The sequence below is a fragment of the Mya arenaria genome, chromosome 9 (assembly GCF_026914265.1).
Source record: "Mya arenaria isolate MELC-2E11 chromosome 9, ASM2691426v1".
Lineage (NCBI taxonomy): Eukaryota > Metazoa > Mollusca > Bivalvia > Myida > Myidae > Mya > Mya arenaria.
The window spans coordinates 50,840,982-50,913,070 of NC_069130.1; the positions used below are offsets into that span (position 1 = coordinate 50,840,982).

Genomic DNA, 72,089 nt, shown 5'->3' on the forward strand with positions numbered 1-72,089 from the left:
AGAAACCATAAAAAATCCATTTAATAAAAGTATGTAGGCCGGCCTGTGGAAGAGAACATGGTAACATTAATTTCAATAAGTGTTCCTAAAATAAGATATGAAACACAAACATGTAAATCATATAAATTAAGAAATGGTGCTAATGCTTAAAAAGCGTTATGTGTATTGTGATTTCTTGTGTAGTTTTTAACATCTTAACAGTCTTATTGTCCGGAATTCTTAAGAAATACGCAGTTGTTTATAAAATGTATTAATATTTATATATTCCGTTTTAGTGATTATTACTCTTACAGTTGGAAGAGTGTCAGTGACTTTATTTTTCGGACATTCCTCTAAATGAGGTCAAAACAGTTTGAAAACATGTCTGATTTGCAATTCAGACATACAATGTATGTGCTCAGATTGGTATGTTATGTTTTTGATTAATGAACCAACTTCGTCATTAGTGCTCCTAGACGAGTTGCTCTAAATCGTTGTCTGAATGAAGGAAGTAGACAAAAAAACGGTCGTTAATAATTATAGAGTTGTGACGCTGTAGTCCGCAAGAATGTTTGATGTGAGTAAGGAGTAGAAATCTCCTATTCGCGTTGTGTAATTTCCTCTAAAACAATTTAACTGCAGTAAGAACAACATTTGCAATTGCCATATAAACACAATCGTGTAGAGGACAAGATATGTGTAAATGTCCATATAAATATTTATGTAAAATAAATAACAAACCACTCCATATACTCGCTATCATTGCATACCAATATAGCATAAGTTTAAAGCCTTTTCTATTACTGACATAAGCATTAAAGGGCGTCTATTGTAATAAACAGTTACAAACAGCTTCAATTTTTCAGAACTTATTGTCAACTCAATAATACAATAAAAACTGCAGGGACCAGAAAATGCGATGAAAATTCAGTAGAACAAAACTTTTATGATTACCTTTTTGATGTTTCTCCCATCATTAACATACCATGCAGCTCCATGAAGACATTATCGTTTTCAGTTTTTGTTATTTTAGAAATATTGTTTTCTAATAATAATTATTATATAAAATAAAATATAAAAAAAACAACGAACAATCAGACCTTCAAGCCGTTGTCAAAACATTAAAAAAAAACTTCAAAATTTGCTTGTTATGAAAGGTATGAATGTTACTCGAAATGGATTCCCTCAACTGCCCCATATTTAATAAATATATGTACTGTTCGATCCATAATGACATTTACTATCAGAACAAAATATGCTTTTAAACAGAAAAAAAGACTTTAGAAATTATCTTCATCCATTTATCATTCTAAGATAATAGCCATGTACATAACACAAAATGGATAACAATAACTGCACTCTCCACTCCAGCTTATAAAAAATAACCAAGATGACATGGTTGATGTAAAATTAGGTACCATAATGTCAAGGACAATGCTCAATATGTATAAATATATATTTATATACATATGTGTGTGTGTGTGTGTGTGTGTGTGTGTGTGTGTGTATATGTGTGCGCGCGCGTGTGTGCGTGTGTATGCGCGTGGGTGTGCGTGTGTGTGCGAGTGTGTGTATGTGCGTGTGTGTGTGTGTTAGTTAATTAGATTCCATGTCAAATTCATGCCTCTCCGATACCCGTGTTGGGTATTATTTTCTTAATCTAAATATGTATCTGCCGCCATGCCATGTATGTATATTGTATATTCCTCATTTGTCAAACATTATGGAATGAGTGAATAAACGAATAACCTGACTTGACTTAATTGAACCGTGCCTGCAGAATGGATTTCACTCGATTTCGAGGGTATATAATATCATCCCCAAAACTTGATAACTATGTTGCTGGAATATTGAGTGTTTGTTGAAGCATTTTAAATAAGTTTGTTGATATCAAAACCTACCTTCGAAAGGGCTTTCAAGCTTTAAGGAAGAGTTTATACTAGAAGCTCCATTCGTTTTTTTTTTAAGTTTAACAAGGGCATTCGAAATTAAGATTCTTGCGAATAAGGTGACAATAGCATCTGAAAACTTTCACAGTTGCTAAGCATACTTTTCAAGGATCAAACTTCGTTTTAAGTAAGAACTGAGTGATTTGTAGATTAAGGGTCGAGTTTTTATGATTTAAATAAAACTGATTAGAATTTTATATTTATATGACGGGAACGAAGAAATAGCCTTCATTAAATTAACTGCTACCTTAATAACCGTTAAAAAACACAGGGAAAATTATAGAAATGAACGCGGCAGGGTTATGCTTATATCGCGGGGTATAGTGAAAATTAGATTAAAAAGATAACGTCCTCGGAAAGGCAAAATCTCGGTGACGTTTGAAATTTGTAACAAAACGCGTGGTTGGTAGTTTATTCAAACATTAAAAAAGTTTAAGCCAATCTTAGCCATTTCTATCGTTGTTATACTCAAGACAGCTTAGAATGAAATAATGTTGTACATGTATATGAAACAAGATACCGCAACGGTGACTTTTAATACTGATATTTAAAAAGACAACAAGTCCTGCCTTAGATAATTCTAAAACATGTACCTACATGTATCTGCAATGCCGTTTGAGGATAAGAATCGTGTCTATCTGCGAAGATGTAATTATTGGCGAATACATCTGTAATTGTGTAAATATTTTTACATCAGTATTGTTATAATCACCATTGGAGGAACAACACCATTTAAGGCACATGAGTTTATTTATTAGCATACGTACATCGCACAGCGCCCATTGAATGACTGTATAAATGAAACCGGTATTTGAGAGGCTTTGTCTGTAATAACTCAACAGTATTTAGACAAAAGTTCATAGACATGTATTACAAGTAGCAATTCGGTTTATATATATATATATATATATATATATATATATATATATATATATATATATATATATATTTACATTCACACTTCATTCCTTAACGATGGTTGTTGTTTATCAATTGCACTTTATTTTCGTGCGTTTGTTCGATACTTCTGTCCTGTCATTGGGCGCGATAATACCAAGGGGCGGGGCATATTTACTACGGAACTATTTTTATTAATGAAATCGTAGTACAATTATTGGCAACATGCAAAACTGTAATCTGCAGTAAAGCAGTTAAAACAAAATAAGCAACGATAATTTGATTGATTTTAATGTAGATAATTTCATGATGGATGGAACAGTTGAAGAAACATAAATGTGCTTAAAAATACTGTTAAATGTCACGAAAATGCAAAAACACTTAGTTCAAAATAACCTCTATAACGGGTGCTTGTATGACGTCATGAGTGATGTCATTGAAAAGGTTTTACATTAAGCTGTATTCGGGCCGCAACATAACTCCGCAGCTGCATTTTGTTTCGACGCCATTTTTTGCAGTGTACATTAGTTTTGAAAGTGTTGTTTTTTCGAAAAGTGACTGTATTACTGGGATTATTTACACACAATACCTATTGGGTAATCAATTAATTACCTATTCATACCTACTTTAACCATTATTTGTTTTGATAACTAATTTAAGCCTGAAAATTGTGTAAACATGTTCTTGATAAAATGTACAGCATCTTCAGCATCTGAGAAGAAATATTTGAAATGTCTTTGTTCATTGCATACGACATAGTGGAATCATGTCCATATCAGTCGTATGTTTTGAATAAAATCGACAGAAATAACTAAAAGTCCGGAGGAGTTAGTCGTTTTAGACATAGTTTAGTGCTTTTTATAGCCAAAACAACTGCAAAAAAACCTATTTAGTAAACACATCAGCTTGCCAGAAAAAGATAACTCAGCAGAAAATATGTAAGTTATATGACTTTTGTGGTTTATTTTACGCCCTGAAAGCGCATATGTAAAACAAAAAACCGGGCATTAACGGCACGTGAATTTACTGAATAATGCACGTTTTCTACCGACAACGCCCGGGGTTTTGCGTTTTAATACACCACGATAACGGACCGAAACACACATATTGTATGCACTAATACGTATTCATAATATTCTTGACCTTGAAAAGATAGAAAATAAACATATAAATAAAGAACTATTTTATCTGTGCATTCATTGTCGTATAAAATTAGGTTACGATAGCTGTTCTAATTTACCCACCGTTGAGAACAACGAGAGAAAGAAAAGAGAAAATGCTCTTGAATAATCAATTTATTTTAGCAGAAATGTAGAATTAAATGAAGGTAAATATAAGTATTAAAATTCGACATGTTGTATTTTATTGGGGTATGGTATGCAATGGCGCGGACTCATCCCATTTTGAACAGCCCCATTGCATACCATACCCCAATAAAATGCAACATGTCGAATTTTATTCCTTAAACATGTTTATATCTGCAACACTGCCATAGTTACATATTACAACAAACACTTAAAGGGACTGTACACCAGATTGGCACCAAAAACTTTTTTTTTTTCTGTAAGGAATCTCAGGACAGTTATCTTATAGAATGTGTTACGCTTTGATATCATAATTGTAAAAAATGTATCAAAATGTAAAAAAAAATGGTTGCAAACATTGTTCGAAACCGTGTCGTCAAAATTGCAGCCCAGCGTTCTATCCACTGAACTACGAAGGCTTGGGTGACATAGTTAAGCTATAAACCTACCTCGGTAATATCACGTGATAACACCAACTAGCCAATCACTCATACGGAATGAATTCTACCTGGTAGACAAACCCGGTTATCTTTTTTAATGGAAAAATACGAAATAACTGCTAAACTTAAATAAATTGTAAACTATGTGGTACTTCAGCTAGTAAGTTTCAATGCATTGTACTTATCGATGCCAAGTTTATGTCAGTTTTTGACAGTTTTCTTCTTTTTTTCGCTATTTTATCATACGGAGTACAGCCCCTTTAATAACAATATGGATATACACGTTCTAACAATAAACGCACTGAAACTGTAAGCGAAACTATGATATTGAGAATTGCCAAATACTCGAATCTGACTACATAGTAAATATTTAGATCGGATACTGAAACAGCTTTATATAGCGTGAATATAATTTGCATCAGGTGCGTTTGTCCAACAGTCTCTGTGGTCGGCTGAGGTTTCCACATAGTCGTAGTGGCTAACATTTTCGTTCGAACGGACTTCGTTTTCTTCCGTATCCAATTGTAATGGTACATGTTTGTTCTCGATTGTACTTGCAGACACTCCTCTCTACAAATAAAAGCAAACTGTACGTTATCAATAGAATATAAACACTTTTTTGAACTCACTGATCCTCCTTCAATAGTTTATGAAATAACACTATCGTGTACACGATTACATACTTTTTCAAGAAACCTCTTTGAACTAAATGGTTTCAGGCCTCTGAAGGTTTCAACTACGATCAGTGTTACTATCATACCTCGCTCTGTTCAATTCATATTGGAAGTGAGATGTATTTGAATTCGCGTATTTAACAAGAATTAATTGCAAAGTCACGGTTTCAAGCGTTTTTTAATAACGTTATCTTACAATGATAAACTTAAATCCGTAATTCTGAGATGCAACTCTATATGGTTCTAAGTCTAGATGACATTATATTTGATTGTTAAACTTTTAAGAAATCTTACTAGATTGTGAAGGGCAGTTGTATCCTCATTAGCCTGCACAACATTATACACATGTAAACTTTGCCCTCTAACTGCAGTTCTTTTTCGGCGTAGAAGCGTTTCATACACTGTTTCAGAGAATAAATATTTTTTTTTATCATCCATGTAGTTATGTTGTACAGTTTTTTTCTTGGAATTTAAACAAAATAAAATGTTAGTAATTTACAAATGACTCGATGGCATTCTGCCTCTCATCTGAGCGCCATACACTCAAGTGAACGTCAACGATTCATGTATTCTACTTATTTTGTGAACATGGAGAGATAAAAAAAATCAAGTATGGCTGAAGAGTGTATTGCTGATATATCCAAGGATTATTGATAAACATAATCTTTTTGTGTGAGTATTGGTGTGCCATTTGATATTTACTTTGTATTCATGTGCCATTAAATACATGGCAATCGAAACACCTCGGCAATTTTCCGTCAAAAACAACGTCAGATGCATATGGATTAAGCAGTTGAACCTCAAGATTTTCGGAAATTATCTATCTGTGCAATAAAAAAACTTCACTGGGAATCAATTTGAACTAACTTATACAAATTGAACGTTAAAACACTACAATTTATTATGATGATTATTATTATTATTATTATTATTATTATTATTATTATTATTATTATTATTATACCGGCATGAATCCGAGATTTTCGATGTTGTTATTGTTATAACTACTACTATTAGTATTTTTATTATTACTAGTATATACCGGCATACATCCGAGGTTGTTTTCGATGGGAAATGGCAGAAATGTTGATAAGATTTATGTAGCTTCCATTGTGTTATTGATTCGATGACATTAGTTTTGCAATATAGATTTAATAAGTTTCTCTTCCTTCGATCTAGTGTCCTGCTGATTAACATTACAAATGTTGCAAAGCTGGTTGTACTTTCTCAAACCTCAATCATGAATTTTCGAATGCAGGGGGAGGTTGTGCTGTTTTAAGCAGTGTAGTAACACACGATTCATATATACAGATAGACTAACATACTCAAAATAGTAAAGTCCTTAAAATCGACATTCGCCTACCAATGACGCAAGTCATACCACATTTAAAAAACAAGAAATTAGTCTACCTTAGACGGCTGAGTAAAAACAATGTCAACGGGAAGTAGACGATTACTAATAGATCAACTTGAGTTTCGATTAACTAAACTTGATAGTAGTTGTCAATTAATCATTTGATTGTGTACAATGACCGCAGAATATTTTGTTTTGATTTCAAAAGTGTACATTTCAATCTGAACAATTACCACGAGGTTTGCACCGACGACAGAGAAGCACGGTAAACGTGGTTACAAGTAAAACTAGAAGTATTCCAGCTCCGGCGGAAAGGACCAAATGCCACTGTTGGGTTACAAATAGCTCAGGGTTGGTTGTTGCTTCTGGAATTAGATAGCATTTGTTGTACAGGTACTCCAGTTTGGTAATTACCGTTTCATCATTATATGTTTTCGTCCATCTTTCAATGTATTCATTGCATTTCTTATATGCAATGTAAAGGCAACTAACCTGCATTGAAAAGTTTATTTTTAATCATTACAATTAAACAATAAAAAAGCCAACAACAATTAGATTAGGTTAAGATTCATTCAGAGTTGCATATGTAGTTTTGCAGTTTGCTTAAATCATGCTTAATAACCACATTGGAAGCAGATGGCGGATGGCAATGACACGGTAAAACAATATCATTTTTAACAGACATTCAGTTGGAAATTGCCCCGTATTTGGAGTGTATTAATCACAGTAATAAACCACAGATGTTAACTGTGTGGATTTTATGAATGTTTTCAAAAAGAATATATCTCTCAAACAAACTGAATTTTAAGAATATTCAAGCAGTTGAAAGGAGTGACTAAAAATAAGGGATGCAATGTACAAATATCATTTCATTCATAGTACCATTTATGCCTGTTTATTATCTATTATTAACTTTTTATCAATATTTAAATTGTTAATTACAAACCATCTGTCCTTGAGCTTGTAACTGTCAAGGAATTTCTCAGAAGCTCCTTTGATTTCCAGGTGTTGCAAATGTACCTCTTATCACCATCTTCTGTATAATTCAATGTTAACAGGCATTCCTCTGCTTTGATACAGGTATTTATTACAGATTTATTTGCATCTTCCCACCAAAGAGTCCATTGCCCTTTATTATTCACGTCATGCACGAAACATTTGACGGTAACTGTAATATTTGGATGTAAAGCAACAGGTGATGTCATGTTCAAATACAGAGTCGGAACTCCTGAAATGTAGTGTACAAATTATCGAGAAAGTAACACACGAATACACTAAACAAAAATAACAGTTGTAATACATTTGAAGATATATTTTTATTTTTTATTTTTTTAAACAACTTGAAAAAAAGATCTGGCAAAAATTATGAATACCTTTGGAAATAATACTACATGAAAATATTAGTCGCTGCTGAGTTGAGAGTCCAAACGAAAGTTTAGAAAATGATTAAGTCCGAGAACGTACCAGAAAACGAAACTTTATATTTTTTGTTTAAATGAAATGGCAAATGTTCGCATTTTGTTGCACATTTAATAGTTGTTGTGTCCATGGCTTTTGTAACCTTGAAGAGCACGTTGGAAACAAAACGGTATCTCCCATTTTCACCATTAATCCAATTCTTCCTATGAACGTATCTCAAGTTATCGCTGTCACTTGACCATACAATTAAGCAAGGTGGATTTGATTCATTCGTTTCACAAGACATGTTTAAAAAACAGACCGAAACATTGTTGTTATATTCATGTATTTTGTTTACGGAAATGGAAATGTCCGACGGCAGATCTGAAAACAGAACAAGACATATTTTTAACAGACTCTTTATGATATGCCATGCAGAACAATGGGTTACTATTTCTTTAAAAGTATTATTATAGCCTACTTTAAACATTTAACTTTAAAAAGGAATGATCTTATTGTTATCAGAGTAGTCTTCGCCAAAACTCGCGACTATGCATTTGATATTAAACAATATTTACTATTTCGAATGTAGGTACATATTATACTGTTTCAATGTATATACATTTAAAAATGGGTGCATTTTACCTATTCGAATGGTGGTGCATTTTATATAATGTCTTAGTATTAGCAATTGAGCCATTTTGGTAAATTTGATTATTTAACTGCACGCATTATTTAGTTGTATAAAATGCATCTTCAACAAAAGTAAGACCGACAGAATGCCATAAGTTTTCCCAACATAGATTAAACCTACATTTGAAACTGATGAGTTTGCATACTGAAACATCTTTAAGACCAAAATCATTTGTGCTTTTCCTAACGCAGCACATTTCTTTTCCATTCCAATACTTGTTAATCTTTGTCACAGTTGTTGTGCTAGTAAACATAAGGGAAGATCCATTAAATGAATCGATTTGTTGAACATCCAATAGCAAGGCATTTTCAACGTGTAATTCTATTAACGGAGCTGGGATAGCATCGCGCACTTCACACGTTATCGTCGAGCTTTCTCCATCAATGAAATCAGGAACTGTCAGCACAGGCGGGCTACCTTTTTCTGGAATTGACACACAATAATTAATCAGCATTCAATATTATACAATATATTTTATCTCCTTCAGAAAATAACGAATCATAGCTTGTCATTATGTGTCCACAATTTGCTTACCCACGTTGCATAGAATGCCGTGCACTTCATATAGTGTTTCAATGGCTGCATTAGTAACCTGACATGTCACATTCCGTCTTGAGAGTCCATCCATTTGATGAGAAATGTCATGAATTCGTACCAACACTTTGTTACCTTTGCTTTCAACATGAGCAAATGGTTTCTGTCCAGATAAAAGAAACAGTTGTACGGGATCTGTTCCATTTTCAGTTTTGCAATAAAAGTCGGAATCTGGATAAACATAAATGCATTTCGTTGTGTTGAAGTCAGGATACTTTGGACCGAGGACTGGATAATTCGGTCGCTCTGCAAAACAACATAAATAATGAATTCACATGGATTGACTTTTAAAAATGTCAATGAAAACGAATGATTTATCACGTTGCTGCGCATGCATATTTTTAATTTTTGGAAACGTTAATTGCTCGTCTTGTACTTGTATGACTCCAATTATTCCAAGCTCATTTACCAAAACGTATTCAATATACACCAGTACCTATGCTGCCACCTAAATTACAACTCAAAGTATACATTCCTACATATTTTTCTTTGAAGTTTTATAAACTTGATATGTACACATTACCAGAAACTCTTTTCTCTAGGTAAGAACGTTTTCGTAGCTGCATCTTGTTGTGGGTTTTCTTCCATGTTCGTTTTGTGTATGCTTGGCGCTGTATAAAATAGTGTCCCAGTTCTGTGCTCTGACGTTCGATCAGGACGTGAGGGCTGGCTAAATAATTCAATTCTTTTTATCAAATTGTTATTTCATTGTTTGAAATCTGTTGACTGGTATGAACGTATTGTTTATTCAACGATCAACGTAGTCTTTGCAGTTTAAGTTTATAACGATTAACAATTTACTTTCAAATTCAACGTCCAAAAAATATATATTTCTAAGGTGTTTCATGAAATACGAGCCGAAAACAAATACTAGTACAAAAACAACTATTTGGACACATCCAGTGGCAAAAAAGTCGCATACCAACATAGAGTTAGGAGACTTAAATAATCGCAAACAGGAAATATATGAGAGCACACACTATCAAAATATGTTCAAGTTACCACATTGAAACGGTCAACGATTTTTACCTGTCATATTTAAAGAAACCATTTGTGTTCTAATTGTTGTGTTTGTTGAACATCTGGCGAAGAAGGCAGTTCTGTTGTATTTAATTGAAGCCGTCCATCTTAAAAGGAACGACCCATCTTCCACATATTTTTTCAATATTTGGTCCGTTCATTGTTTGGACTGTTGTTCCACCTTCCATTTTGTATTTCCATTCTACCTCACATCCCCAAGGGTAGAACGGTGACGCTTTCAGTGTTACCACCCTGTTCACAAAAGCTGGCCCGACCACTGATATCGTTCCATATTGCGTTCTGGCAACACAGAAGTAACCAAAAAGAGCTGAAATATCGAATGTTAGCCACAATGTTTCAACGAAGATTTCACACCATGAATGAATATAGTTAAACTTGTTATTTTAATCTTCGCCGAACTAGAATGGAGGGTTTGCAATTTCAATAAAGCACCGAAACGCATGAAATAATACTTTTTCCGCTTTTTACCACATTTTCTAGTATTCGTTGTCCTCTTTAAAAAATACACAAATCCTAATTAAAGTTTGAAGCATTCTACAATTTCATAAGTTCCAGATTGACACAAGCAATAGAATATCAGCTATAAGAAAACCAATGGAATAACTTACCGAAACACGAAAACAAATGATACCGACAATACTTATCCATTACACCTTTGCGTTCATGTACGGTATTTCAATAAATAAAGGCATCATATTTATTTTTCAAAATGTTAGCTTGACATGTGTCACGAACCAGTTGCCATACAATACAATAACCACACTGTTTGGTTTTGTCGCTGGTAGTTGAACATTTACTATAAGCGGACAATGACCGGCAATGATAAGTTTCGAAACACAATGCGTGAGAAAAAATGTAAAGCATTTCATTAATCACGGTTGAGCAAATAGTGCAATTATAGATATGGGAATGGCAGCAGGATTAAACAACAACTACATGTATGACAAAACTGACACTTATCACATGAGATTTACAACGCAAAAAGGCTCTATTTACCATTTAAATCAAATTGCGTATTTAAAATATATGCATATACATAATTAACAACAATTTTGAGTGATAAACCTTTAACTTCATATTAAATAAAGTCTTTATGGAAAATATTAATTACTGACGACCTTATTGTAACCGTGTATTTAATAGCTGAAAACGCACAAATATCAAATGATTGGTGAATGCTTAAAGATTTACTGTTGTCTACTATAGTCACATATGGTCAGTTCTGAAAGATACACAGTGATTAATTATCAACTCATAAGGTAGAAATACCATGTTTTCTGCACATTTCTTTCAAACTAACACTGTATTCGTCATAAGAACCATTGTTTTCAATATTCATTCATCCTTTTCAGTAAATTGATAAGATTGTAATAATCGTGGCGCATCTTCTTTGGGATTAGGACTGCATCTTTTAAATGTCAATATAAATGTGTTGAAACGGTGTTCGTGTTACCGTCTTGGACAGTCAGTGAATCAATATTTCACTTTGGATGTGGTAAAACCAGTAAACATGATCATATATCCAACTTTTGTCCCAGCTATAATGAAATACTTAAATAAAATGTGTCAGTCTAAGTGTATGGAATTGTGAGGTTTTGAATACAGACTAAGGAAGAACTGTCAAACAACTATAAAATTTTAGTTTGTGCACATGTATGCTAAACTGCCTTAATACACGTTGGCTAATTCAAATCTTTATTTTAGTAGGCGCAGCATGTGTGTCTTCTAGTACATGGTATATAAACAACACAATTTTTTTTTTTTACCAGATTGTTTTGTTTTTCAGGAAATTTAAAAACAAAAGGAAATGCACTTGATTCACAAAAGTTTAAAATAAAAGTTATAAAAATGATAAGAGGAGTTCAACACTACCGGTGTCCCGGTATTCCGAGGACAACAACGTTTCCGACTGGTCAACATACTGTTTCGGCAGATCGTTATATCATTACAAAAAACATGTTTATTTCAATCAGAAATTGATTAACGGTCGAAAAAAAATAATTGTGTGTTGATAATTCAGCTTAAGATATTTTAAAAAGCACACTGTTCGTTTCACTAGTCTATTTCCTGTTTCAAATCACATTCAAGTCGATCTGCTTTCTCTTTGCTTGTAATAAATACATATTTGGATAAAAACAGATTTGCATTTAATCAGATTTTAACTTTTAAAGCATGCACATTCATGATGAAATTGCCAAAACATACAAACAATGAAAGCCTGTTGAGTGCTCACTATGTTCCGTAAACATGATTCGTGATCATATTATAAGGGTTCTAAGCCTTTTGTGGGGGGTTTAAATGTTCAAAGCAGCTTAAATAAATCTTTTATATCCGTCAACTATTTTAACCAAAAAAGGTTAAGAAAAAAACATGAAGATAAAGCCTGAACTCACTGGAAACCGAGTATTTCAATGCTTTACAGTTAAAAAAATAATCTCGACGGGAGGAGGGGACACACCTCCCGGGCCCACCACAACCGCGGCCCCAAAGTTAATTTGCTTCCTACGCGCCTGTAAAATTACGTACATTTCTAAAATATTAAACTGAATAGTTTAAGAGCGCTTCTATTACATAAAACGTCATGTAAAATTATTTGAAAAAAACCCACAACAACAACAGGCATATTAAAGCACATACAAACGCATAAAACAAACGCAAATTCATCTGACTTCAAGAAGGGCCACTTGATTTAAGCTGGTGATGTCCCATTGGGATCCCTTGGGAATATAGTAATTGTCGACCCCTAGAGTTAAATAACAATAGTGTTTAAAGATAATTCATGGAAAGTTTTATTTAAATGACATTCAGTGATAAAACATGTTTGGTACTTTTATAGTATGTATTTAATTGAAATTGAGGCCATTCAACAAAAACCAACCTAATTGGGTTTGATGTCGCTTTTCTTCAAACTGCTTCAGTGGTTTGACAGGACGATTTGTTTTTCAGATTAAGAGTTACTTTTACATAAACATCAAATAGCAGGGCAAATAGTTCAGGAGTTGAAGAATACTAATTTTTATGAAGAGGAAATAACTCGGTGGTACACTTGTTGAAGGATAATTTTATTGGTTTCTATTGGTTATAACAGTTGAAGTGATTTCCTATGTACATCTTATATTTTCTTATATAACTTACTTTATAATTGTTCAGTTTCAAATTACAATATATTTTAATTATTCCAATATATTGTATGGACTTTTTCATCATATTAAAAGTAAAACACAACAAGTGTGATCAGTGCGTTTGCGATTGGGCTTCTCTCTGTAGTTTCCATTGGCATTGTATGATACCGCTACCGCGGTTCATGGATATGCAAAATCGCTGCCAAGCGTTCATACTTGATGAACGCACAAAAATAAGAATCAACCTTAAATAGTTTGCACTTAATATGCACTTACTACACTCTCATTTGAAATATTCATAGTTATTTAAAAAGAACTGCAAACAAGACATAAGTTAAATTGCGAGTGTTTCAAATATAAAGGACATATAAACTGAACTATAATGTATTACAAATTATAATTATACTACAAAAGAAATCGATGTATCGATACTAGACAAATACATTTAAGCAATGACAAATGAATATGTTTTGTTTCATTTTTTAACCACAAAACCCCTTAACGTATAACATGAAATAAATCCATTTCCTCAATCCTCACTTCTTCTTCATGCCTCAAATGCAATGGAGAAATGCATCCGTCAACTTCAAACAGATTACTTTTGTGCTGATTGCTTTTATTTTAAGAAAGAAAAAAAACATTTTGCTAAGGGTGAACGGTTTACCCTTGCAAACTATAATTCCTTTAAATTCAAGAAACAAATAAAATCTTTATACTTTCCTTACCAATGTATTTTAAATAGAAGTTACATGTTTGCTAAATAGCTTTGACATGACTTACACAAACAAACAATTATAATTAATTCTTTGCGAATCATTTCACGACTGTATAAGAATATTCATCTTGTTCGTCAGTTAGATCATTATTGCGTGTTTTTATCATTACTCGTTTTATATATATACTCTTGCCTTCCCTATTTTCATGTAAAAACAACAAAGCTCAAGATGGTTGTTACCATGGTTGTTAAAAAGCTTAGTGGGCTTGAGCAAGATTACTCCAAGTCAACTTTATCCTAGAGATACCGAAGAGACAGTGCACAGTTGTAGCTCCATCTTCACAGAATTTGAATACCGATATAGAGTAGAAACTTTTCATGACAATATGGATACGCATTTTGTATATATCTGGCTATATCTAAACAGTCAGAGTCTGTCAAAAAACTTCAAAAATACTCCAGGTAATCAATGTAGGATTTGGGAGATTTTGGATACCTGGCGACGCCATAATATTTTGATATCGTTTACAAGAGTAGAGAAAGAAATGTTACGATCTTTGTGTTACTGGTTACGTATACCAGTTATCAACTTATCAGTACACAATGCCCTTAAAAATGGTAGCAACAATATATTGGGTCATGTGGCATTAAAATTAACCATTGTTATCATTGACTCGTTAAAACGACACGCCAATTTCCACATCGGATACATGAATAGTGGCTTGAAATGAAAAACTGATGTAATTTGTTTCTTTGTTTTTCCATGTATTCTGTCATGCTTAACAACGAAATATGGTGTTTTATCAGTGAAATAAAAAATGGGAATTTTTCACTGCAAACTAGGAAGTGAAAATACCAACTTTAAGAACTACTTTTAAAATCAATTATGCTTGCTTCCCATTGATCAAAGCTAGACTCTTCACATTTTAACCAGTAAATTTAGCCAAATAGTAAAAATAGTTTGCATATGTTTAAATAAGACTGTTTATGAAAATAAACGGTTATTTAGAAAAATGGATGTCCTGTTTTTTTCAAGCGTTTTTTGAACATTGAAGATGAATGTTCAAACAAAGGTTTTCTTACAAAACAAATTGCAAGCGAAAACAACTGCTCGAACATAAATTCGAATTAAAACATTAATTAAATATCTTTTAAAAATGTTTTTCTTTGTAAAATGAACTTCCCTTAAATTCACAAAACAAATGAATGACTGGGTTTACTATAATGAGCCTTAAATTTGTTAAAAATCAAGTGTGATCTTTCAAGGAAAACGCACCGTCTTCAAGTGAATCAAATTGATCTCAGACAGTGAGAGGTGATTGAATACTCATGTATTCTAAAACAAATTTTTAAACTGGTTTTGAAATGTTTTAAATCCAAGGTTAACTCACATTTGTTATGCTACATGTTCGACTTTCAAATGTTCATTCAGAAAATGGTGACCAATAAAATATGATCATTTATTCATGGCAGTTCAATTTCAATTTAAAACAAACAATCTTGCATTTACTGTTTTTATTTAGAACACAGATGCATTTAAAATGTTCATTGATGGATGTTCATAAAATGTTTGCTCTGAAACAGGAGTAAATAATAAACTTTAAAACATTCTTGATAATCTTTCCCACAAGCCGACGTAGACATCACAGCTACACCATCAGCAATCAAAACTAAATAAATAAAAATACCAATACAACTTCGAAAATCAGTATAAAACGAACGAACAAACGAAAACAATGAAAGGCTTCCATCCCATAATACATCTTACAATGCAAATAAAATATAACACAAAAATAAATGACACCAAATAAGAGTTATGTCTCTTGGTTAACAAAGCTAAGAATTATCGATAGCAAACACGAGTTAATGAACATAAAGAGCAGCGGATTTAATATGTTTAACATTTTATGATGCCACAATATAGAAATGAACAATGTCAATATTTGGATGTTATTAAATCTCGAACACTTAAAAATACATGATATTCATCTTCAATAAATACTTAGACCTCAACTTCCAATCCTTAAATGAACTGCCTTTCGGCAATTGCGATTATCAATCGATGAACGCAACTTTTCGGATATGTTCGGATCGCAATCCGTCGCATAACAACATACATGAAAATTATTGATCTTGTTTATGTTTGTATTGTGTCAGCAGGTCCCTAAATTATAAATCATTATTTTAGAAAGTGTTAACTTATTATATTTTAAATGCATTGTTACCATAAGTGTATCAATTTTACGTTTAAAAGTGATTTCAAGTTGTTGATCCTTTCCCGCGTTATTGTGACGTCATTTAAAAGAAATGTTTTCGGTTACAGTCGGGTAGTTTTATTTACAGAATGGGTAAGAAATGATTACTAAAAGGTTTTCTTAAATGAAATGAAGTATCTTCTTAACAATTTTTGAATGAAATAATGCGCTATTGGTGTAAATATAAGTAATGAATTGCGGGTCTGATGTCATTATCGGGGATATGAACGCAATTGGACTGGTCAAAATACGTGTGGAGTCCACACACTTTGACCAGCCCAATTGCGTTCATGCCCCGATAATGACATCAGACCCGCAATTGATGCCTTAAATACATACAAAAAGCGACAAATTTCAATATGGAGTTCATGACAAGAGGTTCTAAATCAAGGCAATGAATTTCGTACAGGAAACAGTAAAATGAACCGAACATTGATTTCAGTCTGAGGTCGTATTTCATTTCAATCGTGATCATTGAAAAACTCGTGGTTTCGATTGCGGTTTGAGCAACTTAATGATTCAACATTATTTGTAAAGAACAGTTTTAGACCTACATTATTTCCCTATTGTGATAAATTATAAGAATAATGAAAATAGCGTATATCTGCAGATGAAACCTTCTTTCCTTTACAATGGTGTAACATTAGTTCAACTCATTGTCAAGTCCAAAGCATGACTTAAGAGTTTCCGATACCCAAGTTAAACAATTGTGGACAGAAACGGCGAACAACACATAACTTCCTTATGGATTTTTTATGAAATGTCTGTTTCTAAAATAATAAGTAACAAGTGTAACACAATTACCAATGAATACGACCAAACAAAATCATTCGCATCAATAAATAAATAAGCGGTGATATGCCACGACAATGGAGGCGTATATGTGCTCAACTTGCCGTACTTGCTTCAGGTATGTTGCAAGTAAAACCCTCTAAATCACATTAATTCCTATATTAAGCAAAACCTACTGCTACTACTACTACTTCTACTACTACTATAACTAGTAGTACTGCTACTAGTGCTACTAGTACTACTGCTACTGCTACTGCTACTGCTACTAGTACTGCTACTGCTACTGCTGCTGCTGCTGCTGCTGCTGCTGCTTCTGCTACTGCTACTGCTACTGCTACTGCTACTGCTACTACTACTACTACTACTACTACTACTATTTTTTATGCTAAAAGAAATAGAAAAACAAATGTAACGTTTATTTCCTTTGTATATTTTATTTTATTTTAGATTCCTACTTTTATGAATGTTCAGATAATTTCTGATGCTTAATTGCTTTAACCTTATAGTGCCAACTTGTTAATTAAGTGTATGATTTTTCATAATATTACTAAATTTTAGTATTTACAGTTTTACCCGTTATTGAGTGTGACATGTGTATTTGTAATTTGTTTGCTACTTCTATATCAGCTTTGGTTGACTACGTCTGTATAGCAGAGAACAAGTATGGAACTATATCAGTGGTAGGACCCGCTTTCGTGAATAGGGAGGTAACACTGAAAGCGACACCGTTCTACCCCTGGGGATGTGAGGTAAAATGAAGGTACAGTCGAAACTCGTTGGCTCGATATCTCATGGCTCGATATCCTCGTTGGCTCGTACCAGATTAAAAAAACCGATTTTTATTTACTCTTTGTTCATATAAAATTCGATCGGATGGCTCGATATCTTGAGGGTCGATATTTCTCCACGCTCGAAGTCGTTTTTGCGGTCCCAAACAAGAACTTCACACTTTGTTTTGTTTGCTTTGGTCGATGTCATTTTCGCGGGTTTAGTTAAGAATCTCACACCTTGGTTTGTTTTCTTGGCTTCATTTAGCACAAGGCGCTAATCGATTAAAATTGCTTGACTGGTATGACAATTATTATCAAAATTAATGTAAATGGTTTAACAGTCTGAATAAACATGCCATCATTTTAAGTTCTGTTTTTAATTGGTATCCATCTATAAATTCCTATGCACTTTGATATAACTTATAAGCTATGTTTGTGTTACCCACTGTTTACAATTGCTTTTTTGTTGTTTTCGCATAAATGAATTTTATCATAAATAAAATATTAAATGATATTTTCTAAGTATCGAATAAGTAATGTTACGAACTTTACGATGCCTAACTATGTCCAATAAATACTCTTCTCTTCTCTTGTGGAGATAGCGTAGCCAATAACAAACGAGGTAAATTATACTTTTTGTAACAAATAAAAAAATAACATTCTGTAAGCAATCCCGCTTGGCTCGATATTCTCGAGGCTCGAAGTATTTTGGCCGGTCCCTAGAATATCGAGCCATCGAGTTTCGACTGTACATAATAGAAGGTGGCACAAATTTACAAACAATAAATGGGCCTAATGTTACAACATATTTGGAGGATGAGTCATTCTTTTTGAAATGGAGAACGTCAATTGAATACAACAGTTCTGAATTCTACGCCGGATGTTAAACAAACAAAACGATTAAAACGCGCATGGTACCTGTGAATATGAAAGGCAAACTCGCGAAAATTGATTTAAGGCGGTGACCCAATTTTTAAATTTAATGATATAAAGTGTCTGTATTTTTGTTTCCTCCTTTGTTTGTCATATGGGGGCGGGGTATTTTTTAAAAGTCTTCTTACACAATTATTGTAGGTTGTTAGCCACTGTGCCTATCCATGTAGTTTCGCCAGTACTCATATTTTTTTCTGGGTCCGTATTCACTAACACCTGTTTTTTTTTTGTTTTCTTTTTATTTATTTCAATGAGACAAACTCGTAAATGATAATAAGCTAAAACTGTGAAAAGTACATGGATCGTTGTCTAATAAATCAGTTCTCACAAATATATTTAAATTTTGTTACAAATAGTTCTGACAATTCGAACGTTTTCAATTTCCACTTTACAGAGTTGTTTGTGGTTATGGGCCCTGGGCAATCACAAATAAAAATAACACTTTTTTCTGACATTTACGTTAATAAATAAGTTATAGTTAACAGATATTGTTGGAACATGCGGAGCTCTCGTGATTCTAAGTCCGGTTGTTCGCGGCGCCGGCGTCGAACTTGGATATTTTCTGTCTGACTATTCTATACACCACCAAACATACACGAAACGGACATGGAATCACAGCTGTCAGAACATAGAGCTTCTAGCAGGGTCTTATGAAGAGAAAAATGTTTCTGAATATCTACACATATTGAATATATTTAGCTTTGGAGAAAGACATAAAGGAACGTATACTTTATATGACAAATCAAAAAGCAACACGAATTCTGTGCAGCTTCATATTCCAGGTACTTTGCTTTTACTTCATCGAATAATCTGACTTTTAAATACTGGTTTTGTTTATGGTACATCAGCTTGGAATAAAAAGGGTTGATATAAGTGCAAGCAGAACCTTTGATGATTGCAGATAATAAAAGCAATGTGATAAACCATCAGTTTTCATTTGCAATTTGAGGAGTTATATAGTATTCCAAGCGATTAAAATGTTGTTGTTTTTTGTTTATGTATTCAGAGCGACCGAGTTACCCAGTTATTGATGGTCCAAATTCCACTGACTTTAACACAGCCGAATGTATTTATGTTTATATATGTTTATATTGGCTCCGATATTTATTGCAAAACTAAGAATGGAACAGAACCCGTACAAGTAGTACTTTTACTGGGCAATGATTCATTTGTTCTTGCTGACAGCGAACTGAAGAAAGACCAGTACCGATTCCATGACGTCCATCAACAAATGGCTGGACTTTCAAGATGGAATGTGACATGTCAGGTTTCTAATGCAAGCTTTGAAAAACCATATGAAGTGCACGGCATTCTATGTACTATGGGTAAGCAAATAGGAGACACATAATGACAACCTATGATTTGTTATTCTAAGGAGGTTTAAGTAATAAGAGCTTGTATAATATTGAATGCTGTAAAAATATTGTGTTTCAAATCCAGAGGAAGATAACCTGTCCATATTTATACTGACTGAAATCTTTGATAGAGAAAGTTTGATAACAATATTTGAAGTGCGCAATGCTATCCAAGCTCCGGCAATAGAAATACACGTTGACAAAGTTTTACCAGCTTTTAAATTATTGTGTTTCAATTCCAGAGAAGGGTTAACCGCCTATCCTAACCGTGCTTGAATTCCTTGAAGGAGAAAGTATGACAACAATATTTAAAGTGAGCAATGCTATCCCCGCTCCGGAAATAGAAATAAACGTTGACAATGTATTTCTAGCTGATGCTCAACAAACCGATTCATTTAATGGATCATCTCATACGTTCACGAGTTTAGCAAAGGAGACAAATTCTAACAAAACGTGGAATGGAAAAGAAACGTGCTGCACCAGGAAAGTTATATATGATATTGGTTTAAACGATAAGACAGTCTGGAAACACATAAATGCGAAATGTAAGTTTAATAGCGTATAACTTGTGTAAAACACGCGTATTGGTAAAGTATAGTAATGTTTAATGAGGAAATGCATAACAAATTAAACTCATTGGTAAATGTTTGTATTATTAGAAGCCTGGAAAGTACATGCTAAATGCAACTATTTCTGAGTGTATATTATTGAAATTATATTTACATCATATAATTGTATTCTCTGAATTGAAAACAGTCACATATATGAAGTAGTTTATCCTGTTCTGTTTTCAGATCCGCCATTGGCCCTTCGATGTCCGTCAACAAAATACATGAATATAACAACAATGTTCATGTCAATTGATTAGACATGTTTTGTGAAACGAATAAATCAAATCCGCCTTGCACGGTTGTTGAATGGGTAAGTGTAACCGGTAACTTGCAATACGTTCGACGAAGCAACTGGACATATGGTGACAGTGGGAGGTACCATTCATTTTCCAACGTGCTTTACAATCTAACTAAACACATGACTGGTACAATAACATATACAACATGTACAATCAATTCCGATCCAATTTAAATAGGAAGTATACAGTATCGTTTCAAGGTATGCACTCAGTCTTATTTATTTGTCGCCTTTCGTTCACACTCTCAATCGAACGAGACTGCTATTTTCATGTCTTTCTTCTTCCGAAGGGATCCGTATTCCGAGTTATATATTAAAATATCTTTCATTTAAGGTGGGTTTTCCACTTGTTACAGGAATACGATAAAAGCAATTTGAAATTGTATAATATGTGATATTTTCTCTAAACTGTGTATTCGTTTTACTCAGTAACTTTCACAACAATTTCTACTCTACCTTTCAGGTGAACCGACTTTGAATTTGAACACGTCATCTGTTGAATTATATCCGACTAGTACAGTGACCGTCAAATGTCTTGTAGATGGCAACGATGCTAAAGGACAATAGACGCTTTGGTGGGAAGATGACAATAGCACTGTAATGAAGACTTGTAACAAAACAGATGGATGCGTGTTAACACTTAATTATGCGAGAAATGACGAAAACATATACACTTGCAACGCGTGGAAATCAAAAGAGTTTCTGAGATATTCCTTGACTGTTAATGAAACGTCTTTGATGTTGCTTTAAGATATAACGATTTTATTCAAAATCATAATATTGTAGGTAGTCAATCCCACAAAAATGACATTCATACATTAGCGCCAACATTCCGATTTCCTGTCAACAATGTACTTATTGGAACAGGTGTTGTCTGTGGACTCTGCATCCTGTTTGTTATCGGAAGTAAGGATGTTATTTCCTGAATACTCTTATTTTCTAAAATACTGAATGCTGTAAAATTCCAGCAGTTTTAAAAGGGTCCATACATGTTTTGTGCGAAAAGTATTTATAATGAGCATAAATCATTATAATACTTTCAAAGTGTACAACTTTCACAAACTATTTCTTTTATCTACATTGTCACTTAAAACAAAACTATTTAAAATTAATGTTGATTATATGTCTCATATGAGCTTATATCTTTTTTAGGATGTCTGTATCTTAAACGGCGTAGGGTCATCGCAATTAACACAGTAGAAAGGCATGTATCAATTGAAATTTTGATAAAGGTGTATAGTGATAGGGAATCTCAGATATCTTGTGAATGTTACAAAGCTGGATACATTTAAATCGTTGATATATAATGAAAGTTATGAAGCAAAGTATTTCCGATAAAACAGAGCTTCTTTGACAATAAGTGAACTTGTCAAAGTCATATTATTATACTATATTTAACTATTAAAAATATATATATAATTGTTGCGTTCTTTTTTCAGTGTTGAAAATCACAGCGGTAAGTTTTTTACCTTAAAGTTTAATAAAGTTTACCTACTAAGTCCTTTAAACGTCCCTTAAAAATTCCTTCATGTACCCAGGTATTTATATGTTTTTCTTTGATTTACTTTAATTTTTGTTAAGGAAGTGATATTTACATTTTTATTTATCCTGTATCTAATACTTTTTTGGACAAACATAAGGTATGAAAACAACAAAATTATGATTTGTTTCAATTAATCATGAATTATAAACATATTAAAATTAATAATCCATTCTTATTTTTTAATTATACCTTCAAATGGTATTTCATTTGATAACATCATCAAAATTTTGTTTTTGTAACCAAACTGAATTAGATAAAGAAAGTGAAAACACTTTAACAATATAACGCTTTCGGTATTATTTGTTTCCTAGTAAGTTTGTATTTGGATCAAGTTAACAATTTTTTATATAGAATCGTTATTAAAAGCAATTTACAATTGCAAAGACAGCCGTTGGGAAACATATCCAGCTTTATTCTATTGGTTCTGGTTCTCTAGACAATAAAAGAATATACTATTTCCCGCCAAATTATCCTTGGCACCCCAGCGTATCATAACCAATAGGATGCTAAAAATGAGCTTTTATAAATAATATCCATTAATGATTACCTGAAAAACAGACACCTCGTCGGACAATGGAGTGCTAAACATAGCAACGGAAGGAGTCCAGTACGCAGTAGTAGTGCAAAGGCAGGCGGCCACACAGAGGATTGAAACTCAGGCAACTCACTTCACTTTGAGAGATAATTAATGCGACGCAAATGACAAAACACTAGTACAAAGTTGTTTGACCAGAAAAGTAAGGCGTGCTGGGTAACCAACTACAATAAGTTTTACTCTAACGGAGAACATCCTAATTGAACACAGTAAGGCAGGTGTGTAATTTTCCGTAAGGTATCGAACATTCATGTCTTCAAATATAACCCAAACATACTGCCTTACTGTATTTTTTTTGGATATTGTATTTCATATGTATCATCTTTTACAAAATCAATAGTACCAATATTGTAAAATTTTGTTAAATTGTTAAGGTCATAATTCAGTGTCTTTGTAATTATACATTTATTCTATATGGTTCACACCTTAATCATACCACTTCTTATAAAAATGTTTTGCTATATGGTAGTTTTTATATGTATGGTGTCTAGACCGAAAACTATATTTTAGAAAACGCATATTATTGGATTCTCAGTTGCTTTAGCAACATGTTGTATGATTTCATTTATCCTTAGTGGTTTCTTTTACATGTAATTTGCTTATGTTTTATAGTTCAGATTTAATTCTGAACAATAAGAATAATTTTGTGTAAATGTGTACGTGTACATCTACGTTTGCCGTTACAAACTTCTACAATGTACATACAACAGGATGAAGTAGTGCACGAAAAATTGGCCGACACGGTCATGTACATCTTCATTTAGTGCTTCGCAACCTTTGTAAAGATTTATAATGTGGTGACTTAAAGGGCCGAGTGATATTGTCAATGTGTTCGAGTCATAGCTATGACATATAACACATTAAATGCGTAATGCACATAATACGTCAATATACAATGACATCGAATTTATGCTAATAAATGTATACTTCTCCAGTAGATTGTACTAGATGGTAACGGACTACGCAGTATGCACGAAGGAAATACTGTAAGAAAAGTATATAACGAAGGGACTTATATCATACTTTTATTTTGCAATGTTTGGACAAGTTGAGGATGTTGAGATCTCGTTATCTGGAGTACCCCCTTTCCTAAGTTAATCTGTTCGCTGTATGTTTTGATGATGAAACCAAAACATATACTTATTAAGATGCTTTGATATTTATATCACCATGGGAAACCATTTTGTATGTATTAGTTGGATTGTTTCTGTAGGTTTTGAAATTTGTACCTTTAAACCAAATAATATTACATTATGTTTGGCCGTTCTGCTTGTCATTGTAGTTTCCATTGTATTGTTTAAAGTGTAAATAGTCGGCTACCCAGATCCGAAATCTTAAATATAAATGTACAGTCTATGGCATGTTCCTTTACAATCATAGACTCCAGATTAATATTAATGTGTGTATTAAAATGGCCAATATTATTAAAATAACAACTAACGCAATGCAATAACGAACATGATATGAGTGTGTATTCCTTTGCTGTTTATATAATAACAAATAATGTAATAACAAACGACCGTAATATTACATGGTTTTAAATGATTTTGTGTCAAACTGGTAATTATAGGGTGTATCAAAATGACTACTCTTATTAAATTACAAATGACAGCAATAACAAACATTATATGAGTGTTTGTTTCTTTGTTGTTTATATAATAACAAATAATATAATAACAGACGAGTGTAACAACAACAGAATTTACTAAAATAATGAATGGAATAACAAACATTCTATAAATGTTTATGTTTTTGTTGTTTATGAATGTTATTTGTAACTTAGACCCCTGAAAGTTAAAACAATGGTTGTACATGATTTTGTGTCAAACTGGTCATTATAGGTCAAAATCAATTGTACCAATTAATACTTCTTGAAAGTGTAAATAGTGTAAAAATGTAACATGAACACTATTATTAAAAATGACAAACAAATGATTAACACACATAATAAGTGTGTTTGTGTCTTTGTTGTTTATAAGATAGCAAATGAATGTAGTAACTAACAGTTATAATAACAAACGAATTTATAAAAAAGAATGTGATAACAATATGCTATAAGTGTTTATTTCCTTGTTGTTTAGGGATGCTATATGTAACTTTGACACGGAAATTATACAACAATGGTTTTACTTGATTTTTATGTTTAGGACATTTAAGGATACCCGTGCAAGCAATGAAATATACAATAACGTTTGTTCTGCATCGTTGGTTATGTAGGAATACAGTTGCCATTGTGAATTGAAGAAATAGCAATGTGAAAATTGCCTACCCCACAACTGTGAAAAATAAAAAGTGTAAAATGTTCTAAATTTTGTCCTCGATGAAACTGAGTCTACTATGTTCGTCTTCAAACGCAGATATTAATAAAATTTAGCATGTGAGTTTGGTAAATGGTCACCAAGCCGGACAAGTGGGTTAACTCCGGGTACTCCGGGTTTTCCCACATCACAAGACCACACTCTCGCACAACATCGTGCCAACGAGAGTGACTTGGTATAAGCTATCATAGCTTTCTTCACAATCGTTGTAAAAATATAAAACGTTTAAACTAATATACTGTAGTATACATGTAATTATAGCAATACCTTTTCCGAAAACTATACATTTTATTACCAAAACGATGTTAAACCATGTTTATTGTACTGATTTGGGCCGAACCATTGATTCGAGCGAGCGGGCGAAATAAATATAAAAATACTACTTTTCCATTTTAGAAAATATAAACAAGGCAAAAAATACCTTTTCGATGAGTGAACGCGGGATATTAATTAACAATTATCAGTAGTTATTTCAATTTATTTTCTAAAATAGATATGTTTGAACATTTAATATAATTAACTGCAATCATCTATCAACATTTATCGACTATCAATAGGTTAAAACAGATCTGGTGATGATTTAAAAAATAAAAAAAGCATACAATAAAAACTATTAAAAACAATTATTGCGAAGTGATGTATTTGGTGATAGCAAAAAGCGAGGTGGTGTACACATATACTTAGTAAATATACAATCGTGCTGCAGTGCTAAAAGCCTAAATAATCCCATCGACAGTTCATATTTATACAAGTCATGTTAAATGCAGACTCCTTATTTTAAATTGCGTTAGGCTGGACATAAGGACGACAAAGGTATGACGCTGAGACTTGAAACCAGACAAACTGACTGTGGATGTTAACTGTTCAAATTTGTTCAAATCAACTATCAATTTCATTAAAGACCAGCGTTTATTTACAATGTGCTTTCTTTGTTCGTAACCAGGCCTCCAAGTAGTCGGTGTTAAATCCCCATCACGTAGTGAGGTCTGCATAATAAAACTGGAAGTGTCAACTGACCTGACACAACGACCGGACTTTGTGGCATTGTGTGGTTTGCTTACGTCTAAGAGGGCAGATAATTGTATTCGATTGTGTGGCTACACGTGTAATTGATAATGATTTTGAAAGAATGGCAGCTTTTGAACTAGTATTGTTTACTGAAAGCGCGAGAATACCAGTTTCCGTATTATAGACCTAGCTTGTGACACATGTCTAACAGCTGCTAGATAGTAATGCACTTTGTACATTGTTCAGCAAAGGTGTGATGGATAGGTGCTGCCAGTATACTTTGATATTTTATCTAGGTAGGTGTTTCCGTTTTAATATCGTTGTGTAAATATTGTAATTTTGTACCCGTCGTGTACTTCAGAAACGTTGATCTGTTTACAACTATGAGTTAAAGAATACTATTAGTAGTTGTAATAGGTAGTATAAGTTAAAAAATAGTTGTTCTTTATAGTAATCTTGAAATCGTTTGTCTTTTTTTCGACAAAATAAAATCGTATTTATATAGAGATACATGTAAAAGAAATTCCATTGATATAAGTTATTTAAATAACGTTCATATTTTAAGTTTTGTTCTTACTTTTTCTCCATGTATCGTTATTATCACACTGTTCATTGCTATAAGATGTGTGGCATTCTCTTTCGTTAAACATCGCATTGAAACACCCTTTAAACCTGAAAACAGTGAGTGTCCATAAATATTATTATACATGTATTTTTCGATAGATTGTCAAATAGCGTTATTGAGGATGAAAAGAGTATTGGTAATTGGTTTACACGCTCAATTTCAGCTGTGTTTGGATACATTTGTGCAGCCTGGTACGAGTATGGAACGATATCAGTGGTCGGGCCAGCTTTTGTGAACAGGGAGGTAACACTGAAAGCGACACCATTTTATCCTTGGGGGTGTGACGTAGAATGGAAGTTCAAAATGGACGGGGGCACAACATTCAAAACAATGCACGGGCAAAATATTAAAAGATATTTGGAAGATGGGTCGTTCTTTTTAAAATGGGCGGCTTCAATAGAATACAACAAATCTGCTTTCTACGCCGGATGTTCAACAAACACAAACATTAGAACATGCATGGTTTCTTTAGATATGACAGGTAAATATCGTTGACCGTTTCAATGCGGTAACTTCTATACTTTTTGATAATGTGTACCGTTATGGATTTCCTGTTTGTGATCATTTTGGGGTACTATAATTTGTTTTGCACTAGCACTTCATGAAACACCTTAGAATATATTTTCTTTCTTCGAAAGTCGAATGACACTAAATTGGTAATGGTTAAAGGTAAACATGCGAATAGTATGTCTTATTAATGAGTCCATACCAACCACTATGTTTTAAACAGTTAAATAACAATTTGATGACTTTTACTGTTTTGGAAATTTAAGCCAGCTCTCACGTCCCAATAAAACGTCACCGCACAAGGCTGGGTCACTATGATATACAGCGCAAAACATACAATACACGAACAGGGAAGAAAAACCATCACACGATACAGCTACGAAAACGTTCTTACGTAGAGGGAAGAGATTCTGGTAATTTGTACATATTAACTATAAATACTATAAATAGATTTAAAGAAAAAGATGTAGGAAGGTATAATTTGAGTTGCAATCTTAGATGGCAACACGGATTCTGTGCACCTTCATATTGCAGGTACCATGCTTTAACATCACCGAGTTTTGGTATATATTGGTTATGTTTTGGTGCGTCAGCTTGGAATAAATGGAGTCATAAACGTGCAAGGGGACAATTAACGTTTCTAGATACAAAGGATGCATGAGCAGCAATTTTGATAATCCTTTCGTTTGCATTGGCATTTTAAAAGTTACATGGCAACCCATGTGAACAAATTTATTTATGTTGTTTTTCAGAGCGACCGAGTTATCCAGAGTTCGGTCCAAAGTATTCTGACTTCAACACAACGAAATGCATTTATGTTTATAAAGGTTCTGACTTTTATTGCAAAACTGAAATCGGAACCGAACCCGTACAGCTGTTTATTTTACTTGGACACAAATCATTTGCTCATGTTGAAAGCAAAGGGAATAAAGGGTTGTACCGAATCCATAACGTTTCTCATCAAATGGCTGGACTGTCAAGGCGGAATGTGACATGTCAGGTGTCTAATGCAGCCGTTCAAATACCCTACGAAGTGAACGGCATTCTATGTAACGTAGGTAAGCAAATTGGAGATACATAATGGCAAGCTAAGATTAGGTATTTTGTGGAGTTTAAAATCGTTAGATCTTGTATACTATTGAATGGTGATTACACATTGTGCTTCAATTCCAGAGGAAGGTAGCCCGCCTGTGCTGACAGTTCCTGAATTCCTTGATGGAGAAAGCTCGACACCATTATGTGAAGTGCGCGGTGCTATCCCAGCTCCGTTAATAGAAATTCATGTTGACAATGCCTTGCTATTGGATATTCAACAAATCGATTCATTTAATGGATCTTCCCATATGTTTACCAGCACAACAACTGTGACAAAGATTAACAAGTTTTGGAATGGAAAAGAAATGTGCTGCGTTAGGAAAAGCAAAGATGATTTTGGTCTTAAAGATACTTCAGTATGCAAAAACATCAGTATCAAATGTAAGCTGAACTGAAAGCGTACCGGAAATATAAACACACGTGCTGGAAAAAAGTTAATAAAGATCAATGACAAAAGGCATAACAACTTAAATATTTATATTTTCGGTAGTGAATAGTTCAATTGTATCATTGTAAAATAAACGTTATATTTTTGTATATTCTGAATTGAAACCGTTTGTTTAAGAGTATGTTTTATTCTATTTTCAGATCCACCGTCGAACCTTTCGATGTCCTTAAACAGAATACATGAAACTAGTAACAATGTGTCTGTCTGTTTCGTAAATTTGTATTGTGAAACGGATGAATCAAATCCGCCTTGCTTAATTGAATGGTCAAGCGAAATCGATAATTTGAGATATGTTGATAAGAACGATGGTGAAAATGGAAGTTACCGTTCTTTTTCCAATGTGCGTTACAGTGTAACTGAAGACATGGCTGGGGGATCTATTAAATGTTCAACAAAATGCGATCATTTCCCATCTGTTTTAGACAAAATCTATAACGTATCGTTCTCTGGTACGTACTTCGCTTTGTTCATTTTCTTGACCTTCGCTTACACTTTCAAGTAAGCAAAGACTGCTATTTTCATGTATTATTATTCTCAAAGGGGTCCGACTTTCGGAATGTACTTATATATAACCAGATCTTTCATTCAAGATGTTTAACAACAATAAAATATAAAATATTTTCAAATGTATAACAGCTGTTGCTTTCACTTAAGAGTGCATTCGTATTTTACTTCCTCGACAATGTGTACACTACTTTTCAGGTGGCCAGACTCTGTATTTGAACATGACATCACCTGTTGCTTTACATCCAAATATTACAGTGATTATTAAATGTTTCGTGGTTGACCTGAACAATTCAGAGCAATGGACTCTTTTGTGGAAAGATGAAAATAACACTGTAATAAAGACTTGCAACAAAACAGAGGAATGCCTGTTAACATTAAATTATACAGGGGATGGTGATAAGAAGTACATTTGTAACACTTGGAAATCAAATGAGCTTCTGAGAAATTCTTTGACAGTTTCAAGCTCAAGGACAGATGGTTTGTAATTAACAATTTATATATTGATTAAGTAAATAATAGTTGAAATGTCTGTGGTGATATAAGATGTAACAATGTAATTGAAAATGAAATATTGCAGGTAGTCAATCCAATGTAAATGACACTCAGACATTTCCTTCAACATTCCGATTTCCTGTCAACGATGTGTTTATTACGACAGGCGTTTTCTGTGGACTCTGCATCATGTTTGTTATCGGAGGTAAGGACTTTGTTTCCTGAATACACATCAACTTAAATACTGAATCTAGTGAAATTCATTTTCTACAAAAAGTAGTATGTGCAGTTTTGAAAGGACCCACTGGCCAAAACATACTACTTATAGTATATTTAGGATTAAAACAAGTAGAAACAGTCTGTATGACTTTTTCGCGGCTCCTGTTTGTTTAAGCTTGATATTTTAAGGAAGGTTTACCGACTTAATGATAAAACAATTAAATATGAGCATAACATGTTACCTATCTTTTCAAATTTTTATATCTATATTTGTTATTAAATTTTATTTATATTATTAAAATTATATTACAACCTATACAGCTGCAAAAAGAAAATGAGATTTATGTATCAATCAATCAATCATCACAAACTAAAAATATTATCTCCGTTTACACATACGTTTCATATGAACACATATCTTTTTAGGATGTGTGTTTCTTAAACGACGAAAGGTCAACGAAATCCACACAATAGAAATGTATGTATTAAATGTAATATAGAGTTAATGATTGAGAATCTCGAGTATTTTTTAATGTTACAAAGTTCGATATATTTAACTCGTTGATGAATTATGGGATTTATTCAGGACGCTTTTTCTGATAAAACAGAACTTCGTCTAATAATAAAAGAGCTTATACAGGTCATACGCGTTTAAGTAATAATAAAGAAATAATAAAAATGCGTTCTTTTTTCAGTGTTGAAAACCACAGCGGTAAGTTTTTATAACTGAGTTTACTAATACGAACATGCGTAAGTCCTTTTCGTACCCTTTTAAAATTCCATCTTGTACACAGGTGAAAATATATGTTTTTGCCATTGATTTATTTTCATTAAACAAAGGTTATGTACAGAATTTACCTGTCCTGTAAACTACTTTACTAGCCCGTCCGAGAAGAAAATAAACATTATTATCATGATATTTTCAAATTAAAAATATCATTACAATCAAATGAACATTATTCTAACACGGAACAGCCAATGTTGTTTTATTTGATATAATATTTAAGTCCAGGTTTGTTTTTGTAACCCAAAAAGAATGGAAAAACGCAAGTAAATGTATCTATAAAATTGTCGATATCATTTTTATCCTGTCGAATTTTGATGAAATTAGTCCATTTTATGATTATCTATTATTTATAAAAAAGTATCAAAGGCCACGTATTTTTTTGCAAAATCCGTCATTTAAAATCATATCAAGTTCTATTTCTTTATCTATATACTAGCATAATAAAGCATTTCCCTCCAACTGAACCTTTATAAATAAAAGCTATAATTGATAATTGAAAAAACAGACACCTCGTCGGACAATGGAGTGCTACACATAACAACGGAAGGAGTCCAGTACGCAGTCGTGCAGAGGCAGGCGGCCACACAGAGGATTGAAACGCAGGTAACTCACTTCACCTTGCGAAGTATTCTTAGAGATAATTAATGTGATGCAAATGTCGCACCAATGGTACAAGGAAGCATGACCAGAAACAGTAAGATGTGCAGGATAGCAAACTTCTTTTAGAAGACTGTGATTGGGAACACCCTAATTGGAAACACTTAGGCATTAGTGTATTAGTGTTATATTTCATAAAAAAATCAAGCATTCAGGTCTTGAAAGATAATGACTTAAACAAGATATTAATTTCAGTAATCACATGATGACGACAGCCTTATGTACGCCGAGTTGGACATCAAGTTCTTAGAGGAATCTAACGCCAGAGTTGCGCCAAGGATAAAGTATACGCCGACAGAATATGCTGACATTGAGTTCTTCCTAACACAGGAATCTGCTGTAAACGATCCTGTGTACCACAATGCATCAGCGTCAGACCAAAACATCTAACCCGAAATACTGCCTTTAACATACAGTTTAACCCCGTTGGCTCGAACTCGCTTGGCTCGAATTCCTCCATGGCTGAAACTGAATGTTAAGGACTTATTTCTTTATATTGAAGATAAACATCCCAGCTTGGCTCGAATTTTCCTGCCCTTTTCGACTGTTATAGTGTGTACAGTTTGTACGTCTTCTTTTAATTTGTATATTGTATATTGAAAATTATTAGTCCCAGATTGAATAGAATATTTTTTAAACAAAGAAAATAAAAAAAAAGATTAGAATATTCAAATTTATTATATACCCATCATAAATCCACACGCAATACATATCACAAAATAGGGTAGTCTGTATTCCATTAGAGTGCAATACGGCCGTATTCCACTCTTCTGACGTCACATCATAACAAGAATCGTTCCCCGATGTTAAAATGACGTCATAAAACGAAAAAGTGCCTCGTTAAAATGACTTTGATTATAAAAACATACGGCTTTTAAGTGATCTAACCAGAAATGTATATAATAAAAGGGTTATTAGTACTGCGTTTTCACATGTATACCATTTAACCATAAAACAAGACAAAATCTGAATCCCTCTCTACCAACTGGTTGGTAGTTGGATATTCGCAAATAACCAACTGGAGGTGGTCAAGTAGCTTAATATCGACATCAACCTATTATTCTATATAGTTGATTATCCGAATCCCCAAATAACAGCCAGCAAGTAGATGGATATTTGAAACTACAACTACCAATTACCAACTACCAGCCGAATTTACCGTCATTGCGTGATGAGTTTATAGCTGATACCTTTTTTCCTCGAAAATATTCTAATGTCAATTTCAAAGGATGTTTACTGTTGTTTTTAATAATCTGAGAATAGCGAATGGTCGTGTCTGTTAGAATATGGTGACTGTGGATAATTAACGTATGTTGATAAGACTTAGTTTATTGTGTATCTCTTTAGAAGATGCATTTCACTTTATTTTCGAATGTGTATCTTTCATAGAACTAAGACAAACTTTTATAAATAGATATTACCGTACCAACGCTAATTTTATAAAGTTCAAAGATTTATTGCAATTAGAAAGTTGTGTTAAAAAAATAGCACATTTTGTTATAAAGCATTTGTTACAAGAAATTTACTGTTTGACATTTAGTAATATATGAGCATTTTTTGAGCACGATAGCTATTGCAAAGTACAAATGGCTACCATTTTGAATGAAAACAAACACCGTATTCTAATAAGGCAAAAGCCGTGCACACATGTGAAACATGTGGATATAGAATCTCCGTTGTTATGTACTGTAACATTAAAAACTGTTGATTATCGGGCCTTAGAAAGTATTGTATTTTACATTTAAGTGCCAATTAATAATGCAAAGAATAAAATCACATATTTTGGCTTTTCGGCTGCGGTAATTTAAGCATCAGGTTAATATAGGATCAAGCGTTAAGCATGCACGCAATAACATATAAAAAAGCAAATTATCCAAGGCCTACATACCTGAAGACATAAAATGCTTATCGCTTATTAAACGATGCCGTATTACAAAATCTAGAACTAGAAATGTTTATATTGATCCGTGATATACATGAAACACTAAATATGTATACACTAAGCGCTAAATGAACTTCATAAAACATTAACTAAATATGTATAATGGATATTCCAGCCTTCATTAGCTCGTACATTTCTGTTTTATTTCAATAGTGTTAGTAATATGTATTTCGGTATTATATAAAGTGCTGTTGGCAGGAAATGTACCAAGTTAATGATGAATATATTACCTGCAATTAATGTATGAAAACAAGCACATATTTTCTATTATTTGTCATTAAGACTTCTTGTAAGTACTCTTTCTTTTCAATATTATCTAATAATTAAGACGTTCAATAAGATTATTAAAAAAAGGCATTTTTTGTTAAGTCATATAAGTATGATGTATAATCTGATCAAGGTCCTACATTAAAGACAATGATTAATTATACTTGATTCTGTTAAAATAATGTCAGTAAATTTGAACTATTAGCAGTTTTGAATCTCGTAGTTCACACTCATTTCTTTATAATGAACTTCTTTCCCCGAGTTATTGTGTTTTAACACCCAGAACATAGCGGTCGGTCCTTCGTAGTCGTTCGTTTACAATTCCTCCATGTATGGGTAGTTATCCAGCAGCTTTTTTCTTTGAATGTTGACAGTTGAACACTGTCCGACGTGTATGACATCTAAAGGTAACGGGATGCTGTTATTTTTTGCAAATGTGTCTTTTTTAACTACCTGAGTTGAAACCCGTTTATTTTTAATATTGACACTTACAACCCGTATGCCTATGGAGGAGCAACATTCCGCCATTCTGATGAGTGCACGCTTGTTTGTTTATTTTAACTGGGTAAAAGGCTACAATGCACCAGTTTAAACAACTCTTTACCGACTTGAAAATCGCAAAGTTTAAAAATCGTCGCACTCCTAAACAAACATTTTTATACTTTTCTTTTTTTGTGGTAAGCGAGCGTACATTTTTCTATTTTTATAAATCCTCGAAAAATGGTGCGCTCACTCCAATGACCAAGAAATCAATTTGATGTAGCCTTAACATCAACAATTATACAATTTTAGCAATCGAGTTCAACTAGAACCAACAAAATCCAGAACAACAAAAAAGACATGTGTCTTATTCTGTTTGTAAGATGTTAATAGTGATTTGTCAACATAAAAAAATACACAAACATTTATGATCTTATAAAAAACTCCTTCAATTATTGTATTTTTCAGAATGTTTTGTAACTGAAATCATTTAACTGAAGTAAGATTACATATATTTAGTGGAATTAATTGTGTGTTGTTTTCAAAATCTCGTGTGAACGCCTCGATTTTGTTTTCAGAAAGACTTTTACTGATAATATTGTATCTGGTATATGCCAAACATAACATGCTATGATTTATTAAGAAAAAAAATCCTAAAGTTTCATGGGTGGGCAAATCTAAACTTTCCAGTCGAAAGTTAATTTGCTTCGATGAATATTTCATTATTAGTCTTATGTTTTATATTCTCCCGCAGTCGCATCGCACCAAGACATTATGGACGGATTTGTTTCCCGGCCAAAATATTGAACTACGTACAGTGTATTTTTATCATGTTTCAAATATTGAACAGATACGCATGCTACTGATCCATTCTGTGTTTGCTCCAATTCAAGATGTATCACAATAAGACAAAATGGTAAAAGATAATACAGCCTTATTTAATGTAGGTAGTAGGAAGGCATGAGTATGCATGAGTTATACGCAATCCGAGTACCTGAAGACAAAGTTTAATAATATATTTTTTCTATGTGGGAAATGCGATACGATTAATGTTTTAAAGTATATAACAAACACTTTTGGAATATTTTTCAATTTTATATTTATTTTAGAATATATAACTATTGATGCCGTTTTTCGCTCTCCTATCCCCAAATCACTTTACTATAAACGATTCTTTAAGAACGTCAAAACTGATGGTTCGACGTGTATAAATTATTCCCGAGGACAGTTTATTAAAACCACTAAGTACCATGACTGTGCTTGAAACAACATCATTGATTACGTTTCATTCACTGTATGTTTTGCAAGCCCAGTCTTTATAAATGGCTCAGTTTTGCATTGCTTTTATCTGGACCAGCAACTTAATTCACTACTTTTCAATTCATGTAAAATTACATATTTTTCGAGTGGCAAAATTGAGATATGGCATAACATGTTGAAGATATGGTTTTTGTTTATACATCGATTGCTTTAATGTCAAAGTTATTTTAGATTAACGTCGCGGGTTACCACTTAACTTCTTACAGAAAATAAAAACATAAATATCATCTATACTCAACTGCGGAAGACTATTTTTGTCGAAGCCAGTAATAAGTTAATAACCAATACGTTTCTTTGAAAGATACAACATAAAGCGCCTGCTCTGTTAGAGTAACAATACAATTTGGCTGACAAAATTCTGTAGGTTTGATGATGGTTTTTATATCTTGATGCAGTACAGACCAATGTCTTTATCTTTTGGAATCTTAAGATATAGGTTAGTATTTCATGCAACTTAAACATGATCAAATCATGTGTTTTTTTGCATTTATAGCGCCATATGCATATTTTCAAACGTTGCTATCTTTCCAATTTGATATTAATTCGATGATAAAGACTGGCTTGAACATTATTCTCTAATTGAAATAAAATAAAATGATAAATAACCAATCACAGCACACGGATAACGATTGTTACATTTTTGTATTTTTATCGAAACAAGGTATCGTCCAATTCTTATTATATACGATCTTTTGAATTTGAGGGATTTGATAAATTTATTTTGGAATTTTGAAAATTGCGACATGATACAATCAATTAAACTTTATATAACAGCACAGAAGTTGGTAAATTAAGTTTCTCTGTGACTTTCATCTCATGAACAATTAACATTACCAAATACCTTCAAATGTATAGTCCGATTTGTAATGCTTTTTTTCTAATAAATGAATACATATGCCAACTGCTTTATCGTAAGCTAGTCAATGACAAAATCGATAGCTTTCTGAAGTCGACGGCATATAGTTCATAGTTATAAAAAGAAAAGGGTTGCGCCATTAGACGTCACTGCAGGGGAATTAATCCGACAATTATTCTTATAGTGCGAAACAGACTGCTTGTTCGCTGCCACAGCCCGGAACATATGTTTTTCCAGACGCAGCGACTAAGCGTAAGGTGAATTATCTGGACCAATACGTAAAACAGTGCACTATGTCTACTTGAAATGCAAAGAAGGTGTTTGTCCAGTTATAATAATAAAGGCGTATGATCATATAATTTGAACGTACATTGGTTTTTATGGTGTTATAATAAGCAAATATAAGCATAATTACATCAGGATTTATGATGCTATCCCTAATGGTACAGTGCGCTATACTTACAACAATAATAGCCTATAACGTGCTATTGTTTCTGGAGCAACACTTCTTATCGATTTCTATGTAGCTATCGTTGGTCTTGCCAGATGAAATGCATCCAGGACATTTTTTCAATTACAAGATAATAATAACTCATTCTCATAAAATGGTTTTCTTCTCGTGATTTGTGATATTCAATTCACACGTTGTTTTTCATGATCTTTTAACCCCCTAATGAGTTATAAAATACCATCACGTCTTATTTCGAAGTCTGTGTCTAACTGTTGTACAGATATACATTCAAACACGTGTGCCTATGTCCCAGATTGACAATAATCCTGTTTGCCTTCGCAAATGAGTTTATCTGATTATAAAATGAGGGAGGGAATGCCAGATACAAATATGCGAGAACATCGTAACATTACTTACTGGTTTGCAAATGGTCTGTTAAAATAATTGTTGAGCGGAAATCTGAAGCATTGTTCCATTTGTTTCTTTATACTTTCTGTGCAACATTTCCTATTATCTTATTAACTTATTTCGAAACCAGATTATCACTAGAAGAGTAGAATTAAGCGGTTTGTGCAAGACCGATTAAAAACAGAGACAATTGAGCAGACACAATAATTTACAATTAGTTTGTATTTGTGATGTACTTTGTTTGCGTTTCAAAACTATTTAGTAGACAAACCAATCACATTAACTATTGGAAGCGAGACGCCGCGTCACTGAGATGGATTCCATAACACACTTGACATACTGGCTTCCTTTGTAGTCTACTCACCTACAAATGAATTATGTTTCATTGTAAACATTATCGTATCCTAACAACTGGAGCAAGTTCCTTCTTTATACTTTAACAACATAATGAGGCATCAGCGTCAGGTGCGTGTAAAATTTAAAATCGCCTCAAGCATAAATATAGTGTATCGGAATCGAAATAAACCATGGGAAATTGTTCTAATCTCAACATCAATGCATATTCGCGGCATGGTACGTGCGAGAGTATTGCTATCGTTAATATAATGTAGTATACATCGACACTGCTTTGTTAGTAAACACCTGATCCAAAAGGGTGTGTATTCCCTTAATTATATAGTGTAGTAGATAAATAAAGCAATGCAATCCAGGGCTATTACGGTATTTTTGAAGTAAAAGGGAAATGAGAAACAATTGCCTCTAATATAATAAGCCTAAGTAAGGGTAACGGTAATAACTTTTCATCTCCTCATCTTACTGCTTGCAAATAAATAAATGTTGATACATACATATAGGTTTGAATTTTTATCACATATAAAACATATTTGTCGAACGTCTCTTTATTTTTTTCGTTATTTCCTTTAAAAGTTGAGTGTCTTCTTCAATCTGCTTACAACATCTGAACTGGAAGTGAATAAACTGTACAGAAGTCATACTCCGTAACCGCAAAAATAGAAAAAAACAACAGATTAAGTGTTGCATTATAATGAAGAAATTAGATCATCAAAAGAATATTAAGTTGAAACTCGTGTAGTCTATTTCTAAATCAGTTTGTTATGTGTATTGCCGTGCTGTAGCACCATTTACCAATACCATAACGATTGCAAATTTAGGAACAATAATTTGTACGAAAAATACAAATCAAGTCCGGGGGATCTTTTTATCATTTACTTCAATTGTATACCATTAAAATAGCACTTAGTCAGATCGTAACATCATACCGTTTTTTATAATTGCTTACTCTGCAATCTCTTTCCGAACGACAAATGAACACTTTTTTCGTTTATATGCCTTACAGTTGTCATGCTGGCGTGGCGCCCTATAGTGTTTCACGGCGTGTTAGACCCCCGCCTTCGAGCGAATAGACGCCACAAAGGCAACATGTACAAATACAAATAAGAATATGTTCAAACGCATTTAAAATCGACAATAAACTTCCCGTTTAATATTATTTATCCCAGGTATTGCGGACGGAGATCTGCGCAGGTGCACTTGGCTACGAATGGTTCGGAATTAGAAACACATTTCATGTTGACCTGATGCAATATTTTAGGAAAAAAGTTAACAGGTAAAAAATCTCATTATATTTACTGGATGTTCAACACACTCAATTACTATGTCAAACGTAAGGACAATTCGATAATAGGCATTACAACTTCATTACTAACTCTATTAGAAAATAATAAATACTAATAACTGAGTAAAATCTTATACTGTTTACATTTTATAAACATCAATAACCACTTCCAAATTTATAAATTATGACACATAAATGACGCATTGAGAATGCGCATCCATTACACACAAGTGTTTCAAAAACACGTTCGTGGAAAAGTTCATGGAATAGAAAACGCGGAATCGTCGCAGTTTTAACAGCAAAATTGCAGCACAAAGATGATGGATCGACGGAAAAAAATGTACGTAAATCGGCCCTTAAAACCTAACTGTTAGAGCACCCGACTTGAATGCGGCAATTAACGTGCCGTTTGGCGATTTGTGGCTCCCATGTCCTTTAAGGTTGTCTTTTTCATTCAAAACAATGTCAGTGTTATTTATTTGCACAATATGTTCAAATTGCCAAATAATCATATTATTAGCTCAATTGTTGTGTTATTTTTCCGTTTAAGAAATTGAAGTCCCCACCATAACAAAATATTTGTAATTAAAACATCTCGTGTTTTATTTTCCGTTAACAGGACATGTTGTATTATCAAACAAAACCGAACATGTTCAATAATAATGCTTGGAATTGGCCTCCGTAATCGTATCAATAACGGTTTCATGTTATACATTTTTTTGCAATTTATCTTGAAAGTTTATTTTCTTTCGTTTGTCAGTTACCTAAGAGAATTGAGGCTGCTGATTTATTTCGTTGGCTTGCGGAATAACTCGATAACGTTGGTGGTTCAATCAAGTCTCGATGCTATTTTGGATGCAACTTTTGTCTACATTTGTTAGTAATTTGAATATTAAGTAATATGATATACGGATTCTTTAAGGAAGACTTGGAAAAAAAAGCATAATCCTGTATCAGTGCAAGTAAGGCAAACACAGGGGTAGTAATCATAGAATGTCAACATCTGATGCAATAATTAGTCACCTGCATATAATCGGTAACTTCTTGAATACCGTCGAAAGGGCCAATTAAATAATAACTTGTTAATGTTGTTTTTTTCTAAGTAACATTGTTTATTTAAATTTTAAATTTATTAACTTGCTTAAACCTAAAAAGTCGCTAATATAATAATAATAAGAAGAAGAATACATTTTCGAATAATTTATGGGCAGAAATGCGATTCGACGTCCATTATTACTTGTTATTTACCGTTGTTTAACGTATTGTTTTTTATAAGGTTAACTTATACAATTGTACCAATATCGATATTGAAATATAGTCTTCTAAAATATAATCAGTGAATCAATGGTCCATTTTTTCAAAAAATTAATGTTTGTATACATCCCCTTCAACCATTACTTGCTAACTTGAAAGAGTGCATGAACTATAGAGGTCAATGAGCTTTGTGAACAGAACCCGTTCAATTTATACACGATTTTCGAACATTTGACACATCTTCAGTCCTTTTATGCAATAACCTTTTCACTGTTTTTGAAGTACGTTCACGGAAGGTTTTAATATAAATGTTCTCAAATGGATAGAATTGCATATAACATTAAAACACATAACATGACACATATTCATATGGCAGTCTAGAGTAAATTGTAAAAGATGCACTTATGCCGTCAGATAAGACAATAAGATTTGCTGCAATAGCATTAAGACCTCAAAACACATATAATCAATATTGCGGAAAAGCAGGAAGAAAAATATCATAACCATTATGTTTCAGGAAAATGTTTTATTTAACACTGCCAGATTAAGGCGGGTTCCTGCAATGTTCTAAGAAGGCTTCAATGCAATACCATTTTAGCATTAAATAATCCGTAATTCACCTGAGTCCACCAAAGTGAGGTTATTAAACCTGTTGCGACATGTACATCGAGCTAAACATATAATCACAAATGCAATACAGTGAAAAAAGTCGTTTTCGAAATAAAATGTTAGTTTGGTTTTTGCAGTGTCAATAATACTGGCTGCAACAATTTGTTTGTGCTTTGGTACAAGTCATCTTAGTCTAGTACAAGGTAAGCATACTCGAATTAACATAACACTCTTTGCACGTACACGTACACGTAAGGTAGTTTTTATCACTGATAATATCAGTAAAGTCAATTTCTGGTAGCAAAATTGCAAAAAAGAATTTGAAGGAACCACCACAAACAAATAATTCATTTTTTTATATTTTTCAAAATATTTGGCAAATGTGTGTATTATTAGTATCATTGTAACACCTAGCCTCGTGTTTGTATACACATGCTTTTGAACTTAATTATTGCAATTGGTCTAAATAGTTTGATATGTTTCATTTGCTGAAAACGTCGCGACAAAAATCAGTAGGAACCAACATTTCTTATCAAAATGCGATTTACTCGACTTAACGTGAATGAAACGCCACATTTGATTCGTCATATGCTAAAATATGCAGGTTTAAAATTTTACCACTCTTATGCATGGTTCTACTGCTACTGCATTTAATTTCGATACCCTGAACCTTTTATTTAGCAATGTGGGATGAATATTAGTATGCATTGACGCCAATATACGTATCCTTAGCGAGATGTCTGGCAGTAAAATTTATTTTCTGACTCAATGACCTTTACGGAATTGATATAAAGAATAATAGCGTTCTTCATTAGATTCGCTCTGATTGTTGTAATGAAGTTCTATGTAATTCGTTATTTTCTATTACATCATGTCGTCCGGAAAATGCTTCCTACAGCTGAAAATATATCATATTATAGAGGAAATGACATAAATGGTCCATCAGTACGAGCGTATTAAGTTGATAAAAAATGAGAATATTATTAATTATTTGATTTTTTTAATGACCAACAACGGCATTAATTGTGAACATCATACACAAACATATCTTACATATACTGAAACGCATCTTGAACGCAACATACAGACAGCAGCTTTCAATCTTTAAATATGCTGTGGTAGATTGGTAGTTAGTATAACACCTCAAGGGTGTTCAGAGAGTTTTCTTCGGCAATACAATTTCTCATGATGAAGAAAACTTGACAAAACACGCACAATATTCCCAACTCGTGACTCCTGTTATTACACTACGATTAATAGAATCGTACTTTATGTCATTCACAACAAATCATTTCAAATGTTATGGCAGCTAAAGGGGCTTACAGTCCTTACTTTATATGAACACATTCGGAATTTAAAATATGCACCTACTTATCAACTCTTTAAAATGTCGCTGCCCAAACACCTTACTTATATTATATAATATTTTAAGTTTTAGAATACAATGAACTATTCACATGTGTACACATACTTCTCAGGTGTCTACACCAAGGTCACAATCTATGCTTATAAAATATGTCTTTTGTCATCACCGCATTGGTTTATTAAATTTCCTCTGATAATGTGAATTAAACAGATGTAGTCATTATCGGGGTATGAACGCAATTGGGCTGGTGTGTCTGTTACTGTTACCGGAAACATTCTTTCAAATGACGTCACAATGACGCGGGAAACAAACAACCACTTAAAATCACCTTTAAACTTAAAATTTAACACTTATGGCAATAATACATTTAAAAAATAACAAAGTAACACTTTCTAAAATATTGATTTATATCTTACGAGACCTGCTGACACAATACACACAATAACAAGATAAATAGTTTTCATGTATATTGTTATGCGATGAATTGCGATCCGAACATATACGAAGATATTGCGTTCATCGGTTGATGAACGCAATTGCCGAAAGGCAGTTAATTTAAGGAATGGAAGTTGAGGTGTAAATATTAATACGTTAACAGAATGTGTTAACACTTGTGAACTCCAAGTCCAAGATACATAAAACTATTATTTATTGACAACCCATACCTGCAAAATAGTGTTATAAAAACTGTTTCTATAATATTCTAAATTACATTATCACCGTAAAGAACACCATTTAATTGAATTCCTTGTTTAATGACCTCATTGGCTACACCAAATGACAGCTGTGATATCATAAAACTTTATTTGGCATTATGTTATACCAGCCTATGAGGTGTGAACCTAATGGTACAATATCTTAATAAGACATAATATATTGACGAATTGGTAAATGGTGTATATCTTACGTCAGATAATGAAGCCTAATTTCACGGAAATAAAATATAACGCGGAATTGCCGTCAAAACAAACAAAATAAGTTATATCAATTACGGCCAAAAGTTTAACAAATACAGAAGTAAGCAAGACTTAGAGCAGACTTGCTCAAGGCTTGAAACACGTTAATACATATTTCAAGAAGAAAGAAAAATGCGAAATTCTTCAAGATTGGCCTTAAGAAATATATATCAGATAGTGAGCAAGTGAAACGAAGGATACCTACCGTCATGATTTCAAACATTTTATTTATTATATTGTAATGGTTTTACAGCCTACTTTGCTTTGCTGGTACCTGTTGTTTGCATTGGAGTATTGACTAAGAGATAAACACCAGTTGATTGAAATAATTTTGAAACCAAAAAAACTGACAAGTGTTTGGTCGCACAGCGCCTTTATTTTGCAAAAGACCAGTATCTGTCAAAACCGATCCGAAGAATATATTACACTAGTTTTAACAAATATGGGTAACACCCAAGTGGTAGTAAACACAATGTTCCTCAGATTAATAAGGTTTTAGTTCTGCAAGTCATCAGGAATACACGAGAACGTTAGTTACAAAAAGTGTGTTAAACGAGTGTACTCCAACAATTGTTTTGTTTTGCTATCTGTGTATTAATTTGCTACACTGCGTAAATTGATAAGTTTCCTGTATTATGAAGGCCAGCATCTGATCAGACGTGCATGGCTAAACTCGTTACATTGAGTTAAATGTATATACAAATAGTGAGGTTTATTGGCTGGGGCCCGGATACACTGTTGAATAGGTAATATCGGTTCGACAGCGAAGTTTATTCGTTTTTAGGCCTGCATATGATTGCATGAGATTACATGCTTACATTAGTAACACCGAGTTATGAATAAAAGTGTTTCGGAAAATGGTTTGCAAACTATTTTTTCGTCAAAAACAACATTTCAAATAAGTAAAGTTTTCATTAAAACATTATTCACGCATGATTTTGCTTATCTTAAATTATTTATCTCAGCGTTAGAACATTCCTAAACTTTGTTTTTGGAGATGCTTTCAGCTTCAAATAAAGTTTTCGGAAACTATCTTATTTGCAATTTAAACTCAGTCGCCTTACCATGTAATTGTTAAAGTGTCCATGTAATGTGATCGGTCAATTGCAAATCAAAACGAGTGTTTCTATAATGTTCCGTGTTTTGGATGAAATAAGAAGAAAAACATCAGTATCGACACAGGCTTTATAAATAATTTAATGACCATGTGTTTAAGAGTTAATCAATATTGCATTATGACTTTTCATTCAACCTATCCGTTGAATCGCAAACTTATTGTTTGTTCTTATTAAAATTTGAAGTTATCTTTTGCTTGCATATTTTGATGTGTGTCATACTTCCATTCGCTTTCAATAGAATATGTTCTAAAAATGTTATACTGCTGATAAAACTACACCAGAACTTTGAATAAAAGGGCAACGGCGTACATTATCAAACGATTGGTAATGTATGGAATGTTTTTAAACTGTCCTTTATATTACACTGGGAGGCTTTGTAGGAAGTAGGTTCATTTCCTTAAATTTTTCATTAAATTATATATTTTTTACATTCATTAAGACACTGTTACAACATGTATTTGTACTTTATTCCGCCTAGTTTAATACACAGACCTACTTTCTTAGCATTACCTTGCGGAATATTGAATTAATGTTTAAATTTATTTGTACGTTAGTTGTTAAGGGTAGCATCGTAAACTAGCTTAATACTCCTGGAATCACAATACGAATTAAAAAAACACACGATGTTTTTCTAGTTGAAAGCCCAGGATTATGATAATATATATATATATATATATATATAGAGAGAGAGAGAGAGAGAGAGAGAGAGAGAGAAGAGAGAGAGAGAGAGAGAGAGAGAGAGAGAGAGAGATAAATGAATTTAAGAAATGCAAACTGATGAGACAAAAAATATTCAATACAGTGTTGAATAACAACCAGCTGGTTTCAGAAAGAATATTAATCAAATTAATTGTGTCGTTTCTGAAGACAGGGTGTGCTTGATTACACAAAAACTCCCATATTGTTATTAGATTGACACGAACATAGTTAGGAAAAGTCCCTCTATCCAACATATAGTGCATACGACCGATTTATTTTATTCCCAAGAGCGGTTTAATGATGCACTGCTTTAAGCATACCCCTCGCTACGTGAAAGTACCAAAGGCACCACATGGATTCTGTCGGATTAGTATGAAGTTACTTGTTGCTTACTGTTATATTTCTATGACAATATCAAACTGCATTTTTGTCGTCTCTCGTACAATTACAAGTCTGACAGTTATCGAGAAATATTTTGCAAAAGCATGCCCTGTTACCGTATTTCAAGCTTATGTCATCATAATTTAGACTAAGCATCATCCATAGACGCTTACTAATTGTTCACTTATAATAGTAATTTCCTTTTTAAGACAGTGTAGACTGACCTATTGCTTACTGGCGCAATTCCGCATCAGACGAACATTCTTTAATTTACGAAAATAAGGATGAAAGCATAACTCTCTTTACATTTTACAATTGTTATTGGGTTATATATCACATTTTGTTTCCACAAGGTTACTTATAATTGGCAAATTTTATTGGCATAGTCCATTACGTGTATTGGCAGACATTTCGTCTCTAGTGATTGCAAAGAGAACGTTTTGCCCCTAAAAGCCTGACTCCTATTGCAGGTTGTATTTCTTATGTTAAAAGAAAGTGCTTCCTATAAGTGAGGTCAACAGATACTTTAATAATAAGCGCATCCAGCATGTAAAGGTCCACATTTTCCACGATTTTTAAATATATATTTGTATAACAAGAAGCAGAAAGACTAGCCATTTATATCGCAAAAATTGAAACTGTATATAATATATACTGCCCATATCTAAACATGCTGTGATTTGCTGTTTATACAACCATTGCCTTCTATTTGACACATTTGTTAGCAATTTAATAATTTTTATCGTGGTTTTTGATAAACTTAGTAAAGGTAAAATGGTGTATCGAACTGTATATCACCCGTATGTAGCATACCAATTCTGAACACAGCTTCTTTGGCATGTACCTGTAGTTCCATCAAATCAAAATGTTTCAAACTACACAGGGTTTCGCCAGTAATGTAAAGTTAAATTTGACTTGTAAAACGATTCCCATGAGAGTCATTGGACCTACACATACAAAGACCAGTACGTGTCCAAATTATACTTTGTATAGCTCATCTAGATACCCGTTCACGACTAAACCAATACAATGACACAAAACATATCTACAAACTGTAAAAAGAACTGTAAAACACATCAACCGTCCAATACTCGTTTATTTAAAACATAGATAAAGAACACTACATTTATATGATAAAAACATATGATATGTACTCAAATAGTTTATATTCTGTTTTAAAATTAGAGAGAAATAAAAGTGTGTTACATTTATACAATATCATACATAGTAATGTTAATGAAAAAGAAATATTCATGTTGTATGGTTCGTGTATTAAAATTTAATAGTGGATTATATTCTGATTTATTAGCCTTCTGAACAAGAGAGATATTGAATTGAATTTTCACAGTTGTTTTCTTTCTTAGCCCTTTCATTTGTTAATACCAAACTGCAACGCGCAAAATACTTGAATACAATTCAATAACACCATTTCCAGAATAACATTAATTTACATATATTTGTAGCGATTTAATATTAAGTATTAAATTTATAAGAAAGAGGGAATAAAAATCCATGGTAAACATGCATCATTCTTTTTCTTATGAACACCAACATGTTTTAAAAATAAATTCTTATCGTGCTCATGAACAAAAAAGTATCCTCTGTAAGATAAAAACAATGCCAAGGCTGTGGTAAAATATATTTTTTGTTGAAATTTATTCTTCATTTTAGAACATGTTTATTGAATTCCATATTCAATCAGAATTAAAATTAGCAAATTTAAAGACTATTAAAACAAAATAAATTTGAATTTTGAACCGATTGTAATTTTATTATTTATATTGACTTATATAACACTCGTATGCGTTCGATTGAAACCAGTTCTTTAAACCGATCAAGCAATTATAAACTTGATAAATTAATACATAATGATATTACCATTTTACAAAAATGCCATGATATTTTATTTTATAATGTAGAAAGATGCTTCGACCTTTGGCATTTGACCCTTTACAACTTTTTTTTCTATGTTGTTACATTTTTTTTAAGTAGAACATGCGTATCAGTCATTCCTTGTTTGCGACAGACTGTTTGACTGTAATAACCATATGAGAACAAAAACAACAACAAGAAAGGCGCTTAGTATTTTAAAAATTCTCAACGAACCAAGGGTATGCTCTGGCACTTGAGAACCTTTCCAAGGTCGTCTCTAAATGACTTGTTCATGAATGCGTAAATGAAAGGATTTGCAGTATGATATACAAAATACATGTAGAAAATTACGGCGTTAAACTCTATCGCCTGTAATCCCATCAACCAAGCAGGCAAAAACGCAACCAGAAAAACAACAGTAACAACAAACAACATGACAGCTGTCCGAATATTGGCCAATAATGTTTTCTCTTTGATTGAAATTGCTCGCGTTACATTCCGCGGCTTAGGTCTCCTGGGCTGCATCTCCGTAGGTGTTTGGAAGTCAACGTTGTCATCTCCATTTTTAAGATTTGGATCGCTCCGTCGGCCACTGTGCGGATTTACGTGGGTCGCCGCCGTCAACTGCGTTTCGGCCTTCATGGACTCAATCTGAATTTGAATGATATTTATTTGTTTTCATTACATGAACATTACTGTGAAATAGATATCCAAAATGACGCTCAATAATTAATGACTGTCAATCAAAATATACCATTGGCAGTTTAAAACCAATCTCATATTGTAAGTCGCTACTTCGACAGTTCCGAAATTTGAAGAATAGAACAACGTACGGTCATATTGTATTTGTGTTGTATTTCAGTCGAAAAATGGGCATAACACAACAACTTTTAAAACCATAGTTAGTGACCATGAAAGGCATGCGCATATTGCAAAGCAATATTTATATCATAAGATATTCGTTCAAACCAGTAGGTAAAAGGTATTTAAGGTAAAAACAGTATACAACAAAACTACAATTTATCGAAATTTGATGAAAAAATATATGCCCTCAAACCTTAAACATCCGTTTAGCCAGAAAATCAGTTATACATCACGAAATTACTACCACATATTTTATACGAAACATGCATTTAAAACCATCAATGCAAAACAATATAAAACGAGTTTAATGTATACTAGACAGTAACTTAGAACCTTCAAATATAACAAATATAGCAGTAAGTCATATTTATTCTGTATTCTTTGATCCATGAACTGTAGACGTGTGTTTCAATAGCTAACCGTGATTGCAAAGCGAGAAAAACATCAACGGTGTGTTCCAAATTTAATATAAACAAACGTCATCACAAGTGTGCACTGATATTTTGAAGATACTTCTTATTTATATTATTCTGCGCGAGACGAATGTTTGTCAAAATATAAGCGTTGCCTATTTTCTTAATAACAATTATAAAAACTGAATACGCTTATAATTGAAAAATGTAAGTGCACTGTATAGGAAAACCATTTTTATGAGAGACAGGTTAACATTTGTAACATATTATCTGACAGCAAAATAGCACATGTTAAAACCCCTTCATCAACCAGGTTACACGACAAACATATGGCGCTTAATATTTTTGTTATAAGATGATGAATGATATTGCATTTTCATAAAGATGGTTAAACTGGAAATAAATAATACGGATTCAGATTTCAGAAGGCGCAACTAAGTGAAATTTGAATTTTCGAGCATCCATTTGGTTCGAAAAAAAAAATGAACCCGATGATCAATTTTTTGTATTTATAACCGAAGCTTTTGTTGCAATCAGTTAAAAGTATGTTATAATGTTTGAATAATTCGCTCGTTTAAAAGAGTTATATCGCCATTGCTCAACGATATTATTAATTAGAGGGTGTAAAACGGCAACTTTTATGATAAAATATAGTATTTCATATTTTTTCTCAAAAATGTTTTACCTCGAGTATTCAACCTTCATCAGTCGGTCATGGCATTTTAAACTTTTATTGGTCGAGCAAGGCGGATTCAGACACCTAAGCTCTTTAAAGTAATACAAGCAGATAAGACAGATAGTATTCGAACTTACACATGGTGGAAGGAGACTGGTAACATGACTTACGCCTGAAGGATAAAGACTGGAACGTTTTCTTCTGCTTCTTTTCGCTCGGTACTTGTGTATTGACCGGTATATAAGGCCATACAGGACGAACACAACGATAAAAGATAGCAGGTACGTCCCAGCGTACGCACGTTGATAAATGTTCAGAAACTTTGGTCCAGTAAGAATATGGTTTGGAGCACATAGACCTGTATAATTTAACTCAAATCCTGCCTGCATGTCTGTTTTGTTTTTGCCAAATACATGAAGGTCGCCAACATCCAGTTCCCATAATTCATTTGAGCAATTGGAACACATACCATGATCAGCAGTATTTAATGTTGCATTTTGGCCATATAATACAGTTTTAGTTTCATTTGTGCTGGCAAGAGCTTCGTTTTCAGGCACAACCAGTTCGTAGGAGTAAACACCGTATGACAGAGATGTGATAATTCCAAATGTAGATGCTACTATCAGTAAACATAAAACGATAACTTTTGCCCGAAATATGTTGAGCACATGTAGAAATGGATGGCAGATACAAAAGTACCTGTCAATTGCAATTGCCACCATTATGAACGCGGCGAATGGTACATTGCATGTGATGAGAAACATGTAAACCTTGCAGGCAACATCATAGCTAACCATGTAATTCAGGTACACGACAACCTCTGTGAAGGGCATAACAAACACACAGGTGAAAAGGTCAGTTCCTGCAAGGCACATAATAAATATGCCAGCAGTCGACTTTTCCTTCTTATGCGAGAATATGTAAATGACGAGTGAATTTCCGATTGTTCCGCAAATAGAAAACATGGAGAGCATCGCCATAACGGTAACCACTGCCGGGTCTTCCATGGTTTTAAGTTATAAAATTAACAAAGTCTGTCTGATATTTTTATATCCACTCTTTCTTGCGTCGGCTGTCTGCATCAATAAATGCGGCGAATGCTCGCAGATATCACCCCTGTCAGACTCTGTAAAGAAATGAAAACGACAGTTATGTCTTAAATTTACGATATCGTTTGCAAATGTTCATCAATCAAAGGGTTCAAGACAAGAAATGCTGTAGAATATGTCGCGGAATATTTATGTAAAGAAAAACGTTTGTGGTGTGAATTCAGTGCCATTCAATCATGCTGAATTTGTCAGACATACGAATGCATCTGGTTTGTCTACAAAACTATTTATTTTTCATGTAAAGAGGATTTTATAAACGTTTTTTTTTTTCGTTATGTCTTATGGTTAATAGGCAGACCAGTAGCCATATATATAATTATTGCTGCACGTTGTATTATAACAAATGTAATGTTAACAATAATAGTTATGTTTATGAGCCTTTTGTACCACATATATCTGTTTATATCAATATTGTTTTCTATCAGCAAACTTCAGCCAGCTTCATCAACAACTGCATGCCAATTAATAATTAATTATAAAGCAACAATCAAAGACACATGCTTTGGCTTATCGACTGAGGTAATCTGAGCAACAGGTAAAGTACACATTAGATCATTCAAAGGATGCACTTAATTACAAGAATATAATAAACAATTTTATCCAAGGTTTAGATATCTTATGACATTTTTGCAGCTAATCGCTTATTAACGAGGCCTAAATACAACTTTCAACATGCCGCAGATAAGTGTCTGTAATACAGTTCTTAAATGCATGGAATGCTCAGTGAAACATTACTAAAACAAACATGGTTTTAAGCAAAATCTGATTGCGCTTTCACTGAATGTCAATAATGTTGTCATATACCAGTATCAGTATTCAGGCACCTGTTTTCATCATGTTATTCAGAGGACCAATAGAATTATAAACATGTCTCAAATCAAATGAACACACCAATATTCTTTTACATGCGTAAAACTCAAATCTACATATTATTTAGGCCGATAGGAACTAAGTTTTTGTTTGTACATAAATATGTAATCAAGATATCAAAGAATGAACGTTCCTTCAAAAGTGCTGCCCTAAGCTGTTTGGTTGCGCTTCATGTCATTCTCAACATTTCAAATTAATACACTGAAACATGGTTGATATAGTCGGAATGTTCTTGTAACACGTTGTATACGTGCATCTTATATACAACTATGTCAACATCAACACTCATCAAAATAAAGGTTAAGCAAACGAATTTAACACGCACTAATAAAACCAGAACATCACAAAAGAAGACATGTTTCTTTTTATACAGTACGAAATGAAACTCGCCAACAGGACTTTACTTGACGGTATTTCTGAGATAAATTTGTGAATAAAATATATAAGCGAAGTAAGATGACATATATTGAAACGTGACTAATAAGTAACACTTTTTCGTCCCATTATACGACTTCGCATTTTTTTTTTTACTTTTATGGATGTCTAGGGCAGTTTAATTAAAGATAGAATATAACGAAAAATTGAGACATGATTTTATTTTTCTGAATTATAGTTTCTGTTTGGTAAATATGTCACTTTTAATCGTAAATTGAATTCAAAACCACTTCTCGCCGATGATCACTGCCAATTGAATATTTATATGAAAAATTGTTAGTATTGAATACTGTTGAATGGTTAAACAGTCCTTTGCACTCGAACGAAGCCATTTAAAGTGTGCAATTGTTATGGGGTGGTTTGAAAAACATTTGGTTGCAATTTCGCAACCTTTTTATCTTCACTAGAACAAAGAATGTAAAAAAGTACAATTTGAGATGTGTATTAAAATGTATCACAGTTTTATGGGAGTGGAATGTCGTAGTTATTTGGCTCTTTGAATATCAAATTATCTTTTTTGAATCAAAAGCTATGTCTGTTTTGTTTTAGGGACGTCTAAAGTGCTATATTCCGTTCCCGCCAGATATTGACCTTATAACCGATTTGGCCCCAAAACTCAGAATAAAGTAATAAACATTAAACTATATATAATTAAAATATTTGATTTATTTTACGGCCACATTCAGTACAGTCAGCTGCCAGGATTTAAAGACGTGTGATAGTAATGTCAATTATATCTAGGCCTTCTATATTTGTCTTGGCTAGCATTATTAGTACAGACAACTACAAAAACAATATATAGATATGTTTATTTGTTGTTATTTTCTAGATAATGCAAGCTTTTAGTAACTTATATTCATCACTACAAACGATGTGCCATATTTACATTTGGATCAGAAAAAAACAATTGTTTCCTAACGTTGTTATTTGTGAATTAATGGCAATCCCTGGTTTTGATACATGCCATATAAGAACCATAACACTTTTCTAAAAATAACCTTGTTATAAAAAACAAATACATTGATGGAGTACCAATTGAAGTACACGAATATCCTGATGAAAAAGCTCAGAACATGAATATATTCAAAAGCGTTAATTAAAAAGCATTTGATGTAATCATGCATCGGAAAGTGCAATTAAGTATGCCAGTCCTCTTGAAAATTTCTAATCGATTGTTCCACTGCAAATATTTTATATTCTTTGAAACGATTTTTTTAATAAATACAAAATACATATGAGCATTTCATATTTTTATCTTCAAAAAGTCAGATATTCTATAATTATTTGACAAATAAATCCTTGTCCATTATATATTTTATGATATGATTGTGAATGAGTATGCTTTCAGTCGTTTCCATTTACAAATGAAGCTAAGCATTTTAAAAGCATATATTTTAAATTTCTATAACAAGCTTAACTAATACAACCTTATATCAGCATAGAATTACAATAATAAGTACATTTTTTTCACCAAAATAATATGTTAAGATTGTATGTTTTTTTTCTTCAAATGAATATATACATAAGCCATTACTATTACCGTAAGCAATACATCCAAGACAAAATCCATAAGCGTTCTGAAGTTGACGGCACGTATGTCACGTTATTAAGATAACTATGCCAATGATTAAACAACTAGACTTCACTGCATGTGTTATTCCGACAGCCACTCGAATTGTGAAAGACTTTCAGCGTGTTAGCAGCCAGATCCAGAATCCGATTTTCAATATCTGCCAAAGGCAATGACGTCGCGCTAAGTGAATGGATCGGTGTACAGTGCAGTAGTGCCCTAGGAATACCACAAATGTAAACAATGGTTTGTCTTTAACCTATGTATGTAGTGCATACGATCTAGATTGAATGATCATCCTCTGAATTATTTTAACAAAAAGAGAAAATTTCTGGCATTTTGTATTTAAATATCACCGTGTTATAAAATGCCATTTCACAGAACACTTTTGGCTACTTTCTTTGGTATTCTCATTGCATTTTTGTTATTAATCAATGAAAAAATGGTCCAAAACAAATTGATACATTTTAATAGAACCTGGTCTTAAATATGGTTTGAGATACACTAGTTTAATACTGTCTGTCTGTGTTGCATTTTGTATACAGTGTCTGTCTGCGTTGTGTTTCAGTATGCTGTGTCTGTCTGCGTTGTGTTTGGTATGCTGTGTCTGTCTGCGTTGTGTTTGTTATGCTGTGTCTGTCTGCGTTGTGTTTGGTATACTGTGTCTGTCTGCGTTGTGTTTGGTATGCTGTATCTCTCTGCGTTGTGTTTGGTATGCTGTATCTGTCTGCGTTGTGTTTGTTATGCTGTGTCTGTCTGCGTTGTGTTTGGTATGCTGTGTCAGTCTGCGTTGTGTTTGGTATGCTGTATCTGTCTGCGTTGTGTTAAGTATGCTGTGTCTGTCTGCGTTGTGTTTGGTATGCTGTGTCTCATAAAGTGTATATTGGACTTAAACATTGTGCATGCTAACATGTAAAATAGTAAATGAAGCTTTGCTTTGATAAACCTTTGAACAAGTTATTTAACATATATAAAACCTAGATTCGTACTTCGTACTCCTAAAACGAAATTCCCCCACTAGAACAGAACAAAATGTAGCAGTGTGAAGTTGTCTAAACATATGATATTTTACATTTGTCATGAATATTGTGAATGTCGCAAGTGGTGGAATTGTTGTTTAAGATTTAAACTCGAATGTCACGTATAACGTTTATAACTATGTATGTTAATCCAACTTCACTGATCAACGGCAAAACGTAGCTATTAGAAGTAAATAGTCATGAGGCCAAAGTGTCGAAAAAGGGATCGCGTTTCTATTTAAACATTGTATTCTAATATTGCCTTGTAAACTGCTACACTGAAGACAGGCTTTTATTAAAAAAATACATCGTTGTTCATTGAGATCATTTGTGAGCACAACCTACAAAAACACAATCAGATAGTAAGATCAAAGCTAACAAGTCTATTACGGCCACTTAACATATTTTCCTAAAATGGTTTCCTTACGTGATATATGGTATTAAATTCGGTAGATGTTTATCATTTAAGTCCAATATGAGTTATGGAAAAAGGTAAAATCTGATCTGACAGTACTGTAGAATATTAAATTGTAGCAGGTTATAATTTAAAATTTTATCTTGTATTGAGGTAGTAAGGGTGAAACATATAACCCTTTCTATATGTTTTGGTGTACTTAGGTGTTGAGAAAATTTTACGAAGGCTTATCTTATCACAGGTTTGTTGAAATTTGTTTGCATTCAATATTTCGATTAATAAAGCCAAACTCTCCATTAATGTCTATTAACTAGTCTTGTGTCATCTTGATGATATCTTAGATACGTTTTTCTTGACTTGATCTCGCTTTCCTGCAACGGTAATGCAAATATCTTTATTATACTGGAATTAATCACTACAAAGAAAAAAATAACATAATTGTCAAATTGTGGCACCTGTTTATAGTTCGAATATTGTTGAAACTTGCGGTTCAAAGCAAATGTCCCATTAAATTAATTATTTTAATTCGTCTTTCTATTGTTGAATGTTTTTTTTACATTTTTAGCAGCCACTCCTTTGCATCGGTCTAGCATGTTATATTTATATTGTCATTTTTAAAAATATCCAATTTTCATCGCATATGTACATCAATAAGGACTGAAAACGTATTGTTTATTCAAATTAACGATTCAAGATAAAAACATCAATAAAATAATAATAAAGTCCTTAGGTAATAAATAGGATAAGCATTTAGTGTATTTTTAATAGATAAAAATATGTTTAATACAGCATTGTGACGGTTAACATACCTACTTACCATTGTCAATGCCAACTGCTGTAAATTCGCAAATTTAATGATGATGATGTTTGGCTTAAAACGTCGCGAATAAATAACGTGTAATCCAAATTTTCTTTTTCTTAAAATATTTTCGCAAGCATTTCAACCCTGTTTAAGCAATGATAATTTTCTAAACAAACACATCTGAGACATTTTTGTGAGAAAATGTCTTAGGGTGGAAACTAAGTTTTGAATTCATGACCTTAACGGATTAATATACAGACTAAGAAGAAATTGATCGATTGCACTGTTTGTAGTAAAAACTTCTAATATAATTCATCAACTAATAATGTTTAATATCGTTCAGTAAATGTTTTCCACAATAGAATTATATCCTATAATAGTGGAAGTCACAATAATGGGCTAACAATACGATTTTGATAAATAAAAAGGGATTTATTGGTGAGCATACAGTTGATATATCGAATACCTTTTTGACATAAAACGCTTTCAGCATTGAAATTAAATGTCTACTTATACTTCTGAGTAGTTTACATTTGGCATACAAATTGTTATTTCTCTGTATATAACTTTAAAAAAATCGAATAATCTTTTCGTATAACATGAGCTGACGCCCTAATAGTCGTGACCCGGAAATGACTCACTTGGGGTTTTTCCAATAATTTGGTCACGTGATGCCGATACAAATACAACCGCCATTTGCATTTATCAAAATGAGTACTGTTCTGTTTCGTAGCCGTTCTGTTACCGACTTACAGCGTTATTTGAGAGAAAGGGTGTCACATTTAGTGATTCTAGGAAACCTGCGTTAGTTGAACTCTGTAGTTTGGCAGAAGAGCTGTGGATTGAGGTTGATCCCGACGGATTATTAGAAGATCGGCCTGAAGTCGTCTGTCAGAAGCTGATGCTGAGTGACATGTGCCTTGTGTCTCCACAACGGCTGTCTGGGACTAGCGATCTGTATATCGTGCCAGTTCTGTCAATTTTTGACATCTACAATTACTTAATAACTTTCAATAACTATGATCACGACTCCCTAAGGGCATATCACCAGCTTGAGGGATATTCTATGTTCCGAGATGGCTATACACGAGGTATTGAGGCGGTGCCATATCCCAATACTGGTAAGACTCTGTCAGTATGTAGTTGTTTTAAATACTATAATTTGATTATGATGACGATGATGATGATGATGATGATGATGATGATGATGATGATGATGATGATGATGATGATGATGATAAAAATCTTGTCATTATGCATGTACATTTACCACCATTTTGAAACAAATAATGTTTTAAATAGCACACAAATTTCATGTGTGCATATAAATTTATATCATGAAGTTTAACAGGAAAGGTTATTTTTCAATTGTTTTATCAGACGCTTAATTAATTGTTATGCTATCATTGCAAGTAAAAACAATTCAGCAGCATATTGAATTATGATGCATAAAATGTATGTTTTATTCTTTGTTGCAGCCTTTGTTGCTGTGAAAGCCAATGTGAAACCGCGGACGAATGATAAAGATCCAGTATCCAAGAGAGGCTACTACAGCTGTTGGATCATGATGAGGAATTTACTTTTTCCTTAACTACACTTCATGTTTAATACTTGTCACAGATCTATGCAGAAAAGTATGTGGCCTGTCCTGGGAATCGGACCAGGGACCTGTTCTTGGAAGTTGTATGCTCTACCAACTGAGCTAATCAGCCCTGGATAACTGATATATTCAATTAATAGAACTGAGACATAGATTCCCTCTAACTTGCTGGACCATATATCCACTGGCTATATTTGTTAAACTGCAGTGCAGTCTCACTGACATGCAGGGCACTGGCCACGGTCCCTTGTTGGACACAATTTCTCACATACTCAGAAAGGTTTGAAGCCCGTCTGGAGATTGAACCCAGGACATCCTGTGCACAAAAAATTATCTACCAACTTAGATAACCGGCCCTGGATAACTTGTATTCTCTGATCTGTATAACAGTTCAGTACCATGAACTTGAGTTATACAAAAAACATCCATAGATATAATCTAATATTTAATTTGTTATTTTATATCATATCTTATCATAGCTTACTTATTGATACTCTTATATAAACCCATTCCAAATTATAAGATATAATTTGATGCCACATATTTATCTATAAGTTTGTTTAGGCATGGATGTTTTGTGGCTGCTCATCTTAATACCATTGCTTTTTGATAGCATTGATGGATGCTGTCGACATGTTGTGGCAACCCTCTTCGAAGTCCTTGACTTTGTACAAGACTTCAAGAAGACCAGCTGTACTTCAGGGCCATGTATGTGGGTTCGGCGTGCTTCTCAGGCCGATCAACTAGGCAAACCTATTCCTGCCTCACAACTTGAGACTTCAATTATGGTGGAGCCCAGGTATATTTCATTTGTCTTTAGTTAATTTACTTTAAGATAAGTTATATATTTAGCACCCACCATATGAAATTGAGTCAGAGGTAATAGGTGAACTAAATGTTTTCTAAAAATAACCAGGCTGTGTCTGTATTAGTGATGAGCACAGGCTAAGTACCTATTTTGAGTTAATATAAGAATTGGAAAAAATAATTTCTCCTGCATTGTATGTTTTTTGATAAACATGTGTGCACATAAATTATTTTTTCCAATACTTATATTAACCCAAAATTATCTGCATGATACTACATGTACCAAAAAATGCAAAAAAAACCCTATTAACTGGAAACTGATGTACTGTGATTTTTGTAACATGTTTTAATGAAATATTAAAGGCTATAAAATATTAGATTAACATCCCTCACCCCTGTCTGAAACCCAATTAATAAGTTATATATATATATTTATATATGTATAAATAGATGTATTTTTAAAGATGAAAATAAACTGCCAACAAGCCCCATCTTAAGACAATAACCTTAACATTTCATACTCTGGCCTTTTCTTACTTGCCTACAGTTAAGGTTTTTGTTTCCTGTTTGCAGCACACAGACAGCAATGCCACTGTATTCGCCATTGTCTGATGAGTATCCAGTGCCAGATCCTAACGATTTCCTTGAAAAAGTGAAAACTCTTCAACCAACAGCCTGCGGATTACGTGCCATGTATGACTGCTCATATAAAAAGAATTGTACTTCATCACCTCTGAGCGTCAAAACACCAATGGAAAGAGCTGAACAATTTATGAAGGAACATATATGTGAAAATTTATCTTGTAACTGTTCTAATATATTTATGTATTATTATCTTACTTATTCAGAGAATGAATGTGAGCAAATTGAACAATTAACAAGAGGTCAATCAAAAAATAATAACTGGCATCGGATGAGAAAAGGACTATTAACTGCATCCAATTTTCATAAAATTACACATTCAACTGATTTAAATCGAACAGCAATTGCGTTACAAAAAAAATCAGTGTTTGCAGAAAACTCTATTCCAGACTCCATATTATTTGGGCAGCGATTTGAAAGTAAAGCCCGTGACATTTTTATAAAGACACATAGGTTTAAACATAAACATTGTTCTGTAAAACTTCCTGGGCTAGTTGTTTCTTATGAAGACCCAATTTTAGCTTGTTCACCAGATGGAATAGTTGATTGCAAAATATGTGGGAAATGTTTGATTGAAATAAAGTGTATGTATAAATATAAGTGTTTTCACCCTAAAAATGCCTTGAAACTTTCAAATGTCTGTGTTGAAGATGAAAACAATAATTTAACATTGAGGCGTTCACATACATATTTTGACCAAGTACAAGGACAAATGGGAGTAACTGGCCTCACAAAATGTGTGTTGGTTGGGTACACACACAAAGGCATTTGTTCCATAACAGTTGACTTTGACGAGTCATTTTGGAATAATTCTAAAAATAAATTGTTTAAGTTTTACACTGATGCATACTTTCCACTTTTGAAAAACATATGCTGTACAATTTGAAGGACTAATGCCTTGTCTGTGTTCATCTCATGTAGACAGCATAACTGTTTTATTACAACTGTTATTTAGAACATATGTTAAAAGAATTGTTGCTCTTGTGAGATCAATTTATATCTTTCAGGTATATGGTGCACAAATGGCATTCCTGTATTTTGCCATCCATTTGATATTGATGCCTTGTGATACCATTATTTTGGTATAATTTGTACACCAAGTACATTGCTTTCCTGATATTCAAACATGAAAACCATGAAAGGCAATATATCTACAATATTCAATAGTATGGTCCAAGGAAAACAATCACAATATTGCAATATGCTGACCTGCTTTATATGACAAATGTTACACACTGGCAAAGTTATTGTTAAATATTGTTTTGTTCTATATTTCAAATACAATTGGAGCAATCTTTAAATGAACAAAATTCATATTTGTATTAATGTGTTATTGAATAACATATTCATATTGAAACATACAAGTCTCTCTGCATGAGCTTTTGTACTATAATTGATGTATAAATACCATTAAACATTGTTCAATGTTTGCATCTGTTGTATATTCCATCTATCTTCTGATATGATAAAAAAGCAAGTTATTAAATGAGGGAGTAATTAATCCAGTTGTTTTTGTGTACTTGTACCCAACTTTACCTACAAGATGAAGGTTTTAATGCTCGAGTGGAAATTCAAAATTCAGGTTCAAGAATGTAATCACACATTTATTACCAAATATAAGTATTGTACATACATATTGATTTCATACTTCCACTTTGGGTTTTGGTTTTATACAAAAGTATACATTATTCCCTGACATAAGAACACATGTAAATAAAAATGCTTAATTTTTATACATAAAAAGAATGAATACTCATAAACCTATTTGGCAAGAAATAGAATGTGGCATATGCTTTAGGCGAGACATGGCTGTAAGTTGCTAACAACTGCAACAATTGTTGTAATTTGCCTCAACAGAAATCGAAACTTCAATGGAATTATGCCTGACAAAATTTTAAAGGTCTTCATTCTTCGGATAGCTCTTTCAACATGAATTCTAACAGAGGCAATAGATCTTGAACGTTTAATTGCTTTACTGCTGAGGCATTTTCCATGTGTAAATGCCGGTATATTTAGTGTAGCTTTCTTTGGAAGTACCAAAGTATAAGTGCCTGATATTAAAACCACGATCAGCCATTATATCATCGCCTTCTTCAATATTATCTATAAATCCTGAAACTTGTACAATTTTGGCATCACTTATAGAACCAGGGTAAATGTTAGATATAAATGTAATAGCCCCAGATGGAGATATACCAATTAATTGTTTGAATGTATTTGAATGCATATAATTTGACCATGTTGCCTTTTGAGCAGCTGGTCTCAATGGCTTTTGTACAAAATATTCAGTACAATCAATAATTGCACGTGTTCTTGGATATCTAGCAAATGATTGGGGTAAGTTTACTTTGACTATTTCTTTTGAAGGCCATATGATTAAAGCCTTTAAACACTGGTGTGACAAATTGGTCCAAGAGATAAAAATTCTACTGACATGACTATTAGATACACCAAACAGGTATGACAAGTGTTTGTTTCCAAATCCCATTCGAATTTTAACTAAACAGAGTAACATTTCTATAAATAATGATTGTGATGTTCTTTTTCTCCCTCGGGTTTGGTTGGAACGTGGAGTGTTCTTGTATTTACCATCCCAAAGCTTAGTATTTTGAGCTGCAGGCAATATCCAGTCAAAAAGCCAGTGAAGAAGTGCTACTGTTGGGAAACCAGTATATTGAAAACATGTAGCATTGGTTTTTAGAATATAGTGAATAAAGTCAACCGATGTGTTATCAGATGTCTGTGTTCCAAAGTCTTTTGTGCTACTAATACTCTCTATTTTAACATCTGGGCTATTTTCACACTGAATGATATCCTGAAACACAGGTAGGTTTATATTGCATAGAAAGATATTTTCATGTCTGCTGTTATCAGTGCTAAAATTATCACGGTTGGAATATGTTAATTTAGACTTTTTCGACTGCTGTTGAGGTGTTCTCCTCTCTGAAGGTCGTTTGCGACTTGAAGTGGCAATGGGTGTTGAGGTGTGGGTGGGGTAGGTGGCAGGTATTGGATCTATGGCTCCCTCAAGGAAGTGCTGAAAATAAATAAACTTATTGTTGTATCAGCTACAAAGTATTTAAGTTTTTACCAAAATACATTGACAAATAAAATTAACGACAGTGTGCTGGTCTTATAGAGTTAATACTCATAAAAAGTAATATCAAGCAACCACTGTCAATAATATAGGCCTGCAAACTGCACTTCCGATACGAATTCTTCATTTAACTAATATTTAGTCTTACATCAGGACATTACAAACAAGCCTTCGAGCATACGAAATGATGTTTTCCAATTTTCTCCACCGATAGATCCTGATGTGGCCTTCCACAATTTTTGATCCACTGTTTACAACGGTCGTGGCTCTTTGTTGGTTTAGGAAATGGCTTAAAATAAACGTTTTTCATGTGTGGCTTGTCTTTATACCGACTGTCACTTTTGCAAGTTCCCCAACTGCAGCGTTTTGTAACCATGTTGTGTTTATTTACTCTTAAATTACGATTGTTTTGCTAAAAACAGCGTTTAAATTTGGCGCTATCGATTGACTTTGTTTGTACCGGTGTCACGTGACGTAAATATTGGAAAAAAAACCATACGGATTTCCGGGCTTGAACTGTTCACTTATGTTATGTAATATCGCAATATGTTATGTCATTTATTGTGTCGCCATCTCAACAATGATCTACATTAAATTGGCTATTTTTACAACCATTATTCTGATATGATATGCAGCAATAGCTTTAATTTCCTCGTATGAATCCCCTGTTAGTATCATTAAGTCATGGAACATTTGAACAAGTTAATTCATTGCTATTAACGAGAACTAGGTTACAGCATATGTTTTTGAAAATGTCTGAGGGCCTTGTATTTAAAGCCAACTAGCAACAATACAAAGTGAACTTGTAGTATAAACAATACAATACTATGTATTTATGATATGTATTGCTCTGCTTTACATTTTTTAACAGAAAATAAAACGTTAAAGAATGACTGGCACGATCTAAATTGCTTTGGCAAATATGATGTTAATCAGCATACCTATTCTAATGACGAAGGACGTATATAATTCCTCATAATTAAGTTAGTTAATGGAATTTGCTTTGGTATTATTTTCTCATTATTCAGAAATGTGCAATCTGTTTCAAGTACACTTAATGTAAGATTTTTGTTGCGATTTTATCTTTTATTCCATAAGGATATCTTTATCTTGGCAAATGTTTAACCACCTCATGCACTGTGTTCCTGATGAAAGTAAGAAATGGTATGATTCAGCGTACGTCAATGGTCTGTTTATGGTTGACGCCATGTGGGAAATACCTTCAACCTTGTGTGTTTGGATTCATAGTAAAAATATACGGTACATTTTCCATACCCTGGACACTTATTCCAAAAAATACGTCTATATCATATTTAAACATAATTGTGATAGTATTTCGGACGTTTAAATGACTTATATGAGTGATATGAAATAGTCAATATTTCCCAATATTGAAATATTCTACACAACTATGCCCAGGTTGACCGTCAGTTTAAACATAAGGTATCATTATGCAACACTCCATAAGGAACTATGCAATAGCCTGAGCGAAAAATGTATCAACCAAAGGTTCTGTCTTTGTTAACAGTATATTGAATTCACGTGTGTCACACATATATATGATTTTTAAAGCGCACGTGACATGTACCGTGTAATTGCATTAGAGCAATTTAAGAAGTTTTATATTATTGAATTCAAAGTTTAAACAAAAATATCAAGGACGAGAAATGTAATATGATACGAGCAACATTGCAAACACGCAAACAAAAATGAACACATCAGTCTATATATTGATGATCAACAAGCATTTAATTTTAAAAAAAAAATCTAAAAAATCCCAAAAACACTTGATTTATTCTGACATTTTTCCTATGTCAATATGGACCGTATATCGTATTACCATCCAATTAAATTTCAAATGGTAGTTTAATATTTATATTACCTACGTTTTATTATAGTGTGTATTAATACGCATTTAAATGCAAGTTCAGTAAAGCTAACAACTGAAATCACACATGTTTCTACACTTAGATAATGAAATGTGTCTAGATGACATTTAAACTCACCCTTTATATGTCTTTGTAACATCTGCATTGACACAAATGAACATATTAATCTATAAAATAATGATCAAAAAGCATGCACACGCAATTGAAAAATAAAATAGTTGATTTCGTCCAACATTTATAATGTATACATGTGAACCGTAGGAGTATCAAGTATAGCCCTCCAATTGAATATTATATAATCCAATATGTTTGTTTTTCTGTTTACTATTCATTTTAGTGTGGTTTTAATACACAAATATAAATTCAGTAAAATACAGCTGAGAAAACGCATATCTGTCTTCATTTAAATAATAAAATGTATCTCGATGACATTTAAACACATCTTACTTATGTCTTTGTAATATATGCCTTCTTTCCAAATCTCTGCAGATCTCCACCGTACCATCTTGAACGGATCAATGATAATGGCATTTATAGACCATTGTGTGACATTGCGTAGGACCATGGCCAAGATAAGACAATAAAATATTTTCAAATCGTTTTTCCTTCGAAATTAATTTATATGACTTTCCAGATATTCAGTTTATATGTGACATTTCAATTTTTTTTCCAGATGTTATCGCCGGTTTCATTTCACTTGACGCTATACCGCCCTGATAGCATGGGTTGATTTCTCGAACCTTCTTAAGCCTAACATACTTAAGTAGCTTATTTTTTTCAAATTTCTTGCTTTAACCTGATCTTTACCAATAAAAGTTTTTCATGATTATGAGATAGATAACTTCATTAACTATTAAAATACTTTCAAAAAAGTAAATATTTCACAAATTATGGAAAAACCAAATAGTGAGCTTAGCTTAATTATGTTATAACAGACTAAAGGAGCTTCGAGAAATCTGCCCCATAATTCTTAAGCTTCGGGTGCAGAAGATAACACATACTTGTTAAAGTAGATCAGGGAACAAACATCTAGTGTGATTTAAAGTATTCAAGAAATAAGCTTACCAGGCCATCCCGTACAAAACAATTAGACTTATACCATTATTACATTATGTCTGAAAATGTGTTTTTTTAATAATAAGAGGGGAAGTACCATGAAAACAAGTCTAATAAAACTGGTAATTGAGAATTGTACATTAATGAAACAACAAAAGTAAATGATTTACATTTATGAAAATTAACGGTTTATACTCAAGAAATGAAATAAGAGAGCTATCATATGCCGATGTTTCCTTGTTTGACTGGTTATCAATGATTAATGTCGGAAGATGTTATGTGATGTTTGAATGCTACGCGAAAACTGGTACAATCCCACATGATTTCTTCGGGGATACGCTGAACCGTTTAAAGTTTACCCTATTTCTTTCAATGATCAATATTATCATAAAGTGTTTGAAGTTGGAATTCGGAATAAAATCATTGTGCCCTAAAATAAAACACTATCAGATTTCCCACTTCTTTGACTATTTCCGCCGTTAATATTTTTCTGATTCTTACTTTATCTTAAACATACCTATTTCTAGAGTGTTTTTATTATCAAACCTGAACGGGTTTACCTAAGAAAAATGAAATAATACAATATTTGTTGATCAGCACACTGATAGAAACTCTTGAACAGAAGTACACCAAATAGTATTGCAATTTCAGCTTTGTACAATCAATGGTCAGCTGGACATTTTACTCTAAAAATAATTGTGGGTGGGGGGCAATTGTTTCATAACGCTATGTGTACGCATTGAGACAGTTTTAAATTATCGCAAACATTTTTAACGGTGAATGTCTTAGAGACGGCAAACACAGCTAAACACTGTTTCTTTTATCTATGATTTTTCAATGAAAAATGTTAAATGACACCCTCACTGAAATGCCATTAGTTTCTGATAATAACGACAATTATACAACTCATATTCTTTTATTTTTTTTATTTTTTTTATTTATGTGGGGTGGGGGTGGGGGTGGGTGTCTTGTATTTCAATTACAATTTTAGAACTTTTCCTAGGCTGACACAGCTTTTCGTTGTTATAGCTGTCTATATTTATGCTGTTGTTTAGAATTAGATCTAAATGTGAAATAAAGTATATATTACCATTGTATAGACTCTGTAATTACAAAGTAAAATTGATTAAGGTTAGCATTATTATATAATATATACAGCAAACTAGCATATATGTAAAAATATAGCATTCGTCAATGGGAATGTTTCTCACCGAGCGACGGCACTATGAGGCAATACCTTAAAGAAAGCTGGATGCGAATTTAAGATAATATTTTTGGCGGCCTTTGAATTGTGCGTAATAAAACGGAACACAAAGTACAAACATACCAGACGTCCCAATTTAAAAGAACAATTATGATACTAGACTTGAACTTCGTACTGTCATAAAGAGCCAAACGTATATCATTAAACAAGCACTATTTCAGATCGTTAACATCAAACAAGTCGGTATTGTAGCTCATTCTGCCATTTCGTTCTAAACGACAAAATAAATTCCTGAATTGTCGTATTGGCCCAGCGCTAGTTTGAGCTATTTTGATGTTATATTGATTGTTTTAACGGTATTTCTTCAAGATCGATTTAGGAAAACGAATCGTCATCTTCTTCCAAACTTTGTATTAAGCTTGATTTTTGATGTTACTTAACATTTTTCAAAGCAAACAGTCGAGGCATAATGGAACCATTCGTGGCGTCATCGTTTAATAAATTTGCATAAGAAGCATCTAACATATGTTGCAAGTAACAACATCAACTATGCAGATAGAATGATAACCAAGGCTTAATGAGTGCTTACTTACGCCCATTTACGACAAAAAGCACGTGCTTTTGCGTTCGCCTTCGATGTTATCGTTTAATCTAGTTTGTTAAAAATAATAAAGTCCAAACCCGCTAGTTCTTATGATAATAATGAACATAAGTTTCAATTCCCCATGTTATCTATACGAATGTCTTGAATCATACACAAGCTGATATTCGTTTATTCGCGACATGTCTGTAGAGCATTGTATCACGTTTCGGTAAAGAGGTGAACAATTCCAATAAAGAAGTGAACAATTCAAAGGACAATTCCAATTAATAACCCGGATGTACTAGAATTATCATTTACCCAGTTTTCTCGATTTATGAAGAAACATTCGCAAATATTTTTTAATTCAATTTGTCCTATGAAAAGCAGTTTATCGAGGCATTGTTTGTGTACGTGTTTCGATTGTATTTTAACGCATGAAAGTGCATTGCCTAAAAACTAACACAATCAGCAATTGAGCCTCTATTGTAGTGTACTTTAATTACAGCGCTTTATCGTATCTTAAATGGTAATAAAACAAATCTCACAACAATTGATGTTAAAATGAAACTATCTAAAAGGATAGTTGTTTATTACATTTGGGGAAGAAATCGTCTTAAAACAAATTGCAATCTTATACGTGTTTTTGAAATTGCATTTTTAAAACATTGTTTCGCGTTTTTAGAAGTGTAATTTGTAGAACTAGTTTTATCCTCACATTTGGTTCAAATTTAATTAAACAATTTAAGTCCATGACCAGACATATTGTTTCTAATTCAGAACGTATTTTTGGTAAGTTACTCATCCAACTTTGACGTTTTTGTCTCTCAATCTTTTGAAAGTTGATGAGTACAAGGTTATAACCTTGCTTTATTAAATCATATTATTAGATCTCCGCTGCCGCTGATGGTTAGTACAAAAATACCTTTATCAATATAATCCATCATATATACCTAATTTGAGTCGCAAACATTTAAATAAAACTTACGAACATATATTTGAAACAACAGAATAGGTCACATCATTATTTTTCTCTAACAAGCCTCAGAGTTAAGACCTGATTTGAGGAGCATTGTTATTTTGGGCCTGATGTATTTCATCAGTATAGTTAATTCAAAAAACATTATATGAAGTCATTTTAAAATCTAAAAATGAAATCTTTGTTCATTCGACAACATTGACAATATCCATATATAACACAAATTAGACGCTACAACATAATCGCAACAGCATAATAACACTGTCTGCTCGTATTGACGTAAAGTCGCCCGTAGAACCCTGTATAATGTTTTCGTAACTTCAAACGGCTGACATAAAACAGAACTGTAGGTACAGAAAACACATTTGTATGTATAGACAACGTGATAAATATTTTCGATGATCTGATTCATAGTTGGTTTCCAATGAGGCGATCTTTATCTCATGAATTGGATATAACAAATACACAAGTAATTGAATATCTTTTTAATACAGTACATGCAGGGTTGCAGTGAATGCACATTTATGACCTGAGTATGTTCATGTTGTTAAAAGGGTTAGTATTTCAATGGATTTTAACAAAATCTATTTTATTCTATGAGTATTGATTTTCATTATATTTTTTAATTGTAATTATTGTTTGAGTAATACAGTGTTTATATTTTGTAAATTAATATGTATGGTCGTAAATTTACGTTGTACTTTTGGCACATTAAACAATAGTAAGGTTGACTGTTGCACCATCAGTTGCAGTCAAAGTGCAGTAGGTGAACTATTTTACGACAAGACGGGGGGAAATAAAAATAATGAAATTTTAAGCATTATTATTGGCCAAAAAAGCTTAAACGCTATGGTTTTCACATTACAAAATTAGTACCCATTAATTTGCAAGGTTAATCAATCACGTGTGCCATATTAAAGAAAACATTACCACCGAACACCATCTTTTTATTATATTTTGACACTAAAACTAAAACAAACCTCCAGTATTGCAGTTTTGCAGTATTGTAGTTTTATAGTTTAAGTCCAAAATGTACTAAATAAACCAACAGTCGGCTGTCTGGAATCTGATCTGATCTTATTGTGAATAATAATAAAGGAAACTTCGTATTTGCGACATGAAAATGACGTTGTGAAGCAGTATTTGAAATAAGAACAATTTAAACATTAATCAGGTGGGACGCCTTACAGGCTACGTCAATCTAATAGAAACTTTTTGTCAAGAAGCTAAAACATTATTGGTAAAAACCTTAAGTAGTGATTAATGCGAATTTAACACCAAAATTTAAGCGGCTCTTGGCAATTCATACGTGATAAAACTTAAATGAATGTCTATACAATATTCCTGAACAATTACGAACCTTTGTTCGAATGTTATTTTGTCATATAGCATGAAGTGCATATCAATAAAACAGGCACGTTGTCAAATCGATAATGTAAAACCATTCCGTATGAGTGCTTATTCTGCCAACTCGTTCTAAAATGCAAATAAATAATTGAATTGTCGTATTGGGGACCTATATTTTGATCAACCTTCACCAAAATTGCTCTGCAGATTAACCATGGTTCGAATGGTGAAGGAAAATAGCAAACTTTACCCGAACTTGAAGTTTGTTACTCGTTAAGTGCATTAAAAAATTTTTGTATAAACTCTAGTGAAATGAAGGAACGGAAACAGTAATCAGATCTCTTCCTTTAAGTGACAATCTTATTTAAAGTCAATACATACAACTGTAAAACAAACATAATGTTTGAGTAATAAACCTTTAACTACTTCCTGTACAATGCATCACTTGAATATATCAATTACTGATAACAAAGTTGTAATTGCGTATTAAATAGCTGATTGCAGAAAAATATTAAATGTTTGGTGAATGCTTAATGATTTACTGCGATCTACTATCGTCTCATAAATACGGTGTTTTTTTTTCAAATTAAACCCTGTATCATTCATAAAACCTTGTTTTCGATATTTATTCATCCTGTTTGGTCTATTAAACCAATTGTATTAATTGTGGTTAATGTTATTCGGTAGTAAGAGTGCATCTTTAATGCAACTTAACGTCATTATAAGTAAACGAATGCATATAAAATTAACATTTGTGTTACATACATCAGCCCTGTATTACAAAAATTCATTCTGAAATCAAATCGAGACTGGTAAGTATATAACGGCCTCCGTAATTATGCCAAGTCTAACTAGTTCTCAAAAAAATATTAAAACTGTTCCTATTTAATGGGTTCATACAATCCTTTTAACAATATTTTAATTTTATTATTATCTTTAAGAAACATATTTTTTGAAATGATGGTCTCTTCAAAAGTGTCAAAACTTAAAATATGATTTTGATTTTGTGGCCATTGGACTGCATTCTGTATATCTATTTTATTAACATACCAGAAAAGAACGTTTAAAGTTGTTGAACACATGTTCAGGAAATAGTTTTTGTTCAAGAAATGAATGGTTAGGTCAATGATGAGCAAGAAAGGGGTTGTGGAGCTTATATATACGAGGTTGCGAATATTTATGTATAAATTTATAAAACCTATCTAAATGAACAGTCCGGTCTAAACAACTATTTTATGTATTTTTGAATTTCAAACGGCTGTCTTTTGCAGAACGTTTTGACTGTATCCATTTATTTGTATACGAATTGTTTTCCACGAAAAAAGGGGTGCAGTGGTACAAATAAAAAGAACACTTTGTTAGGTGAGTCTTGATTTTTCTGTTTCAATTTGATTTTGAATAAGTGTCGTCTGCTTAAACTGATAGAAAAAGAATGTGTTTCGAATTATATTTCTGTTATTACTGATGTTGTCAAAAAGGATATTTTCAAGATTTACTTTTGTTGATTTTGAAACAAATGTATATGCAAGCTTATATTTTATTGTGTAAGTAACGTATCCAAACCACGTTTTTAATTCCTAAATATGTATAACCATGGACATGAATCGAATTATTTACCAACATGTGGTGATAAGTTGGGGATGAAACACGTTTAACGAATGACACTTCTAAGAACAGGCAAAACAATGTATCAGCAATGCACTTTCAAAAACACTTTAAGAATTGCTTTTTATTAAGATGATTTCCCAAGTGTGAAAAACAATTCACCATTCAGACAGTTTCATTTCAACATCAATTGTTGAGGTTTTGTTTTACTACCACTTAAACTTGGATATGGCGATATAAATGAAATATACAAAAATATACTTTGTAATACTGTTAGTGTTTGTATAAGAGGCAGTGCCTTTTGAGACGTTTAAATACGATGGAAGCACATATGTAAGAACTTGCGAATATTTCTCTATGAATTAATAAAACCTAGTATGTAAACGAACAGTCTCGTCTAAACCATGTCTAATTTATTTCTAGGCTTTTGCAGAACGTGTTAATTGTTTCCAATTAGCTGTAGATGTTTTTCAACGAATAAGAAGGACTGCAATGGTAGTTCAAATAAAATCAATACTTTATAAGGTGAATCCTGATTATTGGGATCCAATTTGACGTAAATGTTCGTTAATAATTGTCGTCTGTGTTCTGGATAAAATTAAGCTCATAGACAAAGAATGTTTTTCAAACTTTTCATGTTGATACAAATGGCTATTGTGCGTTACTTTTAATCTTATTTTGTTGCATAATAACAAGTTTTCATAACACACTCATCATTTTTCAGTAAATATAAAGTTTGGGATTACAGAAAAAGACGTGACATTTATCCGCGTACTCCCAGACAATGTTTGAGATATATACTTTCATTCTAAATCAAAATGTCGGTTCAATTTTTAAACAATAAGGGTTAACATATGGCATATTTTTTTAAATATTGTGTATGTATGAAAGCTTGTTTAACTCACTTTCAATACTAATATTAAGTGAACATACCCAGTTGATAAGTTGATAAATCGTGTTGTATCGCGTTAGGTCGATAAGTCGACATAAAACAAGTCGACAAGACTACATAGTGACAGAATCAGTATTCATGATAATTTATATACTTTCATAAAAATGAAGCATTACAAGCCGGCAAAATTTCATTATCGCATACGTGTTAAAAGCTTTCATCAATATAATATATTTAAAAACAATATTTTAGTATTTACCTTTGTGGATAGACCGGAAGCAGCTGGGCGACCACTTTCTGGACGTCCTTATACGTCCCAATTCGAAATTAAGTCTTTCTATTTTGCAATTAAGCCGGCTTTACAGTGTTAATATTGACTTAATTCCCCATTACGAACATATTGCAAACAACTGCATATTGAACAAATCTCATCAGCTTAAAAACAAGAAACTGTCAAAATATTAAAAATATATTGTGCATGATATTCCTGTTTTCGTTCTATTATACTCGGCACAGATGGCTTTATAAGACCAAAAAAGACTTAAACATGCACTATTGTCATTTCCCCCCGTCTTATGGTAAGATATTTATCCTTCTGCACTTATTATACTGCCTACTTCCGTTTGG

General features: G+C 32.8%; 1 protein-coding gene, 1 long non-coding RNA gene and 1 pseudogene across 2 annotated transcripts; 2 read left to right on the forward strand and 1 right to left on the reverse strand.

The window, feature by feature from the left end:
- The first annotated feature begins 30,969 nt into the window (after positions 1-30,969).
- On the forward strand, positions 30,970-31,922 carry LOC128246711 (uncharacterized). The gene is made up of 3 exons (XR_008263334.1): positions 30,970-31,010; positions 31,228-31,244; positions 31,825-31,922. It is a non-coding gene; the product is annotated as an uncharacterized LOC128246711 (long non-coding RNA).
- Positions 31,923-46,904: 14,982 nt separating this feature from the next.
- On the reverse strand, positions 46,905-53,616 carry LOC128203610 (uncharacterized). The gene is made up of 3 exons (XM_052905097.1): positions 53,499-53,616; positions 49,682-50,670; positions 46,905-48,242 (listed from the first exon to the last, which is right to left on the reverse strand). Exons 2-3 carry the CDS (start codon positions 50,549-50,551, stop codon positions 47,817-47,819), a joined length of 1,296 nt encoding a protein of 431 aa, XP_052761057.1. The 5' UTR covers positions 50,552-50,670; positions 53,499-53,616; the 3' UTR covers positions 46,905-47,816.
- A 1,413-nt stretch (positions 53,617-55,029) lies between these two features.
- On the forward strand, positions 55,030-59,882 carry LOC128246149 (uncharacterized; annotated as a pseudogene).
- The last annotated feature ends 12,207 nt before the right edge of the window (positions 59,883-72,089 follow it).

Coding starts and splice junctions, on each gene's coding strand:
- LOC128203610 (XM_052905097.1), bottom strand. CDS start 50,551: ATGGAAGACCCGGCAGTGGTTACCGTTATGGCGATGCTCTCCATGTTT. Junction 48,243..49,681: donor CCAGTCTCCTTCCACCATGT/GTAAGTTCGAAT, acceptor ATTCAAATTCAG/ATTGAGTCCATGAAGGCCGA.